Source organism: Schistocerca cancellata, chromosome 5 (assembly GCF_023864275.1).
Source record: "Schistocerca cancellata isolate TAMUIC-IGC-003103 chromosome 5, iqSchCanc2.1, whole genome shotgun sequence".
Lineage (NCBI taxonomy): Eukaryota > Metazoa > Arthropoda > Insecta > Orthoptera > Acrididae > Schistocerca > Schistocerca cancellata.
Genome location: NC_064630.1, coordinates 831,793,940 through 831,866,028, shown reverse-complemented (window position 1 = coordinate 831,866,028; position 72,089 = coordinate 831,793,940). Strand labels below are relative to the sequence as shown.

Sequence of the window (72,089 nt, the reverse complement as noted above, 5' to 3'; positions counted from 1 at the left end):
CATATCGATGACGTTTCGTTGAATGGTTCGCACTATGACATTTGTTGATAGCCCATCAATTTGTGGAAGGGTTGCACTTGTGTCACGTTGAACGATTCTCTTCAGTCGTCGTTGGTCCAATTCTTGCAGCATAATTTAAATGTGGTACCCACACCTTTTCCCGTTTTCCTCTGGCTCCTACCAAAATTTCCTCTTTAGTTTCGCTCCTTTGCTCTTGCCGCCGACTGCGGTCACTCCCTGCGAGTGCCCTACTCGTCACCTTGTGGACTCTTTCTCACCCTTGTGCACGTGGATTTCTCGCTCGCATCTATTTTCTCTGTTGTTCACTGGGTACTGCCTGTTTGATTATGTATCTCGTGCGATAGCATTCGTGGTGGCTGTCTTAGTAACTGTTCCTTACATGCGCTCTTACACGAGTTAACTTTCGTTAGTAAATTTCAGCTCCTTGCGTGCGCGGCAGCCCGTGGCTGAGTTACTGACTTCTCGAATGGCTGACTCAGTAGCATCGTAATTTCCTTACTTGCTTCTGAGTATTTCCCGATTCCCCTTTCCTTGTCACCAGCACACAGTTTGCTCGCTTCGCTTCGGCACCCATGTCGACATTTATTGCTGACTTTGCAATTGTTGCTTCCTCCTCGTCTCCGTGTAACTCCATCCTCTCATTTTTTATCCTAATGCTTTGGGGTGCGTAGTCAACCAGTACACGGTGCTGGTCCAAGAAGTCTAACCGTAATACGCCATCGAAGGGTAGCCCTACACTTGTCACGAGACTTGGAAATCCTGTGCACATTCTGCGCCTTGCTTTATGTGCTTAGTTTCTTTAAATCTCCCTTTGTTTCGAATTTCTTCGTTGACAACTCTGCAAATGTGAAAGGCTCACCCACTTTAATACTGTTGCCTCTTTATTAAGCCAACACGAATACCGCTATCTGTCCGTAGGTGCCGGCCGCGGTGGTCTAGCGGTTCTAGTCGCTCAGTACGGAACCGCGCGACTGCTACGGTCGCAGGTTCGAATCCTGCCTCGGACATGGATGTGTGTGATGTCCTTAGGTTAGTTAGGTTTAAGTAGTTCTAAGTTCTAGGGGACTGATGACCACAGATGTTAAGTCCCATAGTGCTCAGAGCCATTTGAACCATTTTTTGTCCGTAGGTTTATCTGCGGTTTGCAGGAGTCTAGATGCCGTAACCGGAAGTAGTCACTCTTAGCCGTGCAGTCAGCAGTATGTATAGCTCCGCACCGTGACTGCCGCATTACGCTGCGAGTTCTCTTTGCGTGTGTTGGCCCATCTGCTCTCCGTGCAGGCTCTCGCTCAATGCACAGTACGACGACACGTGAACCAAGTCCGTGACTTCACCTGCGTAGCCAGGGAAGAGTGTCCCGTCAAACTACAGGGACTGCAGCTCGCTGGAGGGGGGGCATTCCGACCGTGTGCCTTTTCCAGTGAATTGCTGAACGTTGATGTCCGTTTTGGGCAATCTAGTTCTAGTTTGTGTGTGAACCTGAGCGTGATAAAGTTTACATATCTAACACCTTCGTTTACAGATTCGCGCTAAATTATCTTCTTTTCCAAAACTCAAACATTTATTTAGCGATGTGCTTGCCTGTTTCGGACTGGTTGATACTTTAAGTATGACTCTGTCAGACATAACGGCGTTTTCCACTTTAGATGGGAAGTCAGTCGTTTAGAGTAATGTTACACGTTCTCCATATGCTGAGACCACTGTCTTCATTCTGCTCTCATATGGTCGCTGGATGAAACTCTACCGCGTTTGTCTATCAAAGTGTTGCTCTCGAAACTTCATCCTCATTCATTCCTCGTTTCACTGTTTATCTAAAATGAAGTTACGAAGTGCCTGCTCGTGCACCCCATTGAACCACACACTCATACCGTCCTTGCCTGCTGCTAAACATCTAGCCACTGTAAAAATATAATTTTCTGTTATTTTCGTAATTCTCTATTACGATGGCACACACTCTAGAAGAGGTATTGCAATGTCGCGGTTTCTACGTTCGTCCAACACAAAACAGTTCCACTCACCTTTCGGTGATTTCTTCTTCTGCAGTCCGCTCGGCACGTCCTTCCTGTTACAAAAGAATGATGTTCATATAAAGCCGTAGTAGAACAAGTAGCATCATACGAATACAACGGGTGCAACAGAGGATTCCAGTATCAGGTTAACTGAATGACTAATTGAAAAGTAGTTTAAGCGTGACAACTTCGATATATCGTGACTTGTTTGATGCAAAACACCGCCAAGTTCTTGTGTAGTCTTAAGTTACAGTTTCATGATTCACACGCAATCACACTCATTCGTAATAGACGGTAATCAATCAAGCAATTATCAAAAGGATTGCAAACGGATTGTCGGTGACAGAATGCTCGCTAAAACATTACAGAATTTGACCACTACGAATGTTATTTGCGATCACGCCTTGTATAACACGCCACGCGGATTTTGGTTATTCAAAGGTCACAGTTCAGGTATTAAAATCAGAATTTCACGTGTCCTTTCTTTTTTCGTACATTCACGTCCACTTTTCAACATTTCACGGTCAGTTTTAACCATTACTCCGTAAAATTTTCATGTAAATTCACAGCTCCTTATATCCACGTCTGAACTTGACCACAGCTGAGATCCGAACTGGACTTAGGTTTCACAAGCCCAGAAAATACGTGTAAACAAACTGTTCTCTGATTGGCTGATATACATCGTAACCAATCCAATTAGTATTAAACCAGGCAATCTCGCGTTGTTTACTTTTGACCAGTCGCAACTTAACAGCTTATATGAACAATTTGTCAGAAGAAGACATATATATATATATATATATATATATATATATATATATATATATATATATATATATAAATCGTTTTCTCAGTTCCATAAAGAGGCCAGCTGTAGCTTACAGTTTCCCCAGAGTGTGAGTCGCTCTCTCAATACACTGTTCTCACGCTAACGTATACGCAATTAATGACATATCAATATTCAGTTATTTGATACTTCGCATTCACACTAATAATTAAATATATTAGCAAACACAAATGGAAGTCGCAGTTATAGTACTGCCTAACTTAAAAAAAAAACCTTATGTTCACTCCAAAAGTATTCTGCTTCCCTTGTGTAGGGCACCCCTGACCTATCGAGGGGAGTCCTACAAATCTCCACACGATAGCGCAGGTCTAGAAATCTGCACCCTAGAGCACGACAGAGTCGACGCGGCCTTTGGTTCAGACCCTCTACTCAGCTCCGAACCGAAGAACCCAGATTAACTCTGGGAACGATACAGCAAATTGCGAGCGCTGCTTGCACCTCGCACACAATGCCGCAGCCTTCGCCACCTCCACCAGCCGCCCATACAAAATGAGAGTCGCCTGAGAACCCACGCGACGTGAGCCACAACACGCAGGCGCCTAGACGCCTGCATCCTGCGCGCTCCACAGCCACCGGCGAGGCTGTCTGCACGTCTCCGAGCGCGCATTGGCTTTCTTACCGGCCCTGGGCGCTATGTGCCTAAGGGGCTCCACAACGCGCTCCCAGTAACTAGTGCCTGCTGTACTCCGAGGCGGCAGCCTGAAGGTGGCGATCCTGCTGCGTGCGCACATCCTGGCCATCCTAATAACACTAACTGAAGAAGCAAACGACAAAAACACACAGAATTCTAGACATGCAAGTTGCTCCCTTTCTGATGTATCACCAGTGGATGCTGATTCGACGCGCAAGTCGCCGAAGTGGCGTCAAATCGAAAGACTTGCACAAGGCGGGCGGTCTACCCGACGGGAGGCCCTCGTCACACGACCAAAAAAAAAAACAGTGGATGCTGATGCGTTGATGAGCTTGATGAGCTATATATCTGGCTGTTCAGTGAGCAACTATTGCGCTACAGACTGAATGAAATTACACTTTCACAAACGCAAGGTTAAACCTCTTAAACCGAAAACCACGCACGTAATTTAATAAATATACTAAGAGGAAAACACAGACAAACACTTACCTTGCCGCTCTGTTGTACTCGTATAACAGCTGAGAGCTGGAGCTTCACGTCGCCAATATTCTACGTCCCGTTTTGTTGCCCTTTGTGGGCAGCCATCGTGGGCTTACATTTCAGCAACATAATGCCAGACTGCACACGGCGAGAATTTCTACGGCTTGTCCTCGTTTTTCCCAAACCCTACCTAGGCCAGCAAGAGCACCAGATCTCTTCATAATTAAGAATGTTTGGTGGTAGAAATCGCAACACAAATAAATGATATAGAAACTAGCACAAAGAGTGAAATTAGCACAGAGCAACGTACTCTAAATAGAGGGCAGCCTCTACTGACAGGGAGACATCCACAGAATGACATATAGAGACGGCGTTCACCTGCAGCTACACAAGCTGAACTGAGGACACTTCGGCAGCACACGAGGAACAGCCTGCACGAGGTCAGAGCAACTTCTGTTCATCAGCGCCATCTACCGTAGGAGCGATGCATTTCTGGACACATGTCCGTTCGTACGACCCTTTTCTCCTGTCAAGAACCTGCCCATGCAGACGTTGGTTTTATTAATATTCATCCTGTATATATAACGTACTTACCATTTCATGCACTTCCTCATTCCTTTCTACAACAAAGTCTTCAGGTTAATTTCCCTTGTGTAGTTCTTCTATACAGGGTGTAACAAAACTTTACGGCACAAATCCCCCGCATGTAGACGAAGAAATTATATGAACATGGGTCTGGTAACTGTTTCTTTCCACGTTACAACTCTTTTTCTCCAGCAAGTTTCAACGAGATCAAATTTTACATTTTCACAATAGGCACGTGTGGGCAGAGGTCAATCCTTATGCAACTCTTGAAGCAAGTCATCAATAAAGATTTTCTGTCAGTGTTTGGGCCGTCCTTGTTGGTGACTGTTTGGTAGCGCCTTACTTCCTTTCATCCAGGCACAACGGACAAAGCTATCGCAATTTCGCAGAGAATGTTCTATCCTGTGAGAAAGACCTGCATGTAGTATGCTGCTTCACTCTTTTCGTGTCTGTTTCCCATGTTTAATGAACCGAAGAAAATGAGTTATAACATGAAAACAAAGCGTTTCCACACCCATGTTCATATAATTTCTTCCTCTGTATATGAGGAATGTGTCCTGAAATTTGTGCCGCACATTTTCGTTACACCTTATGTATTCCTTCCCCCTTTCAATTTTCCCCTCTGCGCCTACTACTCGGTTGACATCTATGCCCCTCATATTCATAGAACCACTACTTGTGTCTATACATGTATATTTCCCATAATTATGCATGCTCCTAGTCTTGACTTTTTCATCCAGCCTTTCAGGCTTTGTCCTGTTAATTTTGTTTATTATCCGTCTGTAATCAGATCTACCTGCTACATTTTCAGCACTTTACATGAAGTATGCTTTCACTACTCAAAGTACACGTTACATATGGAAAACTCCGTAATTTCCTGTGAACAGATGGTTACTTATTTTAAATTATAGCTTCAAAATATAAAAGGAGACCGTTACATGCTATGTAAAAGTGCTAATTACTCTGTGAAGGAACCTCGGTATATTTTTATACATGGACAGACATTTCCTAAAGTTTGCTTCTACAACAGGTAGTTACATATTATAAATTATAATTTCAGATAATGGCGTAAATAACTTAAAACAGGCAAAATGTTAATTAATCTGATACAGAATATTTGAAATCGACATGTAGTTGGGTAGTCATGAGACTAAGTGTGACACGAACACCCCCCCCCCCCCCCCCCCCCCCGGCCTCACGGGTTGGCTGAAATCTGGGTTATACGTCGTAGTGAGAGGTCGACTTGTAGCACAGCCTAATGTTTGCGTCCGCCCCTTACATAACTGTACTTCGCCATATTTAACGAACTTTTCGTCGGAAAAACTAAAACTGGAAAGTAACTTCACAAAACGTATTAAGATAATGGGCAAGCCTCCAACTGTTTTGATGCACATTATGTAAATGTATCGTATATCAACAACAAAAATTGCAAGGGGAGTCCACTACGTAACTTTGCAAAATTTGATTCTGTGTTTAAGCGGAGTAAACTAATCCATCAGAAAGACAAGGTAGTATGTTGACTTTTATTTTAATAAACTCACGGTCAACTAAAATCTTCACTGCATATTCGTCTGCCTTGGTAGCTCATATAGAAATATACATGCTATGTAGGTTGGTGGTCTCCTTTTTCAGTGAAACATAGTTTTTGTTTTGAATGTGTAATGAATGGTACTTAAAACCTTAATAACGCTCGCCTCTGAAAACCTTTGTTATCTATCGAAAATTTTCTGTAGAGAAAGGTTGTACTAAAACACACGAAGATGAATCCTAAACTCAGTTTCACAGACTCTATGTTTTAGTCCCCCCCAATGAACCATGGACCTTGCCGTTGGTGGGGAGGCTTGCGTGCCTCAGCGATACAGATAGACCTACCGTAGGTACAACCACAAAGGAGGGGTATCTGTTGAGAGGCCAGACAAACGTGTTGTTCCTGAAGAGGGGCAGCAGCCTTTTCAGTAGTTGCAAGGGCAATAGTCTGGATGATTGACTGATATGGCCTTGTAACAATAACCAAAACGGCCTTGCTGTGCTGGTACTGCGAACAGCTGAAAGCAAGGGGAAACTACAACCGTAATTTTTCCCGAGGGCATGCAGCTTTACTGTATGATTAAATGATGATGGCGTCCTCTTGGGTAAAATATTCCGGAGGTAAAATAGTCCCCCATACGGATATCCGGGTGGGGACTACTCAAGAGGATGTCGTTATCAGGAGAAAAAAAACTGGCGTTCTAAGGATCGGAGCGTGGAATGTCAGATCCCTTAATCGGGCAGGTAGGTTAGAAAAATTAAAAAGGGAAATGGATAGGTTAAAGTTAGATATAGTGGAAATTAGTGAAGTTCGGTGGCAGGAGGAACAAGACTTCTGGTCAGGTGACTACAGAGTTATAAACACAACTCAAATAGGGGTAATGCAGGAGTAGGTTTAATAATGAATAGGAAAATAGGAATGCGGGTAAGCTACTACAAACAGCATAGTGAACGCATTATTGTGGCCAAGATAGATACGAAGCCCACGCCTACTACAGTAGTACAAGTTTATATGCCAACTAGCTCTGCAGATGACAAAGAAATTGAAGAAATGTATGATGAAATAAAAGAAATTATTCAGATAGTGAAGGGAGACGAAAATTTAATAGTCATGGGTGACTGGAATTCGAGTGTAGGAAAAGGGAGAGAAGGAAACGTAGTAGGTGAATATGGATTGGGGGTAAGAAATGAAAGAGGAAGCCGCCTGGTAGAATTTTGCACAGAGCACAACTTAATCACAGCTAACACTTGGTTAAGAATCTTGATAGAAAGGTTGTATACATGGAAGAACCCTGGAGATACTAAAAGGTATCAGATAGATTATATAATGGTAAGACACAGATGTAGGAACCAGGTTTTAAATTGTAAGACATTTCCAGTGGCAGATGTGGACTCTGACCACAATCTATTGGTTATGACCTGTAGATTAAAACTGAAGAAACTGCAAAAAGGTGGGAATTTAAGGAGATGGGACCTGGATAAACTGAAAGAACCAGAGGTTGTACAGAATTTCAAGGAGAGCATAGGAGAATAATTGACAGGAATGGGGGAAGGAAATACAGTAGAAGAAGAATGGGTAGCTTTGAGGGATAAAGTAGTGAAGGCAGCAGAGGATCAATTCGGTAAAAAGACGAGGGCTAGTAGAAATCCTTGGGTAACAGAAGAAATATTGAATTTAATTGATGAAAGGAGAAAATATAAAAATGCAGTAAATGAAGCAGGCAAAAAGGAATACAAACGTCTCAAAAATGGGATCAACAGGAAGTGCAAAATGGCTAAGCAGGGATGGCTAGAGGACAAATGTAAGGATGTAGAGGCTTATCTCACTAGGGGTAAGATAGATACTGCCTACAGGAAAATTAAAGAGACCTTTGGAGATAAGAGAAACACTTGTATGAATATCAAGAGCTCAGATGGAAACCCAGTTCTAAGCAAAGAAGGGAAAGCAGAAAGGTGGAAGGAGTATATAGAGGGTCCATACAAGGGCGATGTACTTGAGGACAATATTATGGCAATGGAAGAGGATGTAGATGAAGATGAAATGGGAGATACGATACTGCGTGAAGAGTTTGACAGAGAACTGAAAGACCTGAGTCGAAACAAGGCCCTCGGAGTAGACAACATTCCATTGGAACTACTGACGGCCTTCGGAGAGCCAGTCCTGACAAAACTCTACCATCTGGTGAGCAAGATGTATGAAACAGGCGAAATACCCTCAGACTTCAAGAAGAACATAATAATTCCAATCCCAAAGAAAGCAGGTGTTGACAGATGTGAAAATTACCGAACAATCAGTTTAATAAGCCACAGCTGCAAAATACTAACATGAATTTTTTACAGACGAATGGAAAAACTAGTAGAAGCCGACCTCGGGGAAGATCAGTTTGGATTCCGTAGAAATACTGGAACACGTGAGGCAATACTGACCTTACGACTTATCTTAGAAGAAAGATTAAGGGAAGGCAAACCTACGTTTCTAGCATTTGTAGACTTAGAGAGAGCTTTTGACAATGTTGACTCGATACTCTCTTTCAGATTCTAAAGGCGGCAGGGGTAAAATACGGGGAGCGAAAAGGCTATTTACAATTTGTACAGAAACCAGATGGCAGTTATAAGAGTCTAGGGACATGAAAGGGAAGCAGTGGTTGGGAAGGGAGTAAGACAGGGTTGTAGCCTCTCCCCGATGTTATTCAATCTGTAGATTGAGCAAGCAGTAAAGGAAACAAAAGAAAAATTCGGAGAAGGTATTAAAATTCATGGAGAAGAAATAAAAACTTTGAGGTTCGCTGATGACGTAATTCTGTCAGAGACAGCAAAGGACTTTGAAGAGCAGTTGAATGGAATGGACAGTGTCTTGAAAAGAGGATATAAGATGAACATCAACAAAATCAAAACGAGGATAAAGGAATGTAGACTGGCAATGGCAAGGAAAGCGTTTCTGAAGTAGAGAAATTTGTTAACATCGAGTATAGATTTAAGTGTCAGGAAGTCATTTCTGAAAGTATTTGTATGGAGTGCAGCCATGTATGGAAGTGAAACATGGACGGTAAATAGTTTGAATAAGAAGAGAAGAGAAGCTTTCGGAATGTGGTGCTACAGAATAATGCTGAAGATTAGATGGGTAGATCACATAACTAATGAGGAAGTATTGAATAGGATTGGGGAGGAGAGAAGTTTGTGGCACAACTTGACCAGAAGAAGGGATCGGTTGGTGGGACATGTTCTGAGGCATCAAGGGATCACCAATTTAGTATTGGAGGGCAGCGTGGAGGGTAAAAATCGTAGGGGGAGGCCAAGAGATGAATACATTAAGCAGATTCAGAAGGATGTAGGTTGCAGTAGGTAGTGGGAGATGAAGAAGCTTGCACAGGATAGAGTAGCATGGAGAGCTGCATCAAACCAGTCTCGGGACTGAAGACCACAACAACAACAACATGTTTTAGTCGTAAACGCTCTCCTGTTGACCGTCTGAGGTTACAGTATTTAAATGAAAGCTACTGACTATCAGGAGACGATGTATATAACGTCTCCGTACGCTGTACTCATCTACATCTACATGACTACTCTGCAATTCACATTTAAGTGCTTGGCAGAGGGTTCATCGAACCACAATCATACTATCTCTCTACCATTCCACTCCCGAACAGCGCGCGGGAAAAACGAACACCTAAACCTTTCTGTTCGAGCTCTGATTTCTCTTGTTTTATTTTCATGATCATTCCTACCTATGTAGGTTGGGCTCAACAAAATATTTTCGCATTCGGAAGAGAAAGTTGGTGACCGAAATTTCGTAAATAGATCTCGCCGCGACGAAAAGCGTCTTTTCTTTAATGACTTCCATCCCAACTCGCGTATCATATCTGCCACAGTCTCTCCCCTATTACGTGATAATACAAAACGAGCTGCCCTTTTTTGCACCCTTTCGATGTCCTCCGTCAATCCCACCTGGTAAGGATCCCACACCGCGCAGCAATATTCTAACAGAGGACGAACGAGTGTAGTGTAAGCTGTCTCTTTAGAGGACTTGTTGCATCTTCTAAGTGTCCTGCCAATGAAACGCAACCTTTGGCTCGCCTTCCTCACAATATTATCTATGTGGTCTTTCCAACTGAAGTTGTTCGTAATTTTAACACCCAGGCATTTAGTTGAATTGACAGCCTTGAGAATTGTACTATTTATCGAGTAATCGAATTCCAACGGATTTCTTTTGGAACTCATGTGGATCACCTCACATTTTTCGTTATTTAGCGTCAACTGCCACCTGCCACACCATACAGCAATCTTTTCTAAATCGCTTTGCAACTGATACTGGTCTTCGGATGACCTTACTAGACGGTTAATTACAGCATCATCTGCGAACAACCTAAGAGAACTGCTCAGATTGTCACCCAGGTCATTTATATAGATCAGGAACAGCAGAGGTCCCAGGACGCTTCCCTGGGGAACACCTGATATCACTTCAGTTTTACTCGATGATTTGCCGTCTATTACTACGAACTGCGACCTTCCTGACAGGAAATCACGAATCCAGTCGCACAACTGAGACGATACCCCATAGGCCCGCAGCTTTATTAGAAGTAGCTTGTAAGGAACGGTGTCAAAAGCTTTCCGGAAATCTAGAAATACGGAATCAACTTGAGATCCCTTGTCGATAGCGGCCATTACTTCGTCCGAATAAAGAGCTAGCTGCGTTGCACAAGAACGATGCTTTCTGAAACCATGCTGATTACGTATTAATAGATCGTTCCCTTCGAGGTGATTCATAATGTTGGTGACTCACAGCTAATATGGTTTCTGCGTGTAACTGCTAAATGTTAACATTTCCAATTTCACAATTTCCTGTACCAAGTAGCTTTCTTTCCACTTCCGAAAACACGGCATAGTGTGGTTCAGTTTGCCTCACCCTGGTCCGGGCGTTGCGTATATATGGTGTTCTATATCTTCAGCCTGTCAAAGCTACCCATTAATTTTTATTGTATTTCGTTGTTCTGATTCAGTCAATCGTTGCCTAAAGCTCCGTTTGAAACTCCGAAGAACCTCTGCTTCCCGTCTTAATTTCCAACTTTTGGTAATTTTTTCAGTTCTGACATGTGATGTGGTTCATAACCAATAAATTATGGTCGGTGGAATTTTTTTACAGTTTAATATCTGGTTTCGTAATCTCTGTCTTATCGTTTTCCTCTAATGCCCAGTACACCAACTGCAGCGGTGGGCTACTTGTCCTTGTCCGTCTCATGTATATACATTGTTCTAATTTTTAGGTTATCTGAAAGTCACTATCCGTCGTGTAAAGTAATTTGGGTTGTTTGACTGTCACTGCAAATCTTTGTTTGGGACGTTTAAATAATTTGATATGTCGTATTTTTTTCCGTGTTCTGTGTACTGTCTGTCAGCAGTGTGCTGCAGAGCAACTGCAGGCTATATCTGCGTCACGTTTGCTACTTCTTAACACAGTTCGCTTTCATTTCGTTGGTACCGCCGTCGTATCCTTACCTCCTACTGGAGGCGGCACAACCTTGGTATGTTTTGCGATTGCTAATTTGTAGCTGCGAGAGACACCTCCGTTAACTACGGTTACCAGCGCCCAGAACCTGCTGCACATATTCATTCGACATCAAAGGTACTTTTGTTTTATCCTCATCACTGCCTAGTTTGCTTATTCGTTTACAGAGATCAACAAGATGCTGCCATAAAGTGAAAGGTACACATTTCAAGAATTATTTTTGTCTGACGACGCAGCTCGAAACGTGGAGCAACACAGTAGTCCAACGTCGCTTTATCTGCAACAATTACTCATTTTTATTTCAATGTTGCGTTGCCAATTAAAGCAAAACGGAAAACAACTCGAAAAATACTCGTTCCACATTCGTGTCATTGGATCATTTGGCGTGGCGGGAGTGGCTGCACACAGTAGCCGAAAACAAGAGACACGCGACTTCGTTATACTGCTGCTGGGCACACCGCACAGCACTCCTCTGCGCCCTCCATTCCTACACCTTCTTCCCGCTCCTATCTAAGGCACCCCTGGCAGAAAGCTAGCTTCGGAGACCTCCTTCGGACCGTGTTCAGCTCATACGTCTGTTTTCTCTTTCCCTTTGTCAAAACGCTTGCTGATCTGTCTTGTGTTGTCACCATGTAAGTGTACAGTGCTGCTTTTCAGGTTCCTTAAAATCTTAATAAACGATTATCGCTCTTCCGTATACAACTTCCTCCATCATAAATTGTGGCTAGTCCTAGTCAACTGCGGTATTATTTTATAAACAATATGCAGTTTTTATTTCTTACAAGGGAACCTCCCCATCGCACCCCCCTCAGATTTAGTTATAAGTTGGCACAGTGGATAGGCCTTGAAAAACTGAACACAGATCAATCGAGAAAACAGGAAGAAGTTGTGTGGAAGTATGGAAAAATAAGCAAAATATACAAACTGAGTAGTCCATGCGCAAGATAGGCAACATCAAAGATAATGAAAGCATAGGTGCGTCGTGGTCTCGTGGTTAGCGTGAGCAGCTGCAGAACGAGAGGTCTTTGGTTCAAGTCTTCCCTCGAGTGATACGTTTATTTTCGTAAAGTTTTGATCTGTCCGTTCGTTCATTGACGTCTCTGTGCACTGTAATAAGTTTAGTGTCTGTGTTTTGCGACCCCACCGCAAAACCGTGCGATTAGTCGACGAAAGGACGTGCCTCTTCAATGGGAACCGAAAACATTTGATCGCAAGGTCACAGGTCAACCGATTCCTCCACAGGAAAACACATTCTATACGACACTGGTGATGGCATGTGCGTCACATGACAAGAATATGTTGTCGACCCACCTAACTTGTACACTTGGCGAATGGGTAAAAAGATTCTTCTACCTTTCCCGATTTAGGTTTTCTTGTGGATGTGATAATCACTCCCAAAAAAGTGATGAAAACATAAGAGTTTGTGACAAACTGGAAACAAAAAAAATTAAAATTTCCACTCGACGGAAGACTTGAACCAAGTACCTCTCGTTCCGCATCTGCTCACGCTAACCACACGACCACGGCGCTCCTGAGGTCCGCTTGTCCTAGATGTTGCTTATATTGCTCATGGACTACTCAGTTTGTATATCTTGCTTATTTTTTCATAGTTCCACACAACTTCCTGTTTTCTCGATTCACCTGCGTTCAGTTTTTCAAGGTCTATCCACTCTGCCAACTTAGAATTAAATCTGAGGGGGGTGCGATGGGGAGGTTCCCTTGTTAGTGCATTCATCGATCTCTTGTTCATTTTACTGACGCCCATGAAACCAAAGCTGCCTTAGAAAGTAAGCTTGTTATTAAGCATGCAGTGTCGTAAATTTCTGATTATCAACCTTGTGGTCAAGAGTTTGTGTTGATTTGTTGCTGTTAAGGCTTCTACATCATTCAGATGTAGGGGAGGCTGGGGTTAACAGATACCTGTGGTTAATCGAACCATCATATTAATTAACAATTCAAGAAGAAGAATTTTTTTCGTACCATAAAGTTGTGACCTTTGTTTGGATGTACTATCTGATCTTATATGGCTACTGGATGTTTTCTCTTATTTAACACATTCTCCTAAAATTTTAATTACTTGTAGGACAATTTTTTTCTTTGAGTTAAATTCAGTGTTTATTGCTTTATGATACTCCATGAAGTACAAGCTGTGCACGGGAACCATTCTTACACTATTTTAAAGATTTCTGATAAAGTGAACGTGAGGTTACCTGGACCATTAAGGTTTGGAGTCAGGTGGACCCAGAGTTGCCATATAAGACATTGCAGCCTTGTAGGGGTAGCACAACCTTTGGTTTTTACTGTCTGCAGCATCTTGAAAGGCTTTAGTGTCGGTGATATTGAATCTTTCAATTCAAACTTATTAACCGACCGAGACTTTTGTCATCATATGCACAGGACACACTTCTACCAATTCAGCAACAAATAACACATGACTCACTGGCGTAAGATGCGAGCAAAACTGCAGACCACAATGAGGAGAATCTTGAGCATCGGACAGACTGCACGTCCTGCGCAAGTTTCGACATACTCTGAGATTGGTGCAAGGAAAACAACAACAAGGAGAAAGAAAGGAAATAAACTGTCCTTACTAGTACACCAGTTAAATAACAGACGCACCTGTAAAAGACAGTGGATCAAAAATAACAATTGCCAAAACAGCGTACGTTCAACAGAGTAAGCCTTCAGTCAAACTCCAAATAGTGGAAGAGGGCAACAACAGATCTGAAGACTGATCACGTCCAGAGTATTGATTCCTCTAATAATGACTCTATTTGTACACAAGTGGCGATGGAAATTTTGAAACAGTGAAGAGGGGAAAACTGCCACGATTGGTCACTATTGTGCTGTTCAGGCCATAAAAATTTTCGATGATGGCTGTGAAGTAAAATGTTTTAAGAGAGTTGTTTCTACCACAGAATTTGAAGCTTCAGAAGAAGTCTTGGTTGCTTCAAATGAAACAATTGTCAAATTACTTCAATACAAGGCACTGGGGCCTGCAATGAAAACATGATCTAGTTCTAGACTGATGTCACTAAGTTCATTGTGCGATAGTTTTGCTATTTCCACGATTTTTTTCATTAGTATAGTCATAAAGGTTCGTTTAGCAATGTTACTAGCGTTATTGCAATAGATTTTCAAATTTTTGCAGTCCTGTAATTCATTTATTTAACCGAGAGGTCTTAACCCTGATATATAGTCCAGTTAACAAAGCCGTTGTAGTTAAATGGCCCAAAGGTAGGGTCAAAGTTGTGATTCAGTTATGTAAAGAAGAAAGCGCCTGTGTTTTTGTATGTGTTTCCCTTCCGGTTCAAAATTTAAAAAAATTCTTTAAGTAACATTTCAAGCGAAGAAGAAAACAGGTCCAGTTAATATCAGCTCTCCCTACACATTTTCCCAGCGTTTCTTGACCTTGCAGAGATTTTGATTGTGCAAGTCAGCAGATTTTTGCCTTAAATTACTCTTCCACCTAATTAATGACGACATCGGTGTTGCAAATCGGCGACCATGCAACGGATTCCTCAGTTCTAGAAGCGAGAAAAAAAAAAAAATCATCTGGTGGTAGAACAAGGCGGAGGCTGCAAGCTCTCAAATCCAAAGGGCCTCGTTTTGTCAGCTGCAACTTGAAATGAACGAGCCGGGTGCAGTAAAGACGGTAGAGGAAAGCCGCTGGGGCACACCGCAGATTTTTTTTAGTCAAACCTCGTCCAAAAGGTTGCTGTAGTGTATGCCAGTGGTGGTTTGGCCCTTTGAAAGAAACTGAGGGTGACTCTACGACAGCCCCAAAAAATGAAAGTGTGGAATTCTCAGCTGACTCTCGCACTTTTGCCTTGGGGTGGAGGGAGTGATCGACTTGCTTCCATTTCACGCTCGTGGTTTTGGTCTCTGGATCGTACTGCTATGTACATGATTCATCTGTTGCTACCAGACTATCAGAAAAATTACGTCCACCCTGTTCGAACAGCATTTATCATCTAATGGTGGCAGTTTTCCCCTGATGGTGGTGCTGCACGGTAGAAGGGGTGTCACGTAAGAAGTCCGGCGACCCGAGCTGCCGGCGGCGGCTGTCCTCGCACCTCGCCCCAGCAGCGGTGTGACGTCACGACATCCCGCACACACCTCTGACTCACTTCCCCGGTGTGTCTCCACGTGGAAGGTCTGCGTTTGAAGCCTCGTATTACTCCAGTACTGCCTTTTCCTCTTGTGTCATGGCATTGGTATTCTGACATGCAGTGTTGAAATGCTTCCTGGACATCTGACTTGATGCTTTTGATGAAAGTTACACGAAAATGGATAAACATACAAATCTGTTTTATCCCGCCTCCGTCGATGAAGATTCCGTATGAAGAGTTACAATATGTATTTGGAACAGAATAAAGGAAAATAAAAGCAAAACAGACCTATTACACTCATACTGCAAGGCATTCACGTTAAAACTGTTCTAAATTCTTAATTTACATATTTATTCAAGTGTTAATATGAATACTGCAGTTCGTGACACCTTTTGCCTGGTGTTGCTTAGCTCTTATCCGTTTTTTCACACTTTCGTAACATAATCTGTCGTTTACCCCGTGGGATGTGTACATACATCTCAATTCTCATTGTAATTATCTTTGTGCACTCTGAAGCAGCCTGTTTCTGCATTGCAGGATTGCACAATTCATGGAAAGTTGCAAAACATTTATCCATAAGAAATATACTAATCAAGCCAAATAGTATGCACTCCACATTAACGAACTGAATTCTTATGCAAGAAGCGTTTGCCAAATATCTACGTGTAAACCGAGTTAAAAAAAAAAGTATTTTGCCAATGTAGGCCTACGACCCACATCGACAAAGTGTAAGTACTGAGCATCTGAAGTTCCAGGGGTACATTTTTCCTACAAAGTTTCCAGCACTGCGTTCAACGACAAGGTGTTGGCAGCAGGACGCATGCTTCTCTGTCTCAGTCGGCTGAAAACTCAACAAGTTTCTCTTAAGGGACATCCACGACTTAATATTCATTATCACTGATAAGACCTGCTTCCTTGTAGGAAATACGAGGTTTGACGACTGTAGCAGATATTATTAATGATGATCTTGTTACAGAGCCGTTATGAAGTTGGCGTCTCTTCCCGAATGCCGCCAGCTGCGAGGTAAGGAGCGTAATTGGTTTCTCTCCACACAGAAGGTACCGTTCCAAGTTTTTAGCGAAATCAGAGCTGTTTGGTGCTAAGGTGTACAAGTGGTGTCGTGACTTTCGAGCGGGCAGAACGAATGTTCATGACGAGAAACGGAGAGAGCGTCCCTCAGTAGTGACTGATGAGAAGGCGGACTGATTTTGGACGAGGTGTACACAATGTTTCCACAAATCTGCAGATCTCATCTGCGTGAAATCATTACCAAAATACTTGACTTTCGAAAACTGAGCGATGTGGATACCAAAACTGCTCACTGATCAACAGACACGCCTCTTCATGGAAATTTCTCGAGGTCTTAAAACTGAACGGTGAACAATTACTTGATTCTATTGTGACCAGACATTCGATGTCCGTGGCCCACTACACCCCTGAGATAAAAGACAAAACGTTTGTTTCGGCCCGAAAAACCATGACCTGTTTCTTGAGAAGAAAGACTGACTATCGAATTTTGGCCTCAGGGGTATCAACTGATGCTGCTCGGTGCTGTGAAACCCTAAAAAAACTAAAGAGCACAACAGAGAACAAAAGAACGGAAATGTTAACGAAGGGTGGTTTTTCCCTGAAAATGCACGTCTCTACACAGCCAATGCCGCGATGCAAACATGAAATTATGGTACGGCGTTATTGGCCGGGAGGTCCAGTCTGAGTCTGATCGCCTTCTTCGTGCAAATCTTTATAAAAACCCGGCGTTAGTTGGTCAGATTGCGCGTCTTTGTGAATAAGATGAGGTGAAATGACCTGAAAAACAGGCACACCCAGTCCTCGAGCGAAGAAAAATCTCCGACAGAGCCAGGAATCGAAGCCGGCACATACATATCGCAGACAGCCTGTCGGCTGTTTAGAGAGACATACGAGGGTTGGTACTGTAATAGTGGCAACTATTTATGTACAACTCGTACAGAATAGATACGTGTTTCAAAGTTTTACTGACCTTCAAAGTAATCACCAGCATTGAGTATAACCCGTTGCCAGCGATGTGGACAGTCTTAGGATACTCTTAGCAGTGCCAGTTGTGTTGACAGTTCGAGCGGCTCTGTCTATTGCTCGACGAATTTGCAGGAGTTCTGAAGTGAATACCGTGTAGTGTTTCCTTCCGTTTAGAAATCGAGTTGAACTTACGAGGGCTTAAGTCAGGGGAGTGCAGTAGGTGGTATAGCACTTAGCAGCCCCATCAGTCAAACGAATCATTAACAGCTTGCACTGTACGTGCTCGAGCACAGTCCTGCAGAAAGTGTCTTAACTTCTGTCTCTACGCTGATCGTAGGTTGTGTTCCAAAAATGAAGAGGACAGAGACAAAAGTGATGTATTTCAGGCATTCCAAAATCCCAGCTGCTGAGAAAGCTAATGAGGTTTCCAGATTCCTCTGTAATTCTACTGAAGGTCACCTGCCAGCAACTGAACACTCCGGAAAGTCATTCAGAATCTAGATGCTGTAGCACAGATAGCGCAAATGTGCTCTCACTGATTATAATTTTCATATATGATGCCCTGTAGTATAACCTGATTAAAATTATACACTAGTTGACACTTCGCACAATGTGGCTGGTTTTCTTTGAACAGAGCACTCAATATTATGCCTGAACCATTCCACAGTGCTCGACTGCTAAAACAATTAGATCACTTCCAATTCTTTGTCCAGCATTTTGTCTTTGAATCATTTAATTTTGTAGTTCATCACAGGTGAGTGTACACTAATGAAACTCACATTTCACACACAGCCCTAACAAAAACACTACTGGAGCCTTCTATACAAGATGTGATCCAGCATCATTATGAACTTGTTATAATCACAGAAACTGGCTTACATTAGGTAAGCTATGCATGACACTGTGTGAAGAGACATTTAAGGCTGCCACTTGTTATGACTGCGCAAGCCATAAATACAACAGCCTTTTGTAGTGTAATGGCAAAATGTAGTGGTTAACATTTCCTGGTGTGTGGCAGCTTGAAGGTTTGAACTTTACTGCAGTGACAGCTTTTATTTTTCAAAGTCTCAGCAGAAGATTTTGATCATTTCATTTAGTTAATTGGTTCAAATGTAACTTGCTTCCAATACTTGTCATGCCATTGTCATTACATTGACTTTTTATTTGCTCTTACTTCTGTTAGCCTTGTTTTGTTTGGAAGCCTTTTGTCACCTATAATTTGCAATAAAGTGCATCCTGTGTAGCCTGAAACACCATTAACAAAGCAACTGCAATTTTAGTTCTGCTGCAAATTGGTGATCATTTTCTAGGCAACATTGTGCATCACGAGGTTGTGATTAGGTTAGGACATGAGTGTAAATTCAGGACTACAATAGCTTTTGTCTATCACAGTTAAGTCATTGCACTTACAGTGTCAACATAGTATCTCCCATTTTTGTAATACCTTGCATGACACTGCTTGGCACATTGCTCAACAGTACACATTAACAGCATTTGTGAAGTGACCCACCATGTAACCTATAAGTAGCAGCCAGCAGCAGATTTGGCAACACTGTAGCAGTAAGTGACAGCTCTCAAGTCATTTCCTTCTTACTGTTTCCATACTAAGGAAAGCAAATTTTATAAAAGCAGTTGCTGCAAACTTGTTCTGGGGTAACTATACAAACCACAGCAAAAAAGAACACCCTAAATATATCCCTCTCCTTCCAGGTGTACCCCAGTACATTCAAAAATTTTATAAAAATCTTGGGAAAGATATTTGATAATGGTCTTTTACATTGTAATACTGGCATGTCAGGGATTAACCATGAATGTGCAGGAATTTAATTTGTGTTAAGTAACCCTGCAGTTAAAGCAATTGGCAGTTGCAAACTGAAGTAGAAAAACAGTGCAATAAACTTCATTTGAAGTTTGCTTGGCAATCACACAATCAAGTATTTCAAGGTTAATACAAACTATAACAATGGTTACTTCACAAAAGATTATAGAATAGTCCAGCAACATAAGAGCATCCGTTAATTGATAAGTTTTGGCAGACTATGTAATTGGTTTGTGCTAAGCAGATCACTCAAGAATCTTTACTATGGTTTCTGACTTACAGAAGTCTTACTATCAAGTAATTTTATTTTCATAAAGGTGATGAGAAAGAAATATTTGAACCAATGGCTATTTAATATTTATTTATTTTAAAAAATATTCTTAGTGTAACTGAAATCCAGGAACAAAAGACTCTTAAAGAATCTAATATTTACTTCACAATATGAGCCAGAGAATGGGTTTCAGAGTCAAAATAGGTACAAATGAATTCATTCAGTCTCAGTACTACCCATTTGCTTCCCACTGAAAGACTACAGGCAGAACTAACACATTAGTTACTTTTGTACAGTTTTAAAAATATTGACTAAGCAGTCTGACCAGCTTTAAAAAGAAGTAGACAAGCATCTGATTTTTGTATAAATATTCTGGTTAATGTACTGATAGGTAACATGTTTGAAAGTCATCCTATTTGCACTAGTGTGATAACTATGGAAACTAACATTTTTCTGAAATGCAGTTAAAATGTTAATAGTTCAATTCCAGAAAACTTCAGTAGGACAAATTCTGTTATGTTTGACACCTCACTTCAAGAAACAGAAACTGATGCACAATTGTTTAATAAGTTGAAGGATAGGAAACTTCCTTAGGCCATTTTTGTCTTTATTTAACATTATACAATTTTACATAATCAATAACAATCTTTATAAAACAAAGATTCACATGCAATCATGAACACAGCCTGCTGTAAGGTAGTATTTATTAGAAAGGTTTAGTGTTTAACAATACTGTATTATTAAAATTCAAAGTATACAAAAAATAAATAACAATGCCACGATTCAAGATCGCTTTTCCATGTGTTAAGGATAATTTACTTCTGTCCGTGCTCTCAATGTCATTTAACTACACACACACTGGCAAATTGAGTTTTCTTAAAACAGAAAATCTTGTACCTGAGAAATCTTTCTTCTGCAAGTTATCTGTCAACATGGAGACAGCCCTAGATGACAAGAACCTCATAATGACTATAAGCAATCTCTCTTCCTCCATAAGGAATGTAGCAGACTGAATGTGACTGATGGACCTGCAAAATAAACACAGACATTACTTCAGACACCTGATCAGGGGAGAACTGGATTGCACCATTTCTCAGTTCTCTGACAGTGGTGAAACCTCACCTTTCCTGGTGTTGTTGTGCCATCATGCTGGACCCTGGCTACATAGAGGGTCTCACCATCTGTCGTATGTCCCACAGGGACAGCCCCGTCGGGAACCTCGCCGTTACTGGATGGCACCCATTCTGCAACACCTGCTCCCAGCACCAGCACCTGGCAAAGTATGACTTATTCCAATTCTCCTGTGTTTCTGATTAAACAATATATTTCCTATGAATTGTGTACCCAGATTTCTTTTGGTATGCAAGAGGTTTCAAGTCCTAAAAAAACCATTACACAATGATGCAAATTTGTTACTACTACTCCATTCAGTTATATTGAACACTTTACTAATGATGTTTAAACATTCTACTGTGCTGTCTTCATGTCTGTAACAATTTGATAAGCTTTGATGGGGACCACCGAATATGGAATACAAAATGTAGAGGGAAGAAGAATGCCAATGGAGACTAGGGCTGTTCTCTACAAGACTAGCTCAAATTTACATGAAAACTATTTTCTTATCCTGAATCACTACCTAAACATAGGCAGATCAACTCTTTTCTTTGCTAACAATGTCAGATATAGAGTGAAAATAATTTCCTAAGGAATGGCTTATAAAAGAAACATTCTCTTTAACTTACGTCAAACTTTAGAACAGTAAATTAAGTTTGTTACTCTGTTACTCCAGCCTACACCAATCTGTTGTCATACAGTTGACCAACCACTTGTTGGCATGTTAACTCTGTTCTTAAAAATGAAGATCTGGTTTCTGTCCATGTGTTATTTGTCGACTCCCAGTCTACCTCACCGAGATCTCCAAGAAAATCAAAGTGTATGAAGTATTAGCTGAAAATGTGTAAGATAACAAAATGGAAAAGGAAATAAATGAAAGTAAGATGGGAGATATGATATTGCAAGAAGAATTTTACAGAACATGGAGAGATTATGTGCACCAGGGAAGTGTGTTACAGCCACTACTATTTTCTGTATCTATAAATGATCTGGCAGACAAAGTGGGCAGCAATCTATGGTTGTTTGCTGATGACATATGGGAAAGTGTATGTTGAGTGACTGTAGGATGAAGCAAGATAAGACAAATTTCAGTTTGTGTGATGAATGACAGCTAGCTCTATATGCAGAAAAAATTAAGTCAAAGCAGATGAGTACGAAAAAGAAACCCTTAATGTTTGGATGCAGTGTCTTGCTTGACACATTTACATTATTTAAATATCTGGGCATAATGCTGCAAAGCAATACGAAATTTAACATGCATGTGAGGATTGTGGTAAGGCCTGGCTAATGGTCTACTTATTTATTGGGAGAATTTCAGGAATGTTTGTTCATCTGTAAAGCAGATCACGTATAGGACATTAGTGTTTGGGATCTGTAACAAGTTGATTTAATGGAAGACATCAAAGCAGTTCTGAGGGAGATTGCTAGGTGTCACCAGTAGATTTGAAGAAAAAGCAACTTTACGACAATACTTCCCTACTTTTCAAGAAACTCTTGAGAAAATTAGTGAATTGGCATGTGAAGGTGACAGCAGAATGACTGCTGCAGACAAATATACATTTCAGCGAAGGACCATTAACACAAGATACTAGAAATTAGGACTCATGGAAGCTGTATTTGTGAATGGAACAGGAAATGAAATAACTGTTAGTTGTACTTGGTACCCTCTGCCATGCACTGTGTTGTGGCTTGCAGAATACCTGTGTAGATGTGGAAGTCTAAATGCATCTCTTGGAGTTGATGAAACACCCTCAACATTGTGATCTTGGCAACAGCCAGCCATCACCAGAGTATTCCACCTGGTAAGACACGTGAAATACCATAAAATTCAACAAAAATGTAGTAGTTCCTTTTCCAAAGAAGGTAGCTGTTAAGTATTAAACTATCAGTTTAACATACATTTGCAAAATACGTTACTTATCGACGAATGGAAGAGTGGAAGAAGTTTACCTCATGGAAGATCAGTTTGAGTTCTGGAGAAATGTACAAATATGTGAAACAATGCCATGACTTATCTTTAAGTTAAAGAGGCAAACCTACTTTCTTAGCATGTATGGGTTTAGAGAATAATAACAATGTCGACTGGAATACAATCCTTTAAATTCTGAAGATGGCAGGAATTACATTCAATTTGTACATAAACCAAAAAGGGCAGGGAACAAGAATGCAGTATGGTAACCTCAACCTCATGTTAATCTGTTATTGAGTAAATTGTATAGAAAAGAGGAGAAATATGGAAAGTGAAGTAAGTTTAATGGAGATGAAAAAAAATTCAGATTTCTGATGACCCCTTAACTCTGCCAGAGATGGGGGAAAATTTTATGAGTAGTCGAATAGATGGTAACAGAAAATAGTGTAATTAAATTTGACCATACTGAGGGAATTAGATTGCAAAATATGACACTATGTAGAAGAAGAGTTTTGCTCTTACTGATGATGGTTAGGTAGATGCAGACTGACCGTATCAAGAGAAGCACTTCTGAACATGAGGAATTTATTGTAGAATATAAATTTGAATGATAGTTCTTCCTGAAAGAACTTTTCTTCATTGTATCCTGCTACAGAAGTTGAATGAGGACAATAAGCAGTTCAGAAAACAATGAAACAAAATTCTAATGTGCTGTTACTGAATGCTGAAGATTGTCTGATGACTGAAGAGCTACTCCATCTAATCAAGGAATGAAATTTGTGGCATAGTCTGACTCAGGTATCTAATGGAGAAAGGATGGGGATAAAAATTTTAGAGGGAGACCAAGGCTAGGATCTACTACAGAAGTCACATTCAAATGCATGTAAGCTGGAGAAGTTATGCACAGTTGAATAGGCTTGCACAGAACAAATTAGCACAGAGAGCTGCATCACAAGTCATCTTATTGAAGATAGTGAAGACCACAGGTATTTTTTTCAATACTCTCCAAAGACATACTTTATATTTTATATGGTACGACTTGTCCTCTATAGCTTTCTGCACAATTACAGGAATATTAAAAAATTCCTCTGGCAAGGATGCTACAAAAGACAGTTGAGGCTTCACTGATATTGGTAATGTGCTGTGAAATTTTAACAGCACTGAGCACTATGGGACTTAACATCTGAGGTCATCATCATCTGTCCCTTAGAACTTAAAACTACTTAAACCTAACTAATTTAAGGACATCAAACACATCCATGCCCGAGGCAGGATTCGAACCTGCAACTGTAGCAGTCACACAGTTCCAGACTGAAGCGCCTAGAACCGCTCGGCCACAGCAGCCGGCCATGAAATTTTATGTTTATCTATTTTGCAATACACATTTGAAAAGAGCACATTTGGTTGGCTTTGCTTCTGGTTTCTTTTGCAAATGATGTACACCTTGCTTGTACTTCTTTCCTCCAATGATAATTTTTGTTAACTTTCAAGCAAAGTAGTGAACACCCCAATGAACTAGCTTCATTAAACTCTCAGTTCAGCACTGTAAAAGTGATTGAAGAGTCGAAATATTCAAAGTTCTTGGCAGATTAAAACTGTGTGCGAGACAGACTCAAATTTGGGATCTCATTTTTATGGACAAGTGCTCACTAACTCTGCTGCCAAAGCGAGACACTTGACCCATCCTCACAGCTTTACTTGTGCAAGTACCTGAACTCCTACCTTCAAACTTCGCAGAAGTCCTCCACTGAAATTGGTGTGACTAGCACTCCTTTCTTCCCCTTCCCTCAGGTTCATTCAACTTTACAAAAAGTTCTGTCAGAAAAGCAGTTCTCAGGAATATGACTAGCAAGTCTAGGACAACCACAAGTGAATTACATATTGCTACATTATCTTAATAAATATCTGGGATTAAAAGCAATACGAGCTTGTGCTTACCTGTTAAACATAAAAGAGAAGAGTAATTCATTTTTACTGCATCATGTTCTGTTACACAGCAGAACAGCTCTGCCTTTAAATGAATCTGAAAAGATGGTTGGGTCTGGTATTCTGTACAGCTCTGTCTGCTGGTGAATTATTTCACGGACACTTTCACAGTTTCACCCTTCTGTTTTAGAAGTGATACTTATTCGACTTTGTAGAGCATTATGGTGCATTACACAATTGCCACTACTGTTTACAGTATGTCATGACCACGTCTTTCCCACATTCACACTCTTAATTTTGCACTATGTTGACAGCCATCAGATGTTTTCTGATGTTCAATTAAGCGACCCACTGCAACATCTCAGTATCCTACAAGTTGGACAGATGCTTGTAGAACCTGACTGTGGCAGCAGACAGAATTGTCTATTATGCTGGGAGGTCTGATCTGTAACCCAGGTGCAGTAACCAGCCCAGTAGAACGTCCATCGCACACTGCCTGTCGCCGGCAAACGAGCATGGTGCGGCTGTCTTACTGCCCAATTTGTCTCCCTATTTTTAATATGGCAAGTGATCGCCTGCTCCTCCCACCTACCTCACTGTAGATGTAATTGAAAGTGAGCGCAGCTGAATTCCGGACGTGCCAATTTTATGCGACTTCTTTGTCATACAGTTGAGTGGTACATCACTCACAGGTGTAAATCACTATAGTGATGTCATCTGGTTGTGATAGATGTTTCTACACGAAGTCCCACTTATTTAAGCTTCTTCAAATTTGTGAAAGCTAAGTACGGGAATTGATTGCACTCCTCACTGCCCACTGTAATATCTCTCTCTCTCTCTCTCTCTCTCTCTCTCTCTCTCTCTCTCTCTCTCTCTCTGAAGTGCGAGTCATTTTATTGCATCTAATGCCGCAATAGGCACATATCGGCATTAAATAGCTCACTTCTTCCTCTCCTGCAATTGCTTTGCATACTGAGTAATGCTGTCTGAGCTGCTACGGGAATCTCATCTGTGGTACTTCTGTACTTTTAATACGGAGTTAGAGTGACAAAGTAACTGTCTTTAGGTAAGCTTATTGATAAGCCCATTTAAAAGCTGCTTCGATTTCCTTTAAGGTTACTGTCTTTTCAAGAAGGCCACTGACACAACCAACCAATTCACTGACATTTGGCAAGTTGTGTGGGTAAAATCTAAAAATGGCTGAGCACTATGCGACTTAACTTCTAAGGTCATCAGTCGCCTAGAACTTAGAACTAATTAAACCTAACTAACCTAAGGACATCACACACATCCATCCCCGAGGCAGGATTCGAACCTGCGACCGTAGCGGTCACGCGGTTCCAGACTGAAGCGCCTTTAACCTCACGGCCACATCGGCCGGCCGGGTAAAATCTAAAATGAAAGACTTAAGGTACTTTGGGTCGATGCCTGCCTTCTGCTTATTTGAAGAAAACCACCCCTGAAGTAAATGACTGAGTCAAAATTAAGGTGATCAATAGATCATTAAAAACCGAGCATTTTCCATTAGGATGTGAGGTCACACAAGTGCATATTTTCCTATGAATTGAGGGAAAGTAACTTATGACTGCTGTTTATGAACCCAGCTGCTACGAAAATACGCGTCTGCAGCCCCCATATATGACGACTAGTGCTCAGTTTTCAAGTATTTATCAATCCTGTGAATGTAGAGGATACGGCGGGTCATTGACTTCAGGGGCAGGTTTCTCAAACCTGGAGGGATGTGCTGGCCTTTCACTTTAGGTATTACACCCAAGCAAGCCGTCAGTGGCGCCTGCAGACGCACCTCGTAGTGGAACTTTGAGTGCTCGAGGCAGTTCCAGGAGACGAAGGCGCCCTGGTGCGTGGGCGCCACCTTGGCGGGCAGCAGGTCCCCGGCGTGCGGCGCGCGCCCCACGTACAGCGGCCCGCCGTCCTTGTCGGTGCCCGCCCGCACCGCCCGCGCCGGCACCTCGCCGTAGCTCCCCTCCTGCCAGTAGTAGCTCGTCGCCACTGCAACACCGCGCGCGCCATCACAGAATGCTGTACGGTCAGGTGCTGCGTATAAGTCTGTCGGTAAACTGAAGAGCGAGCGAGCGAGTCCCCACTCTGCCTACCCAGCTACGTCACGAGGCACTTCTACAGGCTGCTTCACAACTTACAAGGGAACATCCCCATCGCACCCCCCTCAGATTTAGTTATAAGGTGGCACAGTGGATAGGCCTTGAAAAACTGAACACAGATCGATCGAGAAAACAAAGAAGTTGTGTGGAACTATGAAAAAATAAGCAAATTATACAAACTGGGTCGTCCATGTGCAAGATAGGCAATATTAATGGCAATGTGAGGCGAGGAGCTCCGTGGTCCCGTGGTTAGCGTGAACAGCTGCGGAACGAGAGGTCCTTGGTTCAAATCTTCCCTTGACCGAAAATTTTAACTTTTTATTTTCAGTTTATATGAAAAACTTATGTTTTCATCACCTTTTTTGGAGTGATTATTACATCCACAAGAAAACCTAAATCAGGCAAGGTAGAAGAAACTTTTCACCCATTTGCCAAGTGTACTAGTTAGGTGGGTCGACAACATATTCCTGTCATGTGACGCACATGCTGTCACCAGTGTCGTATACAAAATGTCAGACGTTTTCCTGTGGAGGAATCGGTTGACCTATGACCTTGCGATCAAATGTTTTAGGTTCCCATTGGAGAGGCACGTCCTTTCGTCAACTAATCACATGGTTTTGCAGTGCGGTCGCAAAACACAGACACTAAACTTATTGCAGTGAACAGAGACGTCAATGAACGAACGGACAGATCATAACTTTGCGAAAATAAAGAAAGCAAAATTTTCAGTGGAGGGCAGATTTGAACCAAGGACCTCTCGTTCCGCAGCTGTTCACGCTAACCACGGGACCACGGAGCTCCTCGCCTCACATTGCCCTTAATATTGCCTATCTTGCACATGGACGACCCAGTTTGTATAATTTGCTTATTTTTTCATAGTTCCACACAACTTCTTCCTGTTTCCTCGATTGATCTGTGTTCAGTTTTTCAAGGCCTATCCATTGTGCCACCTTATAACTAAATCTGAGGGGGGTGCGATGGGGATGTTCCCTTGTTAGTACCGGCCCTGCCGCGGCGCGCGTTTTAAATCTTTGTCGACGCCATGTACAGATACGTCCTGGCAGCGTTTATTTTTAGACAAATGCGTTAAGACCATAATGAATCCAAAAGACGATAGCTTCTTCCGAAACAACATAGAGTAAGTAATATTAACGTAGGAACGGAAGTCAGGATTCTGCTACAAATACAGAACCGAACGCCTGTTCATTTGAATGTATGTACCCGCCACTGCTGTTCGTAAAACGAACCCCGTATGGTGAAATCAATCTGTAGAATTTAAGCCTTGTTCTTACTTTATGTTTCTATTAAAAGCTAGAAATTTCCAGGTAAATCCCATTTTACACTGTGTCTTACATAAAACATCTTTCTGCCAAAAAAACTTTTTTTTTACGGCAGTAAGTAATGTCCATAATGTCATTTTTTGGTTTATGTGAAAGTCCTCCATCGTTTGTCGAATGACCGATTTTGTGAAACTGCCTATAACGAAGAGTTTCCTCCCAAAATTATCAGTTTTCCTTCGTGGCGGTTCCAGTAAACCACGCCGTTTGTTTTCGCGTTTCTTCCTTATGCGTCCTATTGTGGCGAGGCTGACGTTTGCATAAATTGCAGCCCTCTGATTGGGACTGGTAATATTAGCCCATAGTTCTTTTGTGCCGCCTCTTTAATACATGATTTTGTAACATTACAGACAATCGAACGCTCGTTACTCCATAAATACCTCCTCTTCTCCATATTCTGCACATTTTCTTGCAATGCAGGGCGATTATCCATCACTTTCGGATACCGAAGTATATCAGTAAGCATACAAAATTAACTGTCTGACGCTGGCAATTAAGATCCCACGAACAGAACGACGTGTATCACTGCTCGCTGATCTACACCGCTAGGCAGGTAACGGGCAACTGATTTTGGGTGCCCCTGTAGGCCAGCGGCAGGGTTCTTCTGGGAAAGGCCGCTTCCCCCACCAAAAGCACTGCTCGCTCTTCAGTTTACAGACAGACTTCTCTACGTGCACCCTGGCATCCAATGCGACCAGTTACCACAGGGTAATAATGGCACGTTATCTACTTGCTACGACTTCTTACGAACTAAACTGTAATATTATGCTAATGCAGTAATACCGTGGAGGTAAAAAGAGGAGTCGTCATGACGTCAAAACTTGAAGCCGACCCAAGCGAAGATCCGCCATGTTAGCTACCCCAAAAAATTCGCTTCTGGTGGTTTGATTCCGTGTAGTCGTGAAGTGTTTTGTTAAAAAATGCCGGCCTGCGTCGCTTAGTTCAATTCTTTTTATCTTGGCGGCTCGCGCATGCCCGCCCAGACGCGGGAGATTGCTGCGTTGCCAGTTGCACACGACGCACGCTCCAAGAGAAGCAGCGCCATAGTATAGCGTAGTTCACAAGCTCGCGTTTAGGGGGGAGCGCGCATGAAGTAAAGCCACCACGGCCGCATTAACCCTTTCGCTGCTGCAGACACGTGCTCCCTGCATTCCGCGCTGTGCGCGATTTTGTCACTTCACTGCTCGCCTGTGCAGACATGGTGTTCCGACTACTTTGACGCTTATTCGATTCCACAAAAAACTATTTGGCCCAAAAATTAGATTTTTATACATCTTCTTGACTGATACCTTCCCCCCATAAATGACTTAATTTTGTTTCGATGTTCAACGCAGTTATTATGCAACATTAACTATAGTAAACCATTGCACGAAATTTTGAAGAGTTTGCAGAGGTAAAAGTCCATAGAGTATACTTTCCGTATGGTCGATTTTAGTTGCCACAATGTTGAGAATGAAATGAGGACAAGATACCCAAATTTTACATAAAATTTACTGTATAACAATATCTCGTTTAATCGAAGTACCACATAGGTGTCGTATGTAATTTTGACAAATATTCCATTTTTCGCGACTGTAACAAAAGTTTTATTTACACAGGGCACGTTTGGCATTATTTTTAAAGCACTTCAATAAATCAAAAGGAAGTAGACAAAATACATTAAAACTGTGGACTTACAAAAACATTAGGACTTTAATATACAGTCTATCAGTGAAGTGCTCTGAGCTATGTCAAACAAAATTTTGTGTGTGGCACACACAAACATTTATTTGCTAAAAAACTGATCAGCCAACACAAACGTTGAATACTGTGTTACCGCAGCACAAAACTACGAAAGGTGACTTGGAAATGGAGGAGACAAAATCTGTACACTGAAGATGCTTCAAAAGAGAGAAACGCGCCTCGTCTAAAGTCGCTTATTACAGTTGCAGAAAAGGAATATATTTCAATACCATTGGTAAAACTGCGACTGTGGAACAAAAACAAGAAAGAGAACATGAGTACCATTGTGTATGTGCCGTACCTTTCATTGATTGAAGTGCTTTAAAATAAAGCCAAACGCGTCCGGTGTAAATAAAACATTACAGTCGCGAAAGACTGAATATTTCTCAATATTACATACGATACCTATGTGGTACTTAAATAAGATATTGTTATACAGTAAATTTTATATGAAATTTAGGTATCTTGTGCACATTTCATTCTCAACGTTGTGGCAACTAAAATCGACCATACGGAAAGTATACGCTATGGACTTTTACCTCTGCAAACTCTTCAAAATTTCGTGCAATGGTTTATTACATTTAATGCTGCACAATAACTGCGTTGAACATCGAAACAAAATTAAGTCATTTAGGGGGGGGGGGGGGAAGGTATCAGTCAAGCAGACGTGTAAAAATCAAATTTTTTGGGCCAAATAGTTTTTGTGAAATCGAATGACAAGTGTGTCAAAGCAGTGGAAACACCATGTGTCTGCACAGGCGAGCAGTGCAGTGATGACAAAATCGCGCACAGCGCGGAATGCGGGGAGCACGTGTCTGCAGCTGCGAAAGGGTTAATGACGAGACAAAGCACTAGAAATTTCAAAAAAATTGCATTCAAACGAATATAATTCGTGAAGTAAGGCACTTCGATATTGTTTTTAAAAAAATGAAAAAATTAATTACCACACAAGGTTTGAACTCAATCTTTCGCGTGGTGGGCAAATACCTTAGTCGTTACGCTAACGCAGCTCGTGCAACTACAGACGCCATGAGGACTAACACATTACGCAAAATGCTGACAAATACTGTTGGTATGATTATGAATTACTCACGCTTCGTCGAAGTACAAGAGGAAATAAACTATTACCGCTGTTCTTTATTGCGAAAAAGCGGTTCGTGAGATTGATAGAAACACCTTTCCTTGCTATCGCCTGAATAAAGAGTCTTATTGCTTGTTTGGTTTAATTAATAGAATATGAAGCAATTGTTATACAGAATGCTTTTTCCAAACTTTCTTTTATAGAAAGTCTGCTAACAAGACATTGCTTTTGTTCTAGTACTTTATTTATGACTGAACGTTTCTAAAACTGAACACACTCGTCCATGCTCTGCACTGCAGTCGAGATCTGGCAACGTCGTTCTCTGTTCATTGGCTGACTTTTGTGACGTCAGATGCGCAAAACGAACCTAAACTCGGCCGCCAACATAAATGACGCGCACTTTAATCGTTCTGATTGTAGTCTAAAGTTTAAACAAATCACATTTCATTCGTAAGTGGGCTTCTTTAAGCGCTATTTTCTTATATATACATGAAATTCTGATGCACTATAAAGTTTTACAGTATGGTCTTATTTCTGTGATTTGACTTTAGATTTCCTATCAATCCAACGTGAAGAGCTCTCTGGAGCTGAGCAGTACACTTGGTTTTCATTGTTTGGTTATTCCCAAGTAACCGAAAAGTCCTGTCAAGGAATAGCCTGGTAATGGGGACCAATTTTTTTTTAAAATGAAATAATTTAATATAAAAGTAACTACATTTAGTTAATTAAATCTTCAGTAAAATGTGTTACAGTGGTTAAATTGTAAGTACTTAAAACGTTACATATTTGTTAAAGCAAAGTTCCCTATCTAAGACCAGGCTTAGATCATTACATTAATCATTGTGTTGTCGTGTTACCCTGTAAATTGCTGTTATTTGCCACACTGAATGTCATTTGGTAGTTACAATTTAAAAACAAAGCAGATGGGTAAACTAATATGGGCCTGACAATCTTAAATTCAGTTCTTTTCCTTCGTAATTTAACGAATCTTTCACTTTGTTGACATGACACCTGGCTTGTTTATATCATTCCTGTATACAGCTATGGGACACCCAAGGAAACGAGGTAAGTTTCTTGCAAACTGCAACATTTTAAATTTGCATTTTACTTGAAAATACAACGAATACAAATCAGTGCCTCTAAACTATAAATCATTGCTTTTGGAGTTCTGGCTTTATCAATGATCGACACAAACACAATGCAAGGGAGTAGAAATAGATTGCGAAAGCACGCTTTTCATAGTACATACTTTTCTCGGTTGTTCGAGGTGTACAAACAAAAAGGAATTACACTACTGAGGCCAGAAGCGTCATATTTTCGTGTCGTATTACTGTATCGAATACACATTTAAGACCAGAAAAACGTTTGAAGTTGCGTTCCTTATGCTTTGTTGTTCACTAAAACAGTAACATTTACTATATAAAATGAATATCGCATGCACACGGCAGAAATAACGAACAAGAAGCAATTGTAAACAGTCGTCTGCTAATGTTTTGGGGATCAAAGATGGCGGTAGGCGCCGCCCACTGGCTTCAAAATAACGTACAGCGTAAGTCTCCCCTTATTCTACCTCCATGGGTAATACACACGGTGGACCGTCTTAACCCGTAACGGGGAATAAGTAGGGATAGAGATGAGCTGCAGCAGGTCGTAGATCGTTGTCGCTGACAAAGAGGGTCACGCATTGCTGCTAAACGTGATCTTCGATACGATTCGAACGTTGAAGTGATTTTTTTTTTAAATGGGAGCTGTAATATTTTATTCGAGATCTGAAAAGAGGGGCAAATTTTACATATAAAATGATACAGTATGCAAGGTACCGACAAGGTTCAGGCAAGGTACCGACAAGGTTCAGGCAAGGTACCGACAAGGTTCAGGCAAGGTACCGACAAGGTTCAGGCAAGGTACCGACAAGGTTCAGGCAAGGTACCGACAAGGTTCAGGCAAGGTACCGACAAGGTTCAGGCAAGGTACCGACAAGGTAACGACAAGGTTCAGGCAAGGTTCAGGCAAGGTTCAGGCAAGGTCGAAACTGCAAATACAGTTTTGGATCTATAAAAAAGGGTTCTATAGGGGTTAACTCTCAATAGAGGTGGGATACAGCAAAATACCATGGTAGATGGGGATTGGCAGGGGCGTAACTGGTCACCTATCATTACCAATAACTATGATTTTACAGTTATCTATCGATGGTGTTTTTCGTTCTATGGAAACCCCTATTTATGACGTCGGATTTGGAAAGAGCAAGCAGAGATTTGAACTTTTAATTAGCGTGTTTATTAGCAAAAGTAAATATATCACAGTGTATAAATGTTTTTGGGACATTTGCAGGACATAAACGTCAATAGAACTTAGATTATTGATTTAGAATTGGTTTAATCAGTTCCCTCGCCTCTCGTTCCTCACTATACACCCTCCACTTTGTATCTGACATTGTCCTATGCTGTATCCCCCGTCTATTCTATTCTAGGTTAATCCTCAATAGAACAAGAAACATTTGTTTATTTGATGTTCATTGAGTTAGCCTTGACACTGAATAGTTTTATACGCGAAATTTGCCGCTCTTTTCAGATCTTTATTCGGATATTAGGGTTCCTACTTCAAAAATCACTACAATTTAAAAAATCACTAACTTCCAAATCGTCTTTATCACGTTCAAGGTCACGGCCATTAGTTGCAGAGCGTGACCGTGTTTGCCACCTACAACTTCTAGATGAACCATTTTGCTGTACCTCATCTCCACCCCGAGTTACGTCCCATTATCGATTAAAACAGTCCTTTGCGTGTGAGTAGGCTGCAGAGCCACTTCACAGTGGCAGTGGTGTCCGAAGCGAGAGGAAATATCGAACTGCGAGGGTGTCATTGGCACAATTCTACGCCATTTCCGTCGATTTATCGAAACATTGTAAGGTGTATCGTTTCTCTCCTGCGAGCTTCGAGAACTTCGTGACTCTTTCGATGCAACTAACACACAACGTTCCACGCCCAGCGGCGATGCACGTCGCCTTCAAACTCACTTCACCGTAACGTCCCTTTAATTGCTCTTGTTTCTACAGCTACCGAGCTGAGATTCACGTTTCTGAATGTCACCGCAAGAGCGTATTATATGAGACTTATTCTGGAGATTTTTGCGTCCTATACTTTACTGTCAAAAGACATCAGAAAATGATGTCGGTTATGAGAAATATCAAGATCAGAATGCCACGACATACACTTACAGCCAACAGAAAACTTGACAACGTTTGAGAGTTGAAGTGTCAGAGAAACTACTTCGAATAAGAAACTAGTTTCGCTAACAAATTTTCTCGGGCGTCTGAACAACAAAATGGTATGAATTAACGAGATCTGGGAGAGTTGAGTAACTCATTCTTTATATGCTTACAACAGTGGTAAGTTACAAAGTTTCCGCGTTCAGCATCTAAGCCAAGTGGTCGAGGCGGGACTGTGGTCTATACCTGGCTGGCGTTCCCTGCTGTTTCTTGAACCCCGCCTACTCTGCTAAGCCGCACAAGGGTGACTGGACACCTTTCGCCTTCACAGGTTTGAAATACACCGAGTTCTTGTTATCTCGGCGGGTAGACTACTGGTACGTCGTTCGCCTCCTCCAGCGGTGCTGGAACCTCCTGCCGGCACCGGCGCCATGAGCACCACTCGTCTACAGCGCAGGCACGGCAAGGAAATATCTGACGGAACTAAGTTGTTATCGAGAAGTAGCAGTTACTGTAAAAACCGATAGTGTGTGGCGGCATCTGTTTACTCAAGTGCGCGCTACGTTCTCACATAGATTTGGCTGCGGATAAGTGAGCAGCACACAGCGAGTGAGCGAGTGACCGCCTGTAAGGTGCTCATTAGCTCATGGAAGTGTCAGACTGCGCTCCACCTGTTTACAAAGTGTATACTCGGGTGTAGTGCTAGCTAACTACGTAGAGTGACCGTAAGGAATTCCTGCCACTATGGAAATGATCGTCGGTAGGTTAGTATAGCTGTCAGTTATTTATGTACGACAGTTACTTCTCACTCACATTTGTTTCTGCGAGTTGTGGTCTATCATTAGAGGTAACCGTGTCCCGGAGTCCGTTAGGTCGCAGCTGACATACTAGAATGAAACATGTGTGTTCGTACCACTACGGAAAAACCGAAGGCCGTCAGGAGCTTCCACACAGTTTATTTGGAATTAAATTCCCGGTGGGACGTGAAACTTTCAACACAGCTCAAAAGCGGATGACAATGCAACACTAACTCGCTTTCTTGTGTAGTGTGTGGCGGAGGGTACTTTGTGTAACACTGCTATTTCCACCTTTTCCTATTCCACTCGCGAATGTCCCGTTAAGGAAAATTACTGATAAGCCTCCGTGAGACTTCGAATCCCTCAAATTTTTTATCCTGTCTTCACGACACGGTAGATACGTAGTAGGAGGCAAGGACTCACATGAAGAGAAACTGAAATAAAGCCGAAATTTACAAGATGTCTGTTGTAATGCCACTAAAATGTTTGAAAAGCATCACACATACAAAGACAAAAAATTTTTTTTATAAATCATGCTTTAAAATGAAGCAACAAGTGCAAAATAATGTCTCCTAGCGCCATAAATATTCCTAACCTCACACTGACATTACTGAAAATCTGTGCTTGTGTACACTGTACGAACGTGGTATCACGTTAGGGGTTCCAAAAATCTGAGGATGGCTTTAACATAAGGCGAAACCAGACTATTTTGTAGGCTCTTCTCCGTTTTACAAACGTTATAAATAATGTTACATGTACGAGACCCTCACCGTTCTTAAGGGCTGGATATAATTACTGACACACTAAAAACTATTAAGACCCTGTCGGTAGCTGAAGAAATTTTGCTGCAACCTGGCTGTTTTTCAAACCTCACAGAAAAATGTGTTACCATGCTCTCAGTTATCTCAAATGGAGTATCGCACCGGAGAAAACGAATCTATCATGTTAAGTTTATTTTCGTGTATTTCGTGGCCCTACACTTCATTAAGTGAAGAGCATCAGTAATTAAGTTAAGAATTTCGCCTACAATATTCAGCTTAGGTACTAGTTCGCACATGCGAAAGCACGTATCTAACATTTCACATGTTTTTGGGCCAAATTTCACGTAATTTCTGTAGCAATTTCGCTATTTAATTTCTAATAGCGACACACATGTAACATGAAACACAGATAATCCTACAAACATCAACTAAAATGTAATGAGCAGTTGGCAAGCTAATTCGTTAATTAGCACGATTCAGCCAACACTCCAAACTTATAGATTCCACCTACTTCCACAGCACCCCCGTCTGGCGATCTCTGTATTGAAAGTATCACTGTTGTAAATAACTATCAAAGTAAAAAACCATAACCGCGATATCTAATGCTTTGAAATAACCGTTTGGCTCAGCTCAACTAGCGCCAGCACGCGTTTCGTCGTTCGGCCAGACTAGCTGTAGACGTTTCGACACCGCATGACCTCGGGTGGTAGTGCGGTGCGTACTGAGCAGCGGGATATTGCCTCACAGCCTGCAAGCTCTTCATGACTGCGGCAAGCACAGCAGGACTCTTGCCATGCAGTTCTGAAGTGGTCGCCACACTCACCTGACCGAGAGACTGACAAGCGTCCGTGATGGAGAGCGCTTTGTGCCGGCACGCGCAAATCCCATTTGCCTCCGTACAATCTAACGCTGCATGAAACCTTACAAGCGTCATTTAGTGGCTTCGATATGGACGATGGCGGAAAGCTTGGTCGGGCAGCAATGCGAGGAAACGTGTGCAGGTAAAGAACGGTCGGGAAAACGAAAAATGGGTTCTCACATTAAGACACTCGCTCAAGGGCTTGCAACATGGCTGATACGATTACTTCAGGATCAATACTGAAACGACAGTTGACATCTACTTCTGGGAACGCCTCCGATTCAAAGGCAGGACATAAAAATACGAATGGCGGCAATGTTGCTGTTCTTGCGCGCTTCAGATGCTCTGTAGACTTCAGATCTATGCCGATGCGTGTTTATCTCATCTCATTCTGCCCCAGTTTATGAAATCCTACCATATTTTAACTTTTTTACTCTTGTTTTCTGGGAGAATTTACCTTTTCTACAGTGACATACGTGTGACAGGTTCAGCTGCTCCGTATTTAGTCAAACAGCATACCGTATCCTACATACTACGTTGTCTTACTGTGTACTCTCGAAATGAGGCTAGCTTCCGTAGTTTCGTAAGCGTTTTAGCTGCAATTTGCGATTGATTTTGTTTACATCGTGGTACACGTGGCCGCGACGAAGATGGCGTCACAACTGACGTCTGCTTGTGTAAGTTAGGCCTGCAGCTGTTACGTGACACTGGCTCATTTGCACACCTTCGAGACTCCGAAAGACAACCGCTAGTCGGACGAGTCTTTACGTTAGGCGTGTTCGGCACTGGTCTTTCTTAGCAGCCGCGAGTGCTTATCGTCAAGCATTGCACGCACTGATGTTTAAAACAAACGCCTGGAGGTTCGTGTTGGGATTGCGTTAATTGTGTCGGAAAAGCAAACTGGAAGTTGCTACTACAGAAGGGTTACATATTTTATCATGCTACAATAAGGAACCAGTCAATGGGAAATTAAGCATTGCAGTTTAAAGGAACTGAAATACGGTACCGCCAAACAGTGCCGAATGACAAACTTTTCGTGGGGAAGGAGGTGAATTGCAGAATGCGAACTGCACTTTTTCTTTACAAATACAAATCACGGAAGTTCATTGCAACATTCTATTGAACTTTCCTCGCTTATATCCATTGCAGAGAGCAGCCGCCCCCCTCCCCCTCCAGAATAAGCTTTGTTCGCTCCGAGGCACTGCACACTGTCCACCACTAGCGAGGTCGGGTTCCATAATGTACACTTTTAAACTCAGATTTATCCCGTGGTAATAAGGCGTCTGCGTGTATTTAACTTACAAGAAGCATTTCTTTCGCACAAAGAAAAATGTCTAAAGTAATTATGCGGCGCAAATACAATCATTACTAACGAAAGGGATCTGCCGTCCTCTTACTGTGAAACACATGCTGCGATTCAGTGCAGCCACGGCGGAGGCTACTGTAGTCGGTGACTTCCTCAGTGGTGGCACTTAACCACCGCATGTTTACTACGGTCTGAAGATGGCAGCCGGAGCTAGTCATTTTGTCAGACATGATTAATTGTGCCACACACCTAAATTACACTCTGAACAGTGACTGAACACCTGCTTGACAGAGATGCCTTCCTTCACAAAAATTGTTTTGTTTATGAAATGGGTCAACTTCAGGTATCGTAGACTTCTGATAAAGTTAATACCGATTTTTCTGTACAGAAGCGTGATAAAATTCCTTGACAGACGCCAGATATTAACAGACTGAACATCTAGAGATTCCACTGAACGTTGCAGCCTTATTCAGTAGTACACTTAAAAAATCTACGGAGGTTTTAATTACGTGATGTGTTGTTGGTTTCATCGTAAGAAGACTTGCACTGCACTTACAAAGCGTACAGCCATTCACAAGCTATGTAGCGTATCACTCAAAATTGGCGATTTCTGTTCTGTATGTCTTTCATACAGGAGGCCACAGCATCTTTGGGAATGCCTTCTGCAGTACTCTGAATATTGCGTATAACACTTGTCACATATTTCCAGGTTAAATCTGGGTGTGTAATGGCTTCTGCATCCGGCTATCCTCTGATGCTCTCTCACACCAAAGCCGGTGCCATCGAATCTCTTAAGAGTGTCCCAGTTGACAAGATTTGCGCCAGAGCTCATCAAGCTATAAGCGTAGCGAAACAGCTAAAGCGACTTGGCATTGCTCTGTTTCGTGTATTTCTTTCAATTGCTCTCACTTACACAACACATTACTCTAACAAGATTTTCACGATTTCAAAACATCGGCTCTAAGTTACAAAGCTGTACTACTCAGCACCAAACAGACATTCATTGAATATCAATGTCAGGGGATTGCTCACAAGAGCACAGCAAGGCCTTTGCAATCAAAACGCTGATTGGAGGATGGATACTAACTTTCTTTTTTACGATCGTGAACCGTAGCTTGTTTCAGTTATTCACACAGATCTGTTGCATGCGCTTCTCATAACTGCTACACGAAGGAGTTCCTCCTGACCTCACTGCACCGATTTCAAGGTTTAGCTATTATTTAACGTTACACCGACAGGGTGCAGAAACATAATGCAGTCTAACACAGTCGACAAAATTGTTTATGCGAGATGCTTCGTTTCTTCAACTGTTTCTGCAGTGAGTTTAAGAAAATATTGTTGCTATAGTTCCTTGATAATATTTCAACTCAGTAAGCGGAAACATATGCACGTACGCAGCAATTTCAGAGTTCATATGCACGACAGAGCATACGAGAAATGCTTGCAACATGTGCGTTCGAGCATGCCTCCTCTGGCTTCGGATAATTTCTCGAGTCATAATGTAAGGCGCTGTAACCTCGTCGATCAAGATTCTTAAGCAGAATGTGCTTGTTTAGTTTGTATTCTTTCCCTCTCACTTGGGCTGCAGGATTTCGCAATTTCTCAAGTGCTCTCTACCTTCGTTAGCGGCATCCTTCACGGTACGAGTCCTGGAAGAGGCCAAGGTCACGCCAGTCCCCCCACGCCTGCCGAAGACGTCATACCTGTTGCGCTGGGTTCGCTGATTTGTATAAACCAGAGATTTTAACCAGGCCTGGAACGTAATGCCCAACTCCATTACTGGCATGCTCCTCACAATTTACGTGCGTTACAAACTCGTAACACGCTGTCTTTTCAACGCCACACCTGCTCGCGTTACAACGATCGTTTCCTACAGGTCTGCATCCGTTAGGTTGGGGGACGACACCAATTAACAGTAGGCGAAAGATTCAGACTCATTTCTGCACCTATCCCAAATATGGACGGTAATTCATTGCACACGGTTTCGGGCAGACATTGCTGAGCAGTAATGGTCGAGGAATTCTAGCTAGTGTCGCACGCGTGGCAAAGCCGACCGACTCTTGTAGGATTAAACCCCCGAAGTCTTCAAACGTCCAACCATGAGAACATTTGTCAGCTGGACCGATAAACCATCAGCCTCATACTTCGTAACAGAGATGAACAGCCAGTAACGTAAGCGCCTGTAAGAGGCAATGATTTTGTACTATTAAGGATACAGAGTACAAATTTGTGTGTTAAAAATGACGCTGTTTGTAGTGGATTTGTTGTTGGTGTTGGCATCATCTTTGATAAAGGAAGAGGCGTAATGTAAACAGCGTGATTCTGTAGGCTGTCGAAATAACTGAACGGAAGCGTCCGATTCCACGCGTCTGCTTTGACCCATGACGTAAGGGTGTTGTGTGTGACGCCATTTCGGCGCGGAGTTTATGAATTTGTTGTTTTTGATGGCCGTGCGTGCGCGTGTGCGTGTGTGGTGACCGACCTACTTTGCAGCGCCGAAATTTGTTGGTGGTAAGTAACTGTTTTTGGGACTACTTTTTCGAGCTCTATTGTATATTTAATGTGTTAATTTATGTAGAGATGTTTGAATTTTTGAGGTGTTTTGGTTTTGTTTTTCGTAGTTGGTGTTGGTTTTTTCGTGTCAATACTTATGGTTCACCTATATAGGCCAGGGGAAATGACCGATTCCAATTTTCGTAGCTTTATCTGATAACAATTTTCGTAGTTTTTGCTGCAGGCGTTGGTGTTTTGATATCGTCCGCTGCGGTTGACCTATGTAAGTCAAGGTAAGTGTCCGATTCCTGTAGATTTTTTAAATATTTTTCTTCTTGTTAGTCACTGTGTGTGTTTTGGGATCGTGGTGTGTCCTTTTTACTGTTACATTTAGCTTGTCCCCTCCCTAAAACCGCCAATTTCCCGCGGCTGCCCCGTTAGTTTGATTGTATTTTTTGAGGGAGACATTGTCGTATTTACGTATTTTAGTGTTGGTTGCCTTGTGTATGTAGTGACATCATGGGCGCCATACTGGAGACGCTTAGAACAGCTATATCCACCATACTGATGACGTCATATGTCAAAGACTGGTGGGATCTAACACTTCCGTAATCCCAGAAGCAGGAATGGCTTAGCGTCAAAATTAGTTGTTCTGTGTAGATCCTGCAATAAATATACCTCGAAAATGACTTCGAACATTGTGCATATTTCATATGATATGAATTTGAACTTAGTGTATGCAATGCGTGCGATAGGAAAAGGAAAAAAAAAGGCTGCTCAAACGTTGTTCCATGAATGGTGTTTTAAGTGCTACTTCTCTGGAGAATGGAAAAGTTGTTATGTTGAGTGCTTATCTAAGTACTGCCACACCTACCATGGTAGCACTGAAGGACATAATGAACATCAGTGTTCTAAGAGTTATGGTTACAATGGAGGTATCCAGTGTTATGAAGCTCTAAAAATATTTGAAGAGGTCGCTGCCCGTTTATAACGTTAGATATACGAAGTACCTAGCAGACTAAAGCATTCAATAAAATTAATGAGTTCATTGTTTATGGTGATGCCTTGGTAACGTAGCTGCAGTGTCGTGGACATATACGAAAGAGGATGTGTGCTAGACTGACGAAGCTACGAAGAGAAATCAAAGGAAAGTTTCTATCTGATGGAAAATCTCTGGCTGAGGTAGATTGACAAACTGAAATAGACCACCTTCATAGTTATTAGGGACTGGCCATTAGACGAACTGCAACTCTGAATGATGTTGTAGCAATGAGAAAACTGTATGGGCCACCTATTTTCATAAGTGGTCCACAGATGACCACCCTGTTCACGGACTTTGCCCTAAAGGAGCAAATTCTTTGTGTGGTTGCCAAAAAGGTAAAATATGCCATCATAAGCAATCGCTTACTGAGCCTGTTATGAATGAAATAAAATCAATTTTTAGAGACCTGAGTGACCCTGTTTTGCTTAGTAAATTTCTTCATGGGGTCACTCAGAACACAAAGTTTCAACTAGTGCATATGGGAAAGATTGCCCAAGAATGTTTTTGTAGGACTAAAGTTCGTGTACTAGATGCAGTGATACGTTTCAATGATGGAGTGATAGGAAGGTTAGAAGTCCTGAGAAATTTAGGCATAAAATGTGGCTCTAATATGGAAGATCAATTGCTTCTATGGGAGACAACAGGTGCATGAAGCGGGAAGATTTGCTCTTCAAGTTACCAAAGAAGCGAGACATGCTAAAAGGAATGCCAAGAGGGAGCATGAAGATGAAGACTGCATGGTGAAGACTATGCTTCAAGAATGTTCTGAGGCACAGTTTAATTGGACTCAGCTCTAAATTCGCAATTACTTGCAAGTTGTATTTTTCAGAATTCAGGTACAAATATTTCCTGAAGTTCATGAAGCTTTGCTCTAATTTTTTTTCTGTAACTTGCAATAGTTCGTTCTTATGTAATGGACTTAAGCTTTATTCCAGAATCAACGATATTATAGAAAAAATAACTTATTAGGAAAAACTTATAAAATTTAAATGTAAGATATGATATTTCTTATCCTTTTAATATATATATATAACAGGTGGAATTAAATAGGTCTAGTACCTCAGCCATCATGTCATGCATATCTGGTAAAAATTTTGTCTCCTTCAAATGAATAACATTGCATTAAATGGTACCTCAATTTGAGGAAGCATTTTGGAAAAAATAATTGCATGAACTTCTCTAATTTTTTAATAACCTTAAACGGGTGCAAAAATATTCGAAATACTTCTAATTTGTTTAGAAAGTGTGCTGCATTACGTGATATCAACAAAAGTCTGTAAAACATACATTATCATTAACAGTGCCTGAAAGAAACAGGTGTTTATTTTTACATAATATTGATCCGTAAAAGTACCCTGTATCCTTAAGTAAAACTCGGAAACTTATTTGGTTGGGCCTGTCTACTTGCCACCGGGTCCTTTCAAACATCCACTTCATACGAACGCAATACACGTTGGGACAGAAGCCGCAGTCACCGGTAAATTGAGTCCACTGATACCAACATGTGACTTAAGACTTCAGAGAGAACAGAAAAAAATTGCTTGTATTTTAGTTTCTGAAATATAGACTGGCAACAGCGTAGCCCAAGGTCTAAGGGTGGAATGTGAGTTTGCTTGACAGAGCCAAGGAATGTGCATACGAAATATAACTTTGAAGAAATTTAGGTATCGACAGGTTTTGTACGCAATTTCGATGACGTCATGGGTTAAAGAAGAACTCTGACGGCAGAACCACCTTTACAGAAGCAACGTTCATGTGTAACGTCATTTATATAGATCTATATACATTTAAGTGCCTGGCAGGGAGTTCAACGAACAACCTTTAAGCTGCTTTTCTACAGTTCCATACTCTTACAGCGCGCGGGAAAAACAAACACACAAATCGTTCTTTACGAGCTCTGATATGTCTTATTAGGATTACTTGCCCCTAAGCAGATCGGCGCAACAAAATATTTTGACACTGAAGAGAAATGCGGTGATGGAAATTTCATGAGAAGGCCATACAGTAAATGCGCCCAATTCTCACTGGCTGGTATACGATCACAACAACAATATGAAAACCAAATTTCAGAATTATACGAAAACCAAAGAGGAAGGCCTTTGTTAATATGAAGTACGGATTGCGCAATATCTCGAGTTCCACTTACGAGATGAATCCAAAAATACTTCCGTACACATTCCGTCTAACACTATTACGCTGTTAACAGTATGAACCACATACTACGTTGTCACCATTTTTCTAAATGCTACTCCTAGCGTTCTTTACAGACGCCTGACCTCGTGGAAACTAACTCTTTGCTTACTAGTATGTTGTCAATAATGCTTAATTTAGATTCTGTTGTGTGTACTGCTCTTCTGGAACATCTAGGTCACTTTGTGGCTTACATAACGGTTAGTGAACGGAAAACAGGGGGAGGTAGCGCGCTATAATGGACATTATCTGGCGCAGGAAGTGTGTTTACCATTCATTGTGAACTGACTGTAGAGCGTTACTCTAGTTCAAATTCGAAGCGGTTCTGTAACTTGAAAAAACCTAACGTGCGGCAATAGCTGTAGGGACATAACTTACTATCTAGACAGGAGCCTGACCAGCGGACCAATTTGTCCTACAGTAATTCGCTAGATACAACGGAGTTGTGAGGAAGAGCAACCAGCTCAGAAACACGTGGCTACTTCATGCTCCGCCGAACAACGATTGCGTCACACACCTCACGAAGATGTCTGAAGTGGGCATTTCGACCCATGCGAGCAAAAAACAAGACATTTTGTTGTGACAGTATTATTCTGAGCGAAGCTGCTGAACACATCATACTACATTAGGGTTCAGACAGCATAAAATCGGAGAACCACACGTGTTTCGACAGCACTGCGATCCACGGATTACTGCGCTCATGCCTTCACGCCTTAATCAAATCTACACAGTGCTACCAACTGCTGGAAATAGGTCACCAGATTCAAACGTAGCAGCTGCGAGGCCCTCTCGCGCATGCGCTCCAGCGTAGAAACTGACTTCGGGTCACGTGTTGTTGCACAGCTGACTAATCACAACACGAGGTCCATTCGTCATCGATAAACTAGTTCTCAAAATCCTAAGATACTGGAAGAACGTACATAAAGCCGCATTGTCTTTCGAGGTGTGGTTTACGGTTTTCTACTACTGCGCTGTTGGACTCTTGCCAGACGATAACGATCTGCCTCAGCCGACACTGCCCTAACCCGAGCAAAGAGGTTGCACCGCACACAAACTCCGGAATTCTTAGAAGACGAAAGGGCGTGTGTAGAGACCCACTTACCGACCATTCCGCTGCGTTAAGCGTCGCGTAGTGCAGTGCAGCTTAGACTCCCGCCCAAGGACACGCTGGCCGCGGCGCACGCACGGCGCTGCCTTGCGTAGCTCTGTGACTCTGCACACCGACTCGTAGCGCCTCTCAGCTGCGACTGAAGCCGGCGTGTTCTGTGGCCGGCAGCGCGGCCTGTGCGGACGGTGACGTCAGAGTCGCGCTATCGAACAGGAGGCGGCTAGCACTGCCGGCTTGGTGGGGCTTGGGGGGGGGGGGGGCGGTGACGCGGCGGGACGGGGAAAGCCAGGCGGCGGCTGTTGGGGCCGGACGTGTTGTCGTCCCACGGCCGCGGATCCCAGCGTCCTGCTGGGCGGGCGTAAACAAGCCGCGCCGCTCCCCTCCCCCTCCCCCGGCCGACAGCTCGGCCGCTGCTGCAATCTAACGAAACAGGGGCGCGGCGCTGACTCAGTCCGCGGGTTTGTTTTCCGGTTTTCAAAGCGCCTCTGTACGCACTGTTGCGCAAAACTGTTCAATACGTGGCATCCGTTCAGTTACGCCACGGTAGGTCAGGTCAGTCGTATCAAAAGGCACATGCGAAACAACTGTCAGCAACTAAACCAAAGAAATAAACTACTCTCTTGACGTTCAAGGGTTGGAAACACCGCGAGAAATGAATGCCTGTACATAAAGGTAGCCACTGAGCCACGCATGCAGGTTACGCTGATTTATTTGATCACGAACGGCACCTGTGAAATGTCCTAAATGAGTTACACGTGCCAGTCGCAGTCAGAACAATTTTCTGTAGAACTGTGATTGCATTATGATGTCAGTGAATGACCGCTGCTAAAGTACCTACGGAAATGAATATCACGCTCGCGAATCCGGCAGCACCTAAACATCACGAAGGGAGCTCCATAAACGAGGAAATCCAGACTGGGGTGGCCGAGCGGTTCTAGGTGCTACAGTCTGGAAACGTGCGAGCGCTACGGTCGCAGGTTCGAATCCTGCCTCGGGCATGGATGTGTGTGATGTCCTTAGGTTAGTTAGATTTAAGTAGTTCTAAGTTGTAGGGGACTGATGACCTCAGAAGTTAAATCCCATAGTGATCAGAGCCATTTTTCAGCAGGCCGAGCTGGAATTACAAAGCCACGTGTGTGATGCGAACACTCGTAACAGGAAAACGTGCTGCCCAAGCCGTAGATCCTGGACTGTAGTGAAGTGAAAGACAGTCATTTGGCCGGATGAGTCTCGGTTCACGCCGTTTCCGACTTCTGGGCGAGTTTACGTCCCAGGAGTGAAAAATGGCGGGGGTTCGGTGACTATTAGCGCAACCCAATTGCGGTATTCCGTGGACTGTGCAAGGTCGCATTACTGCGTTTCGGCTGATCAGGTACATCCGATGTTACAGTGGCTGTTCCCAAGCCCCCCTGCAGGTTCGGGGGTAAGAATAGGCCCGCGGTATTCCTGCTTGTCGTAAGAGGCGACTAAAAGGAGTCTCAACTGTTTCGGCCTGTAATGTGATGGTCCCCATTCGGGTTCGACCTCTATTTTTCCAAATTCAACAGCAGTACAAGCCTTTTGGGGAAGGACACCTTACGTGGTGCACCATGAGTCCTCTGTGCCCTAAGACCTTGACACTCTTGATCGCCTTGGCGTCGTAACTGCACCCTCCATCCCTCATTTTGGGCATACACACCTCATGGATTGTGTAAGTTGCGCCCTTAGTGCGTCACCATCTGCACCCACGATCACTATGGCCTACCCATGGCACCCAAAATCCAGCACGGTAGCCAGCCCGTTGTGGTGGGGTCGTCTTGTACCCTCTAGGTTGTAGCCCCCTGACAACACAGGGATCGTACTGCCGATGCCTGAGCTGACACCTCCCCACGTAAGCCAAGGAGTAGATGCCCGTCTCTCTGGGGCATCGGGACTCCCGGCAACGGCCATCCTGCCAGGTGGCCTTTGCTGTGGCTGGGTGGCGCCCGTGGGGAGAGCCCCTGGTCGGAGTGGGTGGCATCGGGGCGGATGCCCCACAATGAAGCGGGTGAAATCTCAATCTGGTGGTCGCCCGACCGCCAATGTCTCTAAGTGTGGTAAGGTGGAATTTAATGCTGTGACATATAACCCCAAATCGTTCCCTTCCCTAGCCACACCATGGGAGGAACGAAGGGCTGCGGACAGACAGGAGCCATATTCACTGTGATACCTTGTGTGCAGCAGAACTGATGGGGACTCGTTTTTGGGGACTAAGCCTCTTTTCTTCGTGCACAATCTCGAAGATAAATTTGGGGAAGTGGCGTCTCTTTCCAAAATGAGGAGAGGGGCCATTCTGATACAAGCAGCTTCATCTGCACAGTCACGGGCATTACTCGCCTGTGAGAAGCTTGGTGACATCCCCGTTACCGTCACTCCGCATAAGTCCTTAAATTTGGTCCAGGGGATTATTTTTCATAAAGATCTTCTGCTCCAGTCTGATGACTAGCTATGGGAGAACCTGGCACGACGAGGTGTACACTTTGTCCGTCGTGTCTTTAGGGGGCCCAAGGATAATAGGGTCGCTACCGATGCCTTCATCCTGGCCTTTGAAGGCGACTGCTTGCCTCAGAAGGTCAAGGTCATGATCTACCGGTGCGATGTCAAGCCCTATGTCCCGCCCCCTATGCGATGCTTCCAGTGCTGGAAATTCGGACACATGTCCTCCAGATGCACTGCCAGCCCCATGTGTCGATATTGTGGACGACCTTCACATCCCAATGCTCCGTGTGCTCCGCCTCCCACCTGCGTTAACTGTGGGGAGCATCATTCTCCCTGCTCGCCAGACTGTGCAGTCTACCAACGAGAGCGGAAGATACAAGAAATTAAGACTCTGGACCGCTTAACTTACCAAGAGGCGAGGAAGAAATTAGACTGGCTCAACTCCACACCTATGTTGAGGAGTTATGCTGCTGTCACACTGCCACCACCAGCCCCTGCAAAGACTCCTTTCACAGTTGACCCACAGAACAGTCACGTTACGCCTGCCCCACCACTGGTGGGGGCCACTCTCTCTTTCACTACTCCCAAAACACCCAGTTTGGGGGCAGTGCGCCCCGAACAACTGGAGACGTCAGTCCCCACCTCTCAGCTGGAGAGGTGACAGCCCTCTCTGGCTGCTCAGCCGGAGACGCAATAGCCTCCTCTGGCCTCACTTGTTCGGAAGGGATCCCTTGGGGGAGTCCCTTCCAAGGACTTCCCCAGTGTGTCACAAGACACTAGCCAGTGGCTGAAGAAGCCACTGGCTGCTGGTCGAAGGGCTTCACGCTCTTCCTCTGTTCCTGATAATGCGTCAGGCAAGCCCTCCCAGCATGCAAACCCTCCTCCCAAAGACAAGAAAGAGAAGAGGAAGCTCTGTAAGAAGGATAAGGACCCAGTGGTTCCCACACCAGCGCTTCCTGTCAGCTCAGCCTCTGAGGTCGAGATCTTTGCGTCCCTGATGAGCTGGATCTCGCAGAAATGATGGACGTAGCGACGTCTGTCACTCAGTCGCTGGCAGCATGTGACCCTGCGAAGTAATTTTCCTTTTCAGTGCCTGCATACTCCTACAGGACACGCTTTGTACAATCCTCCAGTGGAATTGCGGCGGTTATTTTAGCCATCTACTTGAGCTACGTCAGCTACTAAGCATGACACCTGCTTTATGCATTGCCCTCCAGGAAACCTGGTTCCCGGCAATGCGGACCCCTGTCCTTCGTGGATATGGGGGTTATTACTGCAACCGTAGCACTTACAATAGTGTGTCAGGTGGAGCCTGCGTGTATGTCCTTACCTCTGTATATAGTGCTCCTGTGCCTCTTCAAACATCATTGGAAGCTGTGGCTGTCCGCGTCAGGACTACCCAGGACATAACCGTCTGCAGTGTCTATCTCCCTCCAGGTGGTACAGTCTCCCTGACCGAATTGGCTGCACTTGTCACCCAACTTCCCATGCCTTTTCTTCTCCTGGGGAATTTTAGCGCCCACAATCCCCTGTGGGGTGGAACGAAGGTTACTGGCCGAGGCAGAGGTGTCGAGAATCTCATCTCCCAACTCGACATCTGCCTCTTAAACACTGGCGCCGCCACACATTTCAGTGTGGCGCATGGCACGTTCTCGGCCATAGGTCTGTCGTTGTGCAGCCGAGGGCTTGTTCCATTGGTCCACTGGGGAGTCCATGATGACTTGTGTGGTAGTGACCATTTTCCCATCTTCCTTTCACTACCCCAGCGTCGCTCCCATGAACGCTTGCCTAGATGGGCATTTAGCAAGGCAAACTGGGAAACGTTCTCCTCTGCTGCCACTGTTGAATCTCTCCCCCACGGTACCATCGATGTGGCGGTTGAGACACTGACTGCAGCGATTGTTTCCGCTGTGGAACGTACCATTCCTCGTTCGTTGGGGTGCCCCCAGTGAAATTCAGTGCCTTGGTGGTCTCCGGAGGTCGCTGAAGCCATTAAAGAACGTCGGCGGGCTCTTCAGCGACATAAGTGGCACCTGTCTTTGGAGAACCTCATTTTCATCAAACGTCTCCGTGCTCTAGTCCGGAGGCATATCAAACGGCGGAAACAGGAGTGCTGGGAGAGGTACGTTTCCACCATTGGTTCCCGTACTTCACCCTCCCAGGTGTGGATGAAGATTCGGCGCATCTTTGGATTGCAGCACTCTACAGGTGTCCCAGGGCTTACCATCAACGGGGCGCTATGCACCGATGCCGATGTAATCGCCGAGCATTTCGCTCAGCACTACGTTCGGGCCTCTGCGTCGGGGAATTACCCGCCCGCGTTTCACGCGCTAAAACGCCGAGAGGAAGGCAAACGGCTTTCTTTTGCTTCTCGCCACCCTGAGGCATATAACGCCCCATTTAGTTTGTGGGAACTCCAGAGCGCCCTGGCACAGTGCCCCGATACAGCCTCTGGGCCAGATGGCATCCACAATCAGATGCTCAAACACCTGTCCCCGGACTGTCAGCGATGTGTTCTTGCCATCTTCAACTGCATATGGGGCGATGGTGTCTTTCCGTCGCAGTGGCGAGAAAGTACCATCATTCCGGTGCTGAAGCCTGGTAAGGACCCGCTTAATGTGGATAGCTATCGGCCCATCAGCTTGACAAATACTCTGTGCAAGCTACTGGAACGTATGGTGAGTCGACGGCTGTGTTGGCTGCTCGAATCTCGGGCTCTTCTGGCTCCGTGCCAGAGCGGCTTCCGTCAGGGCCGTTCCACCGCCGATACTTAGGTCTTCCTTGAGTCTGCAATCCGCACTGCTTTTTCCAGGCGCCAACACCTCGTCTCCGTCTTTTTCGACCTCTCCATATCATATGACACGACGTGGCGGCACCATATTCTCGCCACGTTGCACGGGTGGGGTCTCCGGGACTCTCTCCCCATTTTTATTCAGAATTTTTTATCTGTTCGGACATTCCGCGTTTTAATTGGCACATCCCATAGTTCACTTCATATCCACGAGAACGGCGTTCCACAGGGCTCTGTATTGAGCGTGCCCCTTTTCCTTGTGGCCATTAATGGCCTTGCAGCAGCAGTAGGGTCGTCTGTCTCACCCACTTTATACGCTGACGATTTCTGCATCTTTTTCAGCTCTTCCACCATTAGTGTTGCAGAACGTAGGTTGCAGGGAGCCATACGCAAGGCGCAGGCGTGGGCCCTAGCCCATGGGTTTCAATTTTCTCCTGCGAAGACTTGTGTTATGCACTTTTGTCGGCGTCGAACTGTCCATCCCCACCCTGAGCTCTATCTTCTGGATGCCATGCTCAGGGTTGTTGACACTTACCGTTTTCTGGGATTGCTGTTCGATGCCCAGCTTACTTAGCTTCCACATATTCGTCAGCTCAAGCGTCAGTGCTGGCAGCATCTGAATGCCCTCCGCTGCCTCCGCAACACAACTTGGGGTGCAGCTCGTAATACGCTGTTGCAGCTCTACAAAGCCCTCGTGCTGTCCCGACTGGATTATGGGAGTGTGGCGTATGGCTCAACGTCGCCCTCAGCGTTGCAACTGCTGGACCCCGTTCACCACTGTGGGGTTCGGCAGGCGACAGGAGCATTCCGCACCAGCCCTGTTGATAGCCTACTTGCTGAGGCTGGGGTTCCTCCGCTTCACATTCGGCGTTAGCCAACTATGCTGCCCACGTCCGTTGTTCGCCCCGTCACCCTAACTACCGTCTCCTTTTCGCTAATGCGGCAGTCCATATCCCACACCGGCGGCCGAGATCAGGCCATACGATTGGGATCCGTGTTTGGTCACTCCTTAGTGAACTCGAGTCTTTGCCTCTTCCATCTGCTTTTCAGGTCCATTCACATACACCGCCTTGGTGTATTAGTCGGCCGCAGCTTCGACTGGACCTCTCACGATGGCAAAAGGATTCAGTTCCTCCTGCAGTCTTGCGCCGCCAATTTCTTGCTCTCCTCGACGCATCCCGCGACTCGGAGGCTATCTATACAGATGGCTCGATGTTTGATGGCCGTGTGGGGTACGCTTATGCTCATGCGGGCTATGTAGACCAGCGCTCCTTGCCGGAAGGCTGCAGTGTTTATACCGCAGAGCTAACAGCCATTTTTCGTGCCCTTGAGCGTATTCGTACCAGCACTGGCGAGTCTTTTGTCATTTGCAGTGATTCTCTCAGTAGTCTACAGGGTCTTGACCAGTGCTGCCCATGCCGTCCCATTGTTGTTGCCATCCAGGAGTCCGTTCATGCTCTTGAACAGCGTGGACGTTCAGTGGTGTTCATATGGACCCCGGGACACGTTGGGATAGCGGGAAACGAACTCGCCGACAAGTTAGCCAAAGAAGCTACCCGCAAACTGCCGTTGGAGATCGGCCTCCCGGTAACTGATCTCCGATCGGTTTTATGCCGTCGGGTCTTTGGGATGTGGGCAGACGAATGGCGCACTCTGTCTGTACCCAACAAGTTGCGGCGTGTAAAGGAGACCACGACCGTGTGTGGTTCCTCCATGCGGGCCTCTCGCAGGGATTCTGTTAATCTCTGTAGGCTCCGCATTGGTCACTCTTGGCTGACGCGTAGCCATCTGCTGCGTCGAGAGGACCCCCCTCATTGTCGCTGTGGTGCAACCATGACGGTGGCCCATCTGTTGTTGGAATGTCCTCTTTTAACCGCTCTCAGGCGAGCTTTTAATCTCCAGGGCGATTTATCATCTCATTTAGGTGACAATGTCTCTATGGCAAATCGGGTTTTAAGTTTTATTCGCGCAAGCGGCTTTTATAGGTCCATTTAATTTTATGACATCACCCTCTTTTGAGTTGTATCTTTTAATTAGTTTTGTGTTGTAATTCGACTCCACCCTACTCTTTTAGACTGGAGGTTTTAACGTGTTGCAGACTGGCTGGCTCATCCTATTATTTTCGTGATCAGCCAGCCACGATCCTCTGCTGTACAGTTTTAATTCTTTCTGCCTTTCTTCTCTATGTTGTTTTTGTTGCTGTGCTCCGTTTTCCATGTTTCTTTATTATTGACCTTGGGGATTTTCTTCCCCTGGAATTTTTATCTTGTGCTTCGAATGAGTAATGGATGGTTTCACTGTGATCTGTGTGTTTATGAAACAAGGGAACGATGACCTCTGCAGTTTGGTCCCTTTAATCCTCAAACCAACCAACCAACCAGCTGTTCCCAAGAGGTGATGCCGTCTTCCAAGCCGATAGAGTTCCTGTTCACACAGCTCCCTTCTTGATGAAAACGAGGATGAATTTTTGCATCCCCACACCTAAGTCACCTGATCTCTGTATTACTGAGCCTGGAGACAAGGGTGCGTGGTCACAGTCATTTCCGTCATCATTACTTGAACTTCCCTCAATTTTGTAGCAAGGATAACGTGAGAGTCCCTTGCAAATCTATACTTATCCATTCTGCGGCGATTGTAAGCTGTTTTAAATGCCTACGGCTTCCCTATATCGTATAAGCATGGTAATGTCTTGTTTTTAGTCCACTGCTTCTACTGTGGTCTCTCTCTCTCTCTCTCTCTCTCTCTCTCTCTCTCTCTCTCTCTCTCTCTCTCTGTGTGTGTGTGTGTGTGTGTGTGTGTGTGTGTGTGTGTGTGTATGTATTTATACACCCTCTCCTCTTGCACGTTCCGATGCGGACACATTGTCCTTCTGCTCCCATCTCTGTCGATAATCTATAGCATATTGGTTAGTGTGACACAACCTTTCCTTCCATTCCATCCAGATCCCCAATCCAGACCTGACCAGTCCTTCCACAGTTCAACAGTCCGTTTGGTTTGCATCCTTCCTCTTGTCACACCTTTATAGTAATTGTTCCCGTATTCTTCCCGATCACATGCCCCGTTAATCTGATTGTTTCAAAGTCTGATCTCTCAATGTTGTGTCCTGTGGCTCGTGTGCGCTTCCTTGTTAGGGCGTCGCATCCATCTCCCATAACCTCTTCTACGTCCCAGAATTTCTCTACTCTCTCCACTCTCTAGTTCCTGTGCTCCGTGTCCTCCTAGAGTTATCGTCTCAGGGGCCTACAGAACCGCGTTCGTCACCACTGCCTTGCTGTGTATGATTTTTGCGCCCGTAAGTGAAGGTACTCTGTTTGCTGCACACTGCTCTGGCCATACAGAAGACTCACCTCATCTTGTTCGCCCTCTCTATTTTTTCCTTACTGCACCTATTTCTTTCACGTACGTATTCTACCAAGTAATTATCCTTGACCATCTTTTACACAGTTCCTTCTAGTCCTTTCTGTTCCCCATTGTTACCTTCAACATTTGACATTTTAATAAAGTAGGTTGCACATTTATTACCGTCAGTCGACGTAGATGATGGATGGTTGTTGCATCAAGTGATACATGGGAATTATGTCAGTTGGTTGACTTTCATACTTGACTGACACACATTTCGGAAAATTGATATATATTGATGTAATTTGTGGAAAAATGAGTATTTACATGTTACAGAGAAAAAAAATGGTTCAAATGGCTCTGAGCACTATGGGACTCAACTGCTGAGGTCATTAGTCCCCTAGAGCTTAGAACTAGTTAAACCTAACTAACCTAAGGACATCACAAACATCCATGCCCGAGGCAGGATTCGAACCTGCGACCGTAGCGGTCTTGCGGTTCCAGATTGCAGCGCCTTTAACCGCACGGCCACACCGGCCGGCTGTTACAGAGAGAAACTTCATTTTATACTCTAGTCGTTTTCTCAGCAGTAGGAAAGCAAACCAACAGTTTTACAAATAATCTTGTAGGACTAGTTAAGGTGTTTGATTATGTGTCAAAGTTATAACAGGTACACCGCCATACACATTTGTACTTTGCTTGATGAAATGTAAAAGCAGTTGTCACCTCGAACGCAGGTTTGAAGGTCACTGTGTGTGCTTTACCAGGCACTGCATTCCTCCTCCCTTTACCGGTCAAAGAGTTAATTTAGCCAGTTAGTACAAGAGGCTGGAGTTGAGCGTGGAATCGAAACAGTAGTCGTACTGGAGTACATTGTTACAGATCTCGTTACATTCGGTTCAACATTATCCTGCGTGAAATTCTAGCTGAAAGTTCCAACTGAAGCTATCTTCGTCCATGAAATCCGTAAATCAACGCCTCCTGCTGTACTCTTGCCTGTTCTGAGTCCCTGAAATAGAAAAATTGTTACAGATTGCCCAGAGGAGGTGTTTTAATCGAGACTTGATCACCAGACAGTTGGTTATATTTAGTGTGACAGTGTAGTTCTATAATGCATGGACAAATTTCAAGCATACTTTGTACACGCATGTAGCGTCATTTCTGGGAAAAATGCTAGGTATGGCTATTTGTGAGGTTGAAGATGGGAAAGTGCGTAACTAAGTAGCGCCTGCAGTAATTACAACCAGCCTTTATACTATCTGGAAAAATATATTGTTTGGGTGAAACACCCCTTTTGTCGTTACGGGTCGGGCGGTTGTATGAAGCTGTTACATGTAAAACAACGCAATACATTAGGTCTATGTTAGTGTCGCATTCGCAGCTCTCGAGGCTGCTGGGCTGCTGGTGAGAATCCTGATGACATTTCACACCTGACAGTGGGGGTGGTGGTAGGAAACGCTAGCGATACACTGAAAGGCTGGGAACATTTCCAGCCAAGCGTTAAACACTTAGCGCTTATTATACAGAAAAAAAGACTTTGGGAGTAAAGATACCATCCCTATTCGTGGGTCAGGGGATGGGAAAGTACTGGCATGTACGCTTAACTCTGGAATGCGTGGAGGAATTTCAGCAAATATTAGTACAAACCTGAGGTATAACAATGGGGGAGGGGGGGGGAGAAGGGGGAGAGAGAAAAGGTATATCCAGCACCCTTTAGAGTTGCGATAGGGGTGGAAAGGAGGTGACGTGTTAAAATAACTGAAAAAAAGGATATTAGTATCGAATCTATAGCTTTTGGTGCAGCTGTTGGTAACAATTCCCCCTACAATTGTGGATGTATACGAAAAGTGAAGAACGGGATGTGTGGAGCAATTTAATCAAACTCGGCAAGCATATTATTTACTCCCTGGACAAACACGGGGGGTGGGGGGGTGGGGTGGGGTGGACGAAACGTAGCCTACCACGTCTGCATGGAGGGTGGTGATGGGGACATGGTGACGTAGGAAAAATTAAAAAGTGATTAATATCGGTATCACATTGGGGTCTTCTGCTGACTGCTGACTTCTCGTCTCTGCTGGCTCGGTAGCGACTGCAACGGAGTGGCAACAGAGCAGCAGAACGGGCCACGACATTTCCTGGTGACAGTTAAATAGCGCCAGCGCCGTGCGGCCCACACGCCGGATGCAAGCCTTCCCACTGGCCGCCACTTTTGCGGATTATGTTTCGAGAGCGTACCCAGAATAAAACTCAAAACTACTGAAAGAAGGATTTCATTTATCAGCAAACGGACTAACGCTGCCGCTTTATAGTAGGTACGTACCGGCCACAATTTTCTTCTCTAACAATGAGACCGCACCTGTTCGTCATCGCCGCTTTCGTCCAGGGCTCGGCCAGCAATGAAAGCGACAGAAATGGGAGCTGCAGGTGGCGAAGCTTTTAGAAAGAAAGTATTTCTCGCGCGGGTCGGGCGATGCGTGAGCCTTTTATGTTGAGCTACTTGGCAGCGGAAACCGTGCAGAACAGAACGGTAATCCGAGGGTGGTCGAATCGGCCCTGTGCAGAAACTTTTTATTTCCAGTTTTACACTGTAAATAAATAGAAATGCTGCTCAACGTATTGCATTTAGTAATATTTTCATAAAAGGCATAAAACGAAAAGTCAAATTTGCGAATACTTACAGCGTCGATGGGGATTCTGCAGATAAGTTTCTACCAAGGAATTGCAACTGAAACGTAGAGGTGAACTTGCGGCATTTATGACGTCTTCAAGACGCCGGAAAAATTACCGCTTCCCCTGCTTTTGCGATGGACGTCACAGCAGAACGTGTAAATCCTTAACTGTTAAATAATAACAGTACGGTATCGAATTTTATATATAAAGTTCTCGTGTATGCCTTCCAATCGTTCTTATAAATTTTTCTTATTTGCAATCCCAATTTGTCCTCGGCCTTTTCTTCCCTTGGCTTTTGTGAAACACTACTATATTAGCGCTCGTTGATTCGCTCTCGTAGACTCTATGGTCTGCAGATTTTTTTTTTCTTTCTATTCAATCAAATTTTTATGTTGTTCTCAAAATGCAACACGTTCTAAGCTTTTCATGCTAATTAAGGCCCTGTAAGTATGGTCTTTTCCGAATGTACTTCTGACCAAAGAGTGATTCTGGTAGCGGGAGTGCAAAGTTCCTGTTGATTACGCCTTTTGCGTTCTTGTAGAGACATTTCCAAACACTGAAACACGTATTTTTTTTATTTCTAACCTAGAAGTCAAATACGAATTGCCATAGATGTAACCTTAAAAATCGTTTAGTAGTTCTGTAGTAATTATTTATTTTCAAAGAAACATTCACCCACTACTTTATCCCCTTATCTTTTCATTTCATTTATTCAACATGCTCCATTACAGTATTTGTACGTTTAGATACCAAGATACATAAACAAGGAGTGCAATTTTAAGGAGTTACAATACAGTACTTCACCCCCTTAGGAATAGAATTGCGGACAATCCCTTCAAAAACGATGCTTACGTTATAAGATTCGCACCTTCTTCAAATGTCAAGTTTCAATCCTTAGCGGTTTCGACCGGACGATGATGAATCACTCGGTCAGCCAGTCACTGAACCAGCCAGGACATTGCCTTTTATGTATATCGATAAAGATTAATTAATACAGGGTGTTTCAAAAATAACCGGTATATTTGAAACAGCAATAAAAACTAAACGAACAGCGATAGAAATACACCGTTTGTTGCAATATGCTTGGGAGAACAGTACATTTTCAGGCGGACAAACTTTCGAAATTACAGTAGTTACAATTTTCAACAACAGATGGCGCTGCAAGTGATGTGAAAGATATAGAAGACAACGCAGTCTGTCAGTGCGCCATTCTGTACGTCGTCTTTCTGCTGTAAGCATGTGCTGTTCACAACGTGCAAGTGTGCTGTAGACAACATGGTTTATTCCTTAGAACACAGGATTTTTCTGGTGTTGGAATTCCACCGCCTAGAACACAGTGTTGTTGCAACAAGACGAAGTTTTCAACGGAGGTTTAATGTAACCAAAGGATCGAAACGCGATACAATAAAGGATCTGTTTGAAAAATTTCAACGGACTGGGAACGTGACGGATGAACATGCCGGAAAGGTAGGGCGACCGCGTACAGCAACCACAGAGGGCAACGCGCAGCTAGTGCAGCAGGTGATCCAACAGCGGCCTCGGGTTTCCGTTCGCCGTGTTGCAGCTGCGGTCCAAATGACGCCAACGTCCACGTATCGTCTCATGCGCCAGAGTTTACACCTCTATCCATACAAAATTCAAACGCGGCAACCCCTCAGCGCCGCTACCATTGCTGCACGAGAGACATTCGCTAACGATATAGTGCACAGGATTGATGTCGGCGATATGCATGTGGGCAGCATTTGGTTTACTGACGAAGCTTATTTTTACCTGGACGGCTTCGTCAATAAACAGAACTGGCGCATATGGGGAACCGAAAAGCCCCATGTTGCAGTCCCATCGTCCCTGCATCCTCAAAAAGTACTGGTCTGGGCCGCCATTTCAACCAAAGGAATCATTGGCCCATTTTTCAGATCCGAAACGATTACTACATCAAGCTATCTGGACATTCTTCGCGAATTTGTGGCGGTACAAACTGCCTTAGATGACACTGCGGACACCTCGTGGTTTATGCAAGATGGTGCCCGGCCACATCGCACGGCCGACGTCTTTAATTTCCTGAATGAATATTTCGATGATCGTGTGATTGCTTTGGGCTATCCGAAACATACAGGAGGCGGCGTGGATTGGCCTCCCTATTCGCCAGACATGAACCCCTGTGACTTCTTTCTGTGGGGACACTTGAAAGACCAGGTGTACCGCCAGAATCCAGAAACAATTGAACAGCTGAAGCAGTACATCTCATCTGCATGTGAAGCCATTCCGCCAGACACGTTGTCAAAGGTTTCGGGTAATTTCATTGAGAGACTACGCCATATTATTGCTACGAATGGTGGATATGTGGAAAATATCGTAGTATAGAGTTTCCCAGACCGCAGCGCCACCTGTTGTTGAAAATTGTAACTACTGTAATTTCGAAAGTTTGTCTGCCTGAAAATGTAGTGTTGTCCCAAGCATATTGCAACAAACGGTGTATTTCTATCGGTGCTCGTTTAGTTTTTATTGCCGTTTCAAATATACCGGTCATTTCTGAAACACCCTGTATGTGAGAACGTAGTGCGCACTTGAGTAAACAGATGCCGCCACACACTATCGGTTATTACAGTAACTGCATTTTTGAAACACCCTTTATATACACTATACTGAGCATAATTCATGTTTATTTACAGTGAAAATGACACAAAAACTGAAGACAACAAAATTAAGCGCAGGTCTCTCGACCCCACGACGCTGGGATTGCCGTCCTGTACGCCTTCCGCTAGAGCGACTACTGCGTGGAAGCTGCGCTGCCGTCAACACACACGACTCACGCGCCGCCCGACTCGCGCCAAACATGCCGTTTCTTCCTAATCGCTTGGGCACCTGGAGCCTCCACTCCTCTCACTCTCACTTCTGGCCGAGCCCTGCACACACACACACACACACACACACACACACACACACACATTTGCACGAGATCTGTGCGGACGAGCAGCGCGGCGCCCTCGCCGGCGGCTGTAGTCTGTCTTCGTGAGACCCGCACCTCTTATCTCGCTGACAGGCAATGACTCTTGATGTTGTTGCTGTTGTTGTTGTTGTGGTCTTCAGTCCTGAGACTGATCTGATGCAGCTCTCCACGCTACTCTATCCTGTGCAAGCTGCTTCATCTCCCAGTACCCACTGCAACCTATATCCTTCTGAACTGCTTAGTGTATTCATCTCTTGGTCTCCCTCTACGATTTTTACCCTCCATGCTGCCCTCCAGTACTAAATTGGTGATCCCTTGATGCCTCAGAACATGTCCTACCAACCGATCCCTTCTTCTAGTCAAGTTGTGCCACAAACTTCTCTTCTCCCCAATCCTATTCAACACTTCCTCATTAGTTATGTGATCTACCCATCTAATCTTCAGTATTCTTCTGTAGCGCCACATTTCGAAAGCTTCTATTCTCTTCTTGTCCAAACTATTTATCGTCCACGTTTCAATTCCGTACATCGCTTCACTCCGCACAAATACTTTCAGAAACGACTTCCTGACACTTACATCTATACTCGATGTTAACAAATTTCTCTTCTTCAGAAACGCTTTCCTTGCCATTGCCAGTCTACATTTTATATCCTCTCTACTTCGACCATCATCAGTTATTTTGCTCACCAAATAGCAAAAGTCCTTTACTACTTTAAGTGTCTCATTTTCTAATCTAATACCCTTAGCATCACCTGATTTAACTCGACTACATTCCATTATCCTCGTTTTGATTTTGTTGATGTTCATCTTATATCCTCCTTTCAAGACACTGTCCATTCCGTTCAACTCCTCTTCCAAGTCCTTTGCTGTCTCTGTCAGAATTACAATGTCATCGGCGAACCTCAAAGTTTTTATTTCTTCTCCATGGATTTTAATACCTGCTCCGAACTTTTCTTTTGTTTCCTTTACTGCTTGCTCAATATACAGATTGAATAACATCGGGGAGAGGCTACAACCCTGTCTCACTCCCTTCCCAACCACTGCTTCCCTTTCATATCCCTCGACTCTCATAACTGCCATCTGCTTTCTGTACAAATTGCAAATAGCCTTTCGCTCCCTGTATTTTACCCCAGCCACCTTCAGAATTTGAAAGAGAGAATTCCAGTGAACATTGTCAAAAGCTTTCTCTAAGTCTACAACTGCTAGAAACGTAGGTTTGCCTTTCCTTAATCTTTCTTCTAAGATAAGTCGAGGGTCAGTATTTCCTCACGTGTTCCAACATTTCTACGGAATCCAAACTGATCTTCCTCGAGGTCGGCTTCTACCAGTTTTTCCATTCGTCTGTAAAGAATTCGCGTTAGTATTTTGCAGCCGTGACTTATTAAACTGATAGTTCGGTAATTTTCACATCTGTCAACACCTGCTTTCTTTCGGATTGGAATATTCTTCTTGAAGTCTGAGGGTATTTCGCCTGTCTCATACATCTTGCTCACCACATGGTAGTGTTTTGTCACGACTGGCTCTCCGAAAGCTGTCGGTAGTTCTAATAGAATGTTTTCTACTCCCGGGGCCTTGTTTCGACTCAGGTCTTTCAGTGCTCCACCAAACTCTTCACGCAATATCGTATCTCCCATTTCATCTTCATCTACATCCTCTTCCACTTCTATAATATTGTCCTCAAGAACATCGCCCTTGTATAGACACTCTATATACTCCTTCCACCTTTCTGCTTTCCCTTCTTTGCTTAGAACTGGGTTTCCATCTGAGCTCTTGATGTTCATACAAGTGGTTCTGTTTCCTCCAAAGGTCTCTTTAGTTTTCCTGTAGGCACTATCTGTCTTACCCTTATGAGATAAACCTCTACATCCTTACATTTGTCCTCTAGCCATCCCTGCTTAGCCATTTTGCACATCCTGTCGATCTCATTTTTGAGACGTTTGTATTCCTTTTGGCCTGCTTCATTTACTGCATTTTTATATTTTCTCCTTTCATCAATTAAAATCAATCTTAGACACGAAAATACAGTGTATATCCAAATTTTTATTAGTTTCTGACACTGACTGGTAAAACGAAAAGATAACATAGCGAACTGATGGTGCAGTGTTACTAGAAACTCTTAGGACGCAAAGGCACACGCTATTTTTAGTGCTAATTAGGGAAACCTCAAAGATTTCTCCCGAAATGTTGTGGGTACACTCACTGCTGCCAGTGATGAAATCCGTCACGTGTTCTGTGTCACTGGCTCTGAACTGTTACTCTGCGTGTGTGTGTGTGTGTGTGTGTGTGTGTGTGTGTGAGTGTGTAGGGCCGTAATTCGAGTAATTGGGTTCTTCTTCTGTGGTTGAGGGTGGGGGTGGGGGGAGGGGAGAGGGTCTATGTCTCCCCACTGGCCACGTTCTTGCGCTTCTCATTTATTTGTCTGTTAAAGCACTTACTCGGATTACAACTTGCGTCGTTAGAGACAAAAACTGGTGTAATTAGTAACTGAATCTTGGACTCGCGATTCGACAACAGGCCAGGCCAATGTGCCTAATAAACACCTTAGCAAGGAATCAGGAGAAGCTACCGTATATGCTCTTGCAAAACCACAGAGCCCTCAGGGGCATGAGGCAACACCAGTTCGTCTTCATAACCGTCAAATCCATAGATGATGTCATTACCGTACACTACACACAGTTAATACTGTAACGCAGAAATGCACCGTGGCAATAATGATTGACATTGCCGGGTCATTCGATAACCTCTGGTAGCCCGCAATGTTTCAAAGGTTACGACATATGGATGTAGCGCAATCACTGTACAACAGTTTCCTAGACTACTGCAAAGACGGAATACTCGAGTGGCAGATTCACGGCCAGAAAGTAGATAAAAGAATTACCAAAGACTACCTTCAAGAGTCGACATGCGGCCCCATCTTCTGGGACACAACAATCGAAACCCTACTACAACTTTTAGATGGGGATGTCGGACCAGAGGGAATTGTCGCCTACGCTAGTTAGTTACGTATGGATTTGCTGCATTATTTCCTAGCGTAAACAAGATATTACTATTCCTACCCTGTATTTGGTGGTATGGGACCCTCTTTATCCATTACATGTAATTGTGTTTCTTCTGTTAGGTCGATGATCATGCGGCTTCTACCATCTGTTCCACCTGAGTTCTAGAAGGTGGGTCTGGAATTAATGTCAGCACTTTTCACTAATTTTTTTCCGTCTGGCATACTTTGCTACGTCTCTGATGTGGTCTGCATAACGATGTATTTGATGGCTGTATTGTGTTTATATGCATGCAATCACACATATAACGTTCCCATTGGCTATCTCTATGGTAAATGAATGTTGATATCTTAAATAAGTTATGAGATATATTTAAAATTACTATTGCAGTCTTGAAGTCATTGCACCTGTTGTTATGGTAGCATGTGTTGGCAGATATATTAGTTACCCATTTATATTGTAAGGTTTTCATAAGCACACGGTGTCTCGTAGCAGCTCTTGCGCTATTTTCAGGATTTCCGATGTAACTACAGTACTGTTTCTTCTGTTAATTTGCAGTTGACGCACTTTGTATCTGTATGTACAAAGCAGTAAGATAATCATTTTTCGTTTGTGTCTACAGAGCATTTACTGCCTGACTGTGTAATCGAAATGTGTTCGTCCATGTGTTCTTACATAATCTGTACATATTTTGTCCAAGTCGAATGGTTGTGACCTGCGCAGTAAGCAGGAGCAGCGGCTGTGCTGATGTAGGAATATTCCGTGTCCTTAGGGTGGTTCTGTCTGTCTGCTCGTACAGAATCACCGTTTCAATGGTGCAGTCTAAGTGGCATCCGCTGTTCTGGTAGCAGTATATCTTTCTCTAGTCTCATTCAAAGTACATTAAATTATAAATTATCACAATCAGGTATAGCTCGCTTCTTGTCGATGCTGACTTCTGATGTTAGATGGATTGTGGTTTGGTGCTGACCGCTGACTGCGAGACATTTTAAGATGTTTTTGGGCTGTCTCGCGCCTACACTGGATTTTTTTCACACGCTTTTTCAATACTTTTTGCCTTCTTACGTCTTTCACTGATGTTGTTGGCGCTTGCTGGTGTGGTGTTAGCAATGGTGGTGGCTTGTGTTGGACTGACTGTATGTGTTGTGGCGTCACAGTTGATGTTTGCGCTGGTAGTTGTTGCTACGTTTACATCGTTGCAAATGTCACAGGTGTCTCCCTCAAATTCGTCGTCATCATATTCGTCTACTTTTATAAGCATGGATTTGGTAGCTATCGGTCTAGTATTGGTTTGTGGTCTGACTGTTTCGGCCTCTGTTGGCACGTGCTCTGTGTATCTGTCTATTCCTTATTTCTTTTGTGCGAGGCGGAGAATGCCTCCAGAGACAAATTCGAGTGATTTCGATATATAGGTCACATTCACGTGTGTCGTTGGGTTTTCTATGTGATGGTGATTCCGGTTTGTGTGCGTCTTGTGTACACGTCATGTGATGCACTTCGGGTGGGTGAAATTGTCTATGTGCGTGTTGCTTCTGTTTGTACATTTTCTTAAGTGCAATGTATGGCAGCTCACCTTCCTTTCATCTGTGCCTTAATCTTATTTGGAAGTTTAGCCAGTGGCGTATTTGTCTTTTGATTTGCTCTACCACCTTGTAGTAGATGCAGCCACCGATTCTCATGTCGTCTATACAGGGCGAGTCACTAACTATTGCCACCAACAGTAACTCCGAAAGTGTGATAGTAACTGAAAAGTTTGTGGGCCAAAAGTCGCTTGGGACAACGGGGACCATAATTTGACGATGGTTTTTTGTTGCTAGGTGGGGTCTCGTCTGAGATATGAACATCAACTTTGCTTTTTAAATGGGATGCTATAGTTTGGTACTTATTTTCTGATAGCGGCTATCGAGACGAATCCAATAATGTGTAACAGTAAGGTCTTTGAAGGTCAACGGGGTCGAAAAGGTGGCATGAACGCCCATCTACAGAAGGTGGTCGAAGTGATGACCACTGTTATCAGTGCAGTGCTGCAATCTTCTTCGCATGCATTGAGTGGTATTCCTCATAACTTCGGCACTTACCGAGGCACATGCTCTGACAATTCTCTCTCGCATACCTTCAGGTGTAGTTAGAACGTTTTTATAAACAATGTCTTTTACGAATCCCCACAAGAAAAAAAATCCAGAGCCGACCACGACAAATCTCCTCCACGTCCAATTCAGCGATTTGGGAATTGTCCCTGCAACTCATTTCTAGCCATCATACCTTACTGTTAAACGTCATTGAATTCGTTTGCATACCCGCTATCAGAAAATAAAGTTGACCTTCATATCTCTGATGTGAGCCCACCTAGCAACAAAAAATCAGCGTCATATTACGGCCCCCGTTGTCCCATGCAACATTTGTCCCACAAACTTTTCAGCTTCTATCATACTTTCGGAGTTATTCTTGGTGGCAATAGTTAGTGACTCACACTGTATCTTCTGCCGCTTTCATCCAGATATGCTTTAAACTCGTTGAGTGTATTAGGGGCGGATGAGTTTATTTTCGTCATAATTCTCTGGCAGAAGACTCATTTATACTCTCCAGGAAACTGTTCTTCGGTAATTTCTCTGTATTGCTGATAGTGATTTGTATGTGTTTTGGGTGATTGGCTTTGGATGTTCATGTCTGTCGTGTGGGTGCTGATTCTAGTTGCCGTGGTCCATGCTGTCCAGGAGCCGGCCGTGTATTTGTTAATGGGTTTGACAGCCACCTCCTGGTGCTTTGTGGCAGACGCGGCCTCTGAGTTGGCAAGCCTCGGTGGCCGTGGCACTCGGTGCTCTCGTGTCCTCGGTAGCGACGCTCGCCCCACCCCACGTGACGTCGGCATTTCTGCAGGTTTTAGTCGTATGTCCAAGGTCACAGCGCTTGAAACGCTGGTTTACTACTGTATAGCGTTTCACAGACGGTGATTCTAAGTCTATGTACACTCTGTGTCTTTGTGTCAGGACTCTGTACAGGCGGCGGCTGACCTGCAGTATCTGATGGATGGTTCAAATGCCTTCCCTTAGGTTCCATTTGAAACCTTCTTTCGAATTTTCTGTCGAAGTCTTCTTTCATGATATCACCACTTAGATTCTGCTCATGAAGGCTTTCTAGTAATTACTTTTCGGTAGCTGTATCGGGCACGTGATTCACCGCCACAAGTGGTTTGCATGCTCGCGGTCCTTCAGAGACAATGGTTTGCAGGTCTTTCGTCTTTTTATTATTTTTCTACAATCCCCCCTGCTATGCTGTTTCTACTATAACTGCAGTTTGAGTGGTTCTGATTGATTTGATGTGTAAATTCTGTTTCCTGTGGTTTATGTTGTTTGTAATACTCCGTCGTACAGCTTTGGGGGGTCTTGATCTGTCGATTTGATGTATATTGCTGTCGCCTCTTCTGCTTTAGCTTGTTCTGTTTTCCGTGCCTCTTTGGTTTTGGGCTATATTGTTAAGGCAGCGGCATATGTCATTGTCCGTGCTTGCCTTTGGGTTTGTTCTCTGATTTCACTACACCGAGTTCCCTAATTTCATCCTCTAATTCCTCAGCCATCTCCTGCAGAGTTTGTATTTGTAAATCTTTAACTGGATTAGATGCTCTCTGTAGCTCAAATGTTAATCGACTGTTTCCGTAATTTAGCCAGGCCTGTTCAGCTTCAAGGGTAGTTATCTGGAAAGCTTACGGGAACACTCTGTCCGTAATAACGGTTAGCAGAGCAGATGAGGCTTTTAGTTCCACTCCTATTTCGCTCGGTATTTTGTGTACAATTGCGATCTTTTAACTGGCGGACATACACACGAGTTCTTCCTCTACGTATTCCATTCGGGCTGTGAGGGTGATGGCCTGAGCTAGCGTCTACCCCGTGCTCCCTGTCTTCGTCCATCGGCCTCTGGCGTCGTGTGCGGCTGCTTCGTCTGCTGGAATCCAGGGTCGAGCGTAGGCACTAGAGATGGGCAAAACTGTTCTTTTCAGAGATTGGATCAGAACTGTTCCCTCCCTGAAATGAATTAGCTCTTTTTCATGACTCACCACTCATTTACAATAGAAAATAAATGGAAGGCACATTGCCCTTTAAACTTGGTTTATTCCAGTACTATACCTGTATTTTGATCTTATTTGATCCTATTTTGAAGTAAAACAGAGACAAATCGTCCATTCCCTTGCGAGCAGGTTGTTGCAAGTAGTTCCTATGTTATCCGCTAGGTGGCTCTCTTTCCTGTTGCTCGCATTAACTGCCCAGAGGGCAGGACGTGCGACTGAAACGATCGCCGACAGAGTGCGAAGCGAAGTTAAGCTGCGCCAGACACTGCAAGCGGCAGACGACGTACAGAGACGGCACGGCATATGTGAAACACAAAATCCAATGGGGCACTGCACAATGCAGGCAGCCAAGGTAGAAGCAGGGCAGAGGCCGGCGCTGGCCATGTTGTGTGGCGTGCACTGTGCTCTGACCAGCAGAGGCGCTGCTGATATGCTCCGTTTCTCTCTCTCTCTCTCTCTCTCTCTCTGCTGTGGGAAACGTTTGGAGCTACCGTTCTTTTTTTCTGAATCACTGATTGTTCACTCCTTTGAAAGATTCAACTCTATAAATTAGTTCAAGAGCGGATCCCTCATCTGTAGTAGGCACGCGGTTTTTTGCCGTCACCAGGGAGCACCACAGGTGGCTGCAGACTTTAGTCATTCTCTCCGCTTTATTTACGGTACCTAATGGGTAAACGTAAACGCATTATGTAAAAGAACACACACGATTCCCGTGAAAGTAAATATCACTGTCAGTCATCGAAATTTTACTTATTAAAACTGCGTGCGAATACGGACAGAGCCACATAATGCCGCGACCGACTCAGCGGCCATCTTGGAAGCCTATAATGCAACGGGATCACATTACGAGGACTAGGGTGGCCACTTTGAAGGCGCAGAGCTGTTCCGTTTTCTGGATGGGAAGCGGCTTGTGTTAACGGAAGTCCTTACGCAGCTGCAGCGTAATGGTAGCCAGATGGAATCCTTAATGTTGGTTTAGCATCAGATAATGGGGAGACAGCCACGGTCACGGGAAGCGCAGAGGAAGGGAATGTACCAGCAAACCACACAAAATTTATTTACTCGAAACGTTCAAAATGCTCTCCGTCAGCACCAGCGCACGGTCGCACTGAACCGGAAAGCGCTGGCGAACAGTGCGACACTGTGTAGGGCAGAGTGGCGCCCTGCGGTACGGCCTCTGGGGCTCCCTGCGTCTTGTTCCGGGGTTCAGTACACGGGAGCTTTCAAATAATTATCCGGATGGTTGCGGTCTCGGGGACGTGGACACCAGCAAATCTGTCGCTTAGAGTGCAGTGGCGTGGACGCTGAAATGAGGAACAGTCCTCTCCTGCATGCAGGGAACTATGAGCTTTTTCACATAGTCGGCTACCATATTCCCTGTTTCTGTATACTGCCCATCTACTAGTAGGGCTAAGTCTAACACGCATATAAAGCGTTTCAGGGTACACACCAACATAATTGATTCTGTTATTCTGTTTGGCAGTAACGTACAGTGAAGCTTTGACCGTCTGGATAGCAGCGCGTGTTAGCACGCAGCTTCTGCGATTCGGCGAGGCACGCAGGCTAACGACGAGGGCCAGTTCTTTGGCAACCCTGGAAGTGGTTTTCAGGCGGTTTTCCCATACCAGTAGCTGAATGCTGGGCTGGTACCCACGTCCAGCCTCTTATACAAAATTTAGAAAACTCTAGTCGACGTTAACGTGGGTAACACTAGACGCAGACAAGTGGGGTACACGCATTCCGTGTCGGGGGAAGAGATGGCGACAGCAAGGACATTTGGCCGCCTCTACCAGTAACACTGACAAATACAAAAATAACGTGCTGGCCCGTGTGGATACTGGCTATTAAGACCAACAAAAAGAAGAAGAAGAACAAGAGCATGCAGAATCATTTACCTCACTTACTCGTTACACCCTGTGACAGTACGCCGTCGCTTCTCTCCGCGGTTACATCTATCAGCCTGTTATGGTGCTTGATGCTTTAAATTATGTATTTACCCGGTATTGCTGTAGATTCTTCAAAATGATGAGAGCAGACAGCCAATTTTTCATTTCATTCATAACCTCAGATATGTGTACGGTAGAGATGGGCAAAACTGTTCTTTTCAGAGATCGGATCAGAACTGTTCACTCCCTGAAATGAATTAGCTCTTTTTCATGACTCACCACTCATTTACAATAGAAAATAAATGGAAGGCACATTGCCCTTTAAACTTGGTGTATTCTAGTACTATACCTGTATTTTGATCTTATTTGATCCTATTTTGAAGTAACACAGATAATGAGTAAGAATTTTGTATTGTTTATTGAAATTTCCACGATATGACAAAGTTTTTGATTATTGATTTATTTTGCACTATCGTGGTTTTCTGGGTGATCGGAAAATGTTGTAACTTGAGATTTACATTAACAATATATTTGGCTATAATGTATTAAAATTTCATTAACCTCATACAAATACATCGCAAGCCATATATTTTTAAAGTGAACGTTTCCTTCCGAAGACGCCTAAAATCGCAAAATCCGTACCAGAATAAGAAAAAAAAATATAAATTTGACTGTAAAACGAAAGTGCTGCATATAGCCTTACGCAGAATAAAACAAGGAAAATATTGGTGTATCACATTTTGCGATACGTTTATCGGTTCGCTCGTAATTAAAGCGTAAATTCGAGTGTCCATAATAAAAATCCTATAGTAAGAGAAGTCGTCAGGAACCTAATCTAATCAGTTTAAACAAATAAAAATAAAATAAAAACAATTGATGTATACATAACATAATAATGTAATATACATAGCGGTATTACTACGAAGAACAATGTCCAGTAGGGACGAACTCCGATGCAGAGGCGCTGAGTCGAGCAGGTCGAGCCGCGAGCTGTATTACTGCGTGAGCTGAGACCGCAGAGACCAGAGTGACACCTGAGTCGCTTTGCTCAACGCTCTGGCTAGAGTCGAGACGGTGGGGTGAGCGTTGAGCGGGCGAGTTCCGAGGGTGGGGGGGTGCGGTGAACTCACCCGCTCCGAGACAAATCGTCCGTTCCCTTGCGAGCAGGTTGTTGCAAGTAGTTCCTATGTTATCCGCTAGGTGGCTCTCTGTCCTGTTGCTCACATCAACTGCCCAGAGGGCAGGACGTGCGACTGAAACGATCGCCGACAGAGTGCGATGCGAAGTTAAGCTGCGCCAGACACTGCAAGCGGCAGACGATGCACAGAGACGGCTCGGCATATGTGAAACACAAAATCCAATGGGGCACTGCACAATGCAGGCAGCCAAGGTAGAAGCAGGGCAGAGGCCGGCGCTGGCCGTGTTGTGTGGCGTGCACTGTGCTCTGACCAGCAGAGGCGCTGCTGATATGCTCCGTCTCTCTCTCTCTCTCTCTCTCTCTCTCTCTCTCTCTGCCGTGGGAAACGTTTGGAGCTACCGTTCTTTTTTTCTGAATCACTGATTGTTCACTCCTTTGAAAGATTCAACTCTATAAATTAGTTCAAGAGCTGATCCCCCATCTCTAGTGTACGGGTCGCATGTACTGATGCTTGATACGTCTCCTTCTCATTAAACTAGGTGGCAAATACGTCTTTGGTCGGTCTGGATTGCTAACTTCTTTGAGGTCTGAGTCGCGCTGGTACTTTTTAGACATCACAACAGGCCAACCATATTCTGCCATATTTTTGTATGTCCAACCATCCTTTAACGTATCAGACATCTCCAGCTCCGATAACTTTGCGAAAGTTCAATGAAATATTTAGTTGTTATTGCAGGAAGCTAATCTTAGCGGCCCGAAGTCGGCGCTGATGTAAACTGATCTTGCTCTCATAGGTTCCATCGCAGCGTCTGATTAATAGTCAGCTCCAAGGTGTCCTGCAGAGTTGTTGTTCCCGTTTTCTGCACAATATTACGACGACTTATCCAGGCGTCTTCTTCAGGTGTGCCACTTTTGCTCTTTTTCACTCGCTGCCTGGAGTCCAACAGGCTGCTGGTCTTGCACCGCTATTTACAGGCGAGTTCGATTCCCGACGCCCACTACGCCCTATGATGCTCTTTTGTTTTTCAGAGCCGGCACTGATTTTCCGTGAAACGCATCTTCTCTGAGCGTCTTCCAGTTCTCGTGGACGTGATGGCTGACAAAATTTTAATAATCTGTATTCCTGACGTCCAGCATTATTTAAAGTGAAACTGCCGTCTATGTTTATTAGGTTTGCTGAAATCTATATTTCTACTGAATCTTTAATTACGCTCTCCCAAATTCGCGACGCCGCTGACCTTGTACACTGCCTCAGTCAATTGTGGCTCCCGGATACAGACAGTATGGTCAGTTCCCACGTAGAGTTCGACTTTCTGATTCATTGAAACTGATCGCGGAAAAGTTCGACGATTTCTTCACAGAACTTGATAAGCACGTTCTGACATCTACCTATTTCCTGTTCGTTGGGAAACACTATGAACAAACCGACGGTATAGCATTGGGTAGTCTGTTATCATTTGTCGTGGCGAACTTGAAGCAAGGGCACTAGAATGTACAAAGCTGAAACGGACGTGTTTCTATCAGTGCGTGCATAACACACTGAAGTATGGCTTCATGCAAGGGAATACTTCCTCGAAGAGTTCCTGCAACATGTAACCTCCATCCATCGTAATATAAAATTCATGATGAAAAAGAGGGCAGCTACCTTTCCTCGTTTTACTTGCGAGAAGAACGGACGGATCCCTGGTTCACGGTGTATACAGAAAACCTACGCTCACGGATCTCTTATCTACACGCCTCGAACCCTCACCACCGTGCCGGCCGCGGTGGTCTAGCGGTTCTGGCACTGCAGTCCGGAACGGCGGGACTGCAACGGTCGCAGGTTCAAATCCTGCCTCGGGCATGGGTGTGTGTGATGTCTTTAGGTTAGTTAAGTTTAAGTAGTTCTAAGTTCTAGGGGACTTATGACCTAAGATGTTAAGTCCCATAGTGCTCAGAGCCATTTTTTTTTAGCCTCACCACCGTCACAAAGAAGTTCGCTGCTAAAGACCCCAATCACAGAGCCTCGCCGAGGAATCGCAACAACTAAGAATAGTGTTCCTTGGGAATAAGTAGTCAAATCATTAAACTGAACGGGCAATGCAGTCAACATCAAGAACGCCTGAGAGGAAAGATGAGACTGCGACCGAGGAAGAGAAGTGAAAAAATGTTTCTCTAGCTTACACTGGCCCAGTAACCGGAGCGTAATGTCTGTTAATATATAAACCCATAATGTGCGAATACAGTCTCAGTAGTCCGCTGCTTGTCACAGTCACGTCATTTAAATATGTGGGGTAACGTTGCAAAGCAATACGAAATGCAACGAGTGTGTAAGGGCTGTAGTAGGGAATGTGAATTGTCGGGGGGGGGGGGGGGGGGGGGAATGTGCATCTGTTCTGACTAAAGGAAGACTTCGAAGTTTTCAAAGGTGGACTGATGGGTTTATTACCGGTAAGTTCGAACAGCTGGCAAGTCTTACGGAGATGCTCCGGGAACTAAAATCAGGATTCGAACTCGGGACCTTTGCCTTTCGCGGGCAAGTGCTCTACCAACTGAGCTACCCAAGCACGACTCGCGTCCCGTCCTCACAGCTTTACTTCTGCCAATACCTCGTCTCCTACCTTCCAAACTTTACAGAAGCTCTCCTGCAGTTGGTAGAGCACTTGCCCGCGAAAGTCAAAGGTCCCGAGTTCGAATTTCGGCCTGGCTCACAGTTTTAATCTGCCAGGAAGTTTCGTATCAGCGCACACTCCGCTGCAGAGTGAAAATCTCATTCTCTAAAATCAGGATCACTGGAGGCAAGGCGACCTTTTTCCGGAGAAGCAGCACAGAGACAATTTAGAGAACCGACATTTGAAACTGACTGCAGCGAACATACATTTCGCGCGAGGACCATGAGATTAGAGAGATTAGGGCTCTTAAAGAGGCATGTAGACAGTCGTTTCTCCCTCGTTCTGTTTGCGAGTGGAACAGGAGGGGAAATGACTGGTAGTGGTACAGGGTACCCTCCGCCACGCACCGTACGGTGGCTTGCGGAGTATCTATGAGGA

At 43.9% G+C, this 72,089-nt stretch overlaps 1 protein-coding gene across 1 annotated transcript; it reads right to left on the bottom strand.

The window, feature by feature from the left end:
- Positions 1 to 20,390: 20,390 nt before the first annotated feature.
- On the bottom strand, positions 20,391 to 44,925 carry LOC126188190 (natterin-4-like). Its single transcript, XM_049929723.1, has 4 exons — positions 44,768 to 44,925; positions 26,553 to 26,758; positions 20,923 to 21,072; positions 20,391 to 20,828 (listed from the first exon to the last, which is right to left on the bottom strand). Exons 1-4 carry the CDS (start codon positions 44,772 to 44,774, stop codon positions 20,745 to 20,747), a joined length of 447 nt encoding a protein of 148 aa, XP_049785680.1. The 5' UTR covers positions 44,775 to 44,925; the 3' UTR covers positions 20,391 to 20,744.
- Positions 44,926 to 72,089: the final 27,164 nt, after the last annotated feature.

Coding starts and splice junctions, on each gene's coding strand:
- LOC126188190 (XM_049929723.1), bottom strand. Junction 21,073..26,552: donor ACTCAAAGTTCCACTACGAG/GTGCGTCTGCAG, acceptor ATACTTTGCCAG/GTGCTGGTGCTGGGAGCAGG. Junction 20,829..20,922: donor GCACAACAACACCAGGAAAG/GTGAGGTTTCAC, acceptor TTTATTTTGCAG/GTCCATCAGTCACATTCAGT.